The 54,101-nt window shown below is 31.2% G+C and overlaps 2 protein-coding genes and 1 long non-coding RNA gene across 8 annotated transcripts; 2 read left to right on the forward strand and 1 right to left on the reverse strand.

Moving 5' to 3' along the window:
- Window positions 1-4,358: 4,358 nt before the first annotated feature.
- On the reverse strand, window positions 4,359-43,147 carry LOC103575988 (ester hydrolase C11orf54 homolog). Its single transcript, XM_053739457.1, has 6 exons — window positions 42,925-43,147; window positions 21,077-21,177; window positions 20,871-20,969; window positions 20,626-20,804; window positions 4,925-5,183; window positions 4,359-4,851 (listed from the first exon to the last, which is right to left on the reverse strand). The coding sequence occupies exons 2-6, from the start codon at window positions 21,153-21,155 to the stop codon at window positions 4,511-4,513; spliced, it is 957 nt and encodes a 318-aa protein (XP_053595432.1). The 5' UTR covers window positions 21,156-21,177; window positions 42,925-43,147; the 3' UTR covers window positions 4,359-4,510.
- A 2,231-nt stretch (window positions 43,148-45,378) lies between these two features.
- On the forward strand, window positions 45,379-47,152 carry LOC106694026 (uncharacterized). Its single transcript, XR_001345341.2, has 3 exons — window positions 45,379-46,055; window positions 46,352-46,610; window positions 46,710-47,152. It is a non-coding gene; the product is annotated as an uncharacterized LOC106694026 (long non-coding RNA).
- Window positions 47,153-49,233: 2,081 nt separating this feature from the next.
- On the forward strand, window positions 49,234-53,199 carry LOC103580418 (uncharacterized). 6 transcript variants are annotated; one of them, XM_053739384.1, is made up of 6 exons: window positions 49,234-50,072; window positions 50,136-50,266; window positions 50,353-50,941; window positions 51,307-51,767; window positions 51,842-51,994; window positions 52,051-53,199. In XM_053739384.1, exons 3-6 carry the CDS (start codon window positions 50,920-50,922, stop codon window positions 52,195-52,197), a joined length of 783 nt encoding a protein of 260 aa, XP_053595359.1. In that variant the 5' UTR covers window positions 49,234-50,072; window positions 50,136-50,266; window positions 50,353-50,919; the 3' UTR covers window positions 52,198-53,199. The 6 variants fall into 6 exon arrangements, with proteins under 6 accessions (XP_053595359.1, XP_053595361.1, XP_053595362.1 ...); XM_053739386.1 differs by having other exon boundaries at window positions 49,234-50,042; XM_053739387.1 differs by having other exon boundaries at window positions 49,234-49,941; window positions 50,014-50,266.
- The last annotated feature ends 902 nt before the right edge of the window (window positions 53,200-54,101 follow it).

The following is a 54,101-nucleotide window of genomic DNA, read 5'->3' on the forward strand; positions in this document are numbered from 1 at the left end:
ACGCGCGGATTTAAAAAAACGGCTCCAGGACGATATCCGAGCACAGATACGGACCAAACTTGAGGCTGAGAAGGAAAGGGTGCGACGCAAGACCGAGGACTGAGGAAGAGAAGCGGATAGGAGAGCCGCAGAGGAAGCGAAACTCTGGGAGCAAGTGCGACGGGAAATCCGAGAACAACTACGGCGCGAAATGAATGAACCCCGCCTTCGAGAGGAGTTACCAGAACCTGCTCGACGAGAATTACTCCCCGCAACCCCGAGAAGGCCTGAAGCACGACCCCCGAGCGATAACGACAATTTCCGCAGGAAAGACCTGGTCCGGAAATGGGGGGGGGTCGTTTTCAAGGGAGAGCGTGATGTCCAGGATTTCTTGGAGCGGCTTAAGGAGATTGCGGAGAGTTACAGGTACGAGATGGACCATCTGGTACTCTGCATCCCCATGCTCCTCCGAGACAAGGCCCTCCTCTGGTACCGGAATAACAAGCGGAATTGGGCTTCCTGGGCCGAGTTCGTGATCGATCTTTAGTCATTCTAGTTGCCTCCAGGCCTCGAACTCGAACTGGGAGAACAAACACGGAATCGGGTCCAGGGCCCAGACGAGAATGCCGCCGAATATGCCACCCGGATCCAGACTCTCACGAAAAGACATGGACAAATGTCGCCCTCTGCCCCTCTCACCCGTCTCTATCAGAATTTGAGACCAGAATACCGGCGGTACATGAAACGTACCAAGTTCACGAGCGTTCCGGAGCTCCTACGACTCGCAGGTGAGTATGAGCAACTCACGGCGCAAGAAAAGGTATCTTCGCGCCGTGACAACAAATTCACCGCCGTGAAAAACTCGAGTTCCAATAAAACATCGACCCCACTCGAAATCCTGAAATATAATTAGCGCGAAGGTTGTTGACGATGCCGCCAGAAAGAGCACCGGAAACCGCAATGCACGAACAGATAGGTGGTTCTGCATGTGGTGTAGGAAACTGGACACATTATCTTGAAACTGCCCTTGTCCGCGACAAGGAAACGAAGAGAGGATCAGCTCAGGCTCCCAGTACCAAACTGCGAACTCCCAGGGAGCAGCCAATCTGGGAACAACGCAAACAACCAGCCAATCCACCAACCAACTGACAGCCTTCCAGACAAAACCGAGCAGTTCCGACCAACAGGCGTAAAACCGTTAGACAAGGGTCCATTTGCGAAAATAGAGGTCGGCAAGATGACAATCCGCGCACAAATGAATACCGGAGTGACCGCGTCGGTAATATCGCAAAAGGTATGGGATTCCGTCTGAGAAAACGGGTTGTACGAGAAGTACAATCAGGTACCGGTGTGAGGGTCAACACTCGCATGTGGTGTGTACTACAGGCACTGCGTGGGTTAAAATCCGTGAAGAAAATAGGATTTTCGCACTGCCGTTTCACATTATTTCCTCGTACGGGAATGGCATGCTGCTAGGAGTGGATAATCTCATCGTACTGGAGTACCAACTACTCAAATGCCACCCATCTTTTACTTGCTATGCGCTAAACGTGAAATACGACGTGACTGCTGCGCCACGGGAGATCGAAGAATTTTTACAACGAGACGAAGAAATAAAAGGAACACTGAATTAAAATAAAACCCGGAACGGAACCGATCAGAACGCGGTATTTTTCGAAAAACCCGAAAATGCAAGAGATAATGAATACCGAAGTCGATAAAATATTGGAGGACGGGATCATAGAATCCTCTAAAAGCCCGTGGAATTCTCCTGTCGTGTTGGTGCGCAAAAAGGACCGAAAGTACCGGTTTTGCGTCGACTTTCGAAAAATTAATGAAGTATCCGAAAAAGATGCGTTCCCGATTCCTCATGTAAACGCGTCGTTGGACAAAGTGCGAAAGGCAAAGGTGATCAGTACGATAGACCTGAAAAGCGGTTACTGGCAAATACCACTAGAAGCGTACAGTAATGCAATTACAGCGTTCACCATCCCTGGTCGTGGTCTATTCCAGTTCCGGGTCATGCCTTATGGCCTGCATTCCGCACCTGCAACGTTCCAATGCGTAATGTATGAAATAATCGGCGCTGATCTCAAGTCGTACGTAGTCGTTTATCTTGATGATATCATAGTCCTCAGTAAATCCCTGCACAGGAGAATACTGAGGGAGGTTATGAACCGTTTCTAAGCTGCGAACGTGAAAATAAACCGGGAAAAGAGTTGTTTCCTCGAGAGTAGCACCGTGTATTTGGGCCATGTCATCGACAGATAAGGAATCCGGACTGACCCAGAAAAAGTCCAGGCGATTACCGAAATCACTCCCCCACGAAATATGAAAGAACTGCGCCAGTTCCTAGGAATGATCTTGTAGTATAGAGGATTCATCCTCAACTGCACAGACCGGACAAAAACACTTACCTCTTTGCTCCAAAAGCGCAAGAGATGAAGATGGGATACGACAGAGCAAACGGCGTTCCAAGCACTAAAGGAGTGCTTGAAAACAGCCCCGATACTGGTCCCACCGGACTTTTCGAAATGATTTTCCGTCCAAACCGACGCTAGTGACGTAGGAATAGATGCCGTCTTGACACAAGAGCAGGATGGTAACGAGAAGGTAATACCCTACGCGAGCCGGTCGTTGAACAAAACCGAGAGAAACTACACCGTGACCGAAAAGAAGTGTCTCGGGGTAGTCTGGGCGATCCAAAAAGAGATGAGACCATACCTCGAAGGGTATGCGTTCACGGTCATTACGGATCACCTCTCATTGAAATGGCTCCGAACGATGGAAAGTACGAGTGGTTGGGTAGCCAGATGGAATCTGTTCCTACCACAGTACGACTTCGATATCGTACACCGGAAAGGCAAATGCAACAAAGTGACCGACGCTTTATCGCTTAGTCAATCGAGTAAAAATTGTCTTTAAAAATGTTAACTAAAAATTCTTCGTCAATTTCGTCTTTAAAAAGTTTTATAGCATTTTTGCACGCCTTAGTGAATGATTCCATCGGGTAACCATCTTTTGTACCGTCAAAGTCTGGAATAGTTTTTAAAAAGTTTTTATAATCGATCTTATTTCCTGTGATTGAATTTTTTGTTAAGTTAAGGCTTCGAGGCGTTTGGTACAAAGCACTTACGGGTGAATTTTTTCCGAAATGTGTTTTTATATGTTGGGCAATAGCTACTTGACGATTATCTTCGAATCTGTTTTTCAATTCCATTTTTTCTGCTATTAAATGTTATATTTGTGTTTTTAATGCTGTAACATCGTTCTGGATCTCGATACGGGAGGTTTCCATTTTTTTTTATTTTATTTAAAAACTCTCGCTTTTATTTTCTTGAAAAAAAATTTATTAATTTTTCATAAAAAAAAATTTATTTAAATTTTACTTCAGCTCTATTATTATTATTGTTTTTATCAAATTCTTGATATTAGTCTTCAATTTCTTGTATTAAAAAACAAATTTTCGAAATTTTTATTTCAAAAATCTGTCTGTTTCATTGAAAAAATTTTTCTGTTTGTAAATTTACTCACTGTGATGAAAAATTTTCTGACTTATGGAAGAAAAAAAATTTTTCTGGATTTTTGAATTCTTCGTTTGAAAATCAGCAGGCTACTTCAAGGCTGTTCGAGTCCGTCGCTGCCACCAATTTTAAGTATATATAGTTGCTACGTCCTGGAGTCGTGTCGGCTTAAGATCTGCAGGCGTGAATTTTTCGAATTGGACGTGATTGTAGATCTTTGGATACATGGGTAGTTCTCAAAAGCTTGAAATAACTTGGTCGTTAATTAGAGAATAAATATTTCTGATTCATTCATATAAATAGGATAGTCAGAGAATTTAGTTGAAAATACACTTGAGTTTTACAATTTCTATTTGACAAATAACTTCGAGTCAAAAGAATAATATAATTAAATTGTAAGACTTTATAACCATAAAAATTGGATTCCTTACATGAAATTACGTAAGCACACGTTGGAAAATTTCATCGACCTTACTTTGCATACAACCATATCTATAGTGGAGAAAGGATTATAAGTTTTATGTACGCAAATTGATGGCTGTTTTGAATAAAATTCTACCTTTATAATAAATTTAAATTAAAATTCGTTATGAAAGTTTATCACCAGATACATCTTCCCCTTTTGTCTTTCTCAAATTACCGGGGACGTTCTAAGACACGAGGCGAATCCACCTTTAATTAAAATTTAATAAACCTGACTGTCCAGCCTAGTAACTTTTGGACTCCGGTGTTTGGGGGTGAAGAGCTAGCTGATCAAAGCCATTGTTATAAAATTATAATAAATAATTTAGATGTTGTTTGAGTTTTGCAATAGGATTAGGACGAAACAAAATGACTGGAGATGTCAGATTTGATTTTATATAATATAAAAATATTTTATTGGTATTTTGGTAATCTTTTGGAAGCTAAAGTACAACAAATTCATATATTAGCACGATCTTGTGATAAAAACTATTTTTTTATTCCTACAACTTCTGCGTAAAATTTTTGCATGTTAATTTGTGAAATCAATCTTTGCCGAAAGTAAGGCCAGAAGTCGGTTGATCGATCCGGTATAAGCAATCAGCTACATTAAAATACCCTAAATATTCAACTATACTTGGAGTAACATCAATATGATAATGGCCACCCTCACCATGATCACTAAAACTATGGAAATGTTGAACACGAAGATCCAAATCACTTTCAGACGAAACCAACGTTCCAACTGCAACTAATGGTGCTGACATATCATAAAAACGTAACCAATTGTTCAGAGATTCTTCTGTAGTTAATGGTACTGATGAGAAATCTGGCATCACATGATGCTTAGCTTTCCCTTTTTTAAGGAGAAACGTACCTCCCAAACCTTGAATATGATACAACTTGAGTATTTGCAAGAATAAAAGAAATAGATTAATTGGTTTATAATCAATATTTACCGACTAACTGATCTTTGTAATAGACAGATAGAGCTTTTTGTATTGATGCAATAAAATCAAGGTCTCCTATACGAGTTTTAGCATTAACTTTTACAACTTTTCCGGGTTTTCCCTCTGAGATAAACAAATTCGCTAGCAATGCTAACCTAGTGTCAGAATCAACACACTTTTGAAGTACACACTGATTTTCTTCTCCAACCCATGCTAGTTTGGTCTCATTTATAACATGAGCTGAATCAACAGCTAAATTCATCATCATCTGCGAATAAATATTTAACTCTATTATTTGGTTTAAAAATGAAGTTGACAATGTAGTGTAATCTCCATAAAATAGTTATGAGACAACCATAATGAAAATAACCACACAGAAAAAAAGGATTACTTAAACTAAGAAATTTACATTCTTCCAACTTTTTTCTTGAATCAAGCTTACATTTTGTTTTTAATTAAAACAACAACAAAATTTGGATTTAGAAACTAATTTCTGTATTGAATAAATAATAAATAACTATCTCGATTCAAGAATAAAATTATTCAGTTTGAGAAACTTTTATATTTGTTCAGCAATTTTCGACTCAATTATTTTTATTCTTGGTTTAAAAAAATTTAATTATTGACTCAAGTATTGTTTTTTAACTTCCCACTAAGAAAATCGACGATTTTCAAAAATTTCGGGAAGTTATTGTTTTCACCCCGATTTTCAAAAATCGAGTTTTCATCAGATGTCGACGTTTTGAGGTCCTAGAAAGCTATTCTGACTATTTTCAGAATGATGTCCGAGTGTGTGTATTTATGTGTGTGTGTGTGTGTGTGTGTGTGTGTGTGTGTGTATGTATGTAAACTCTTTGTAACTTTTGTACTAATGAATCGATTTGGATGGTTGAGGTGGCAATCGAAAGAGCTTGTTGGCCATCAACTTTCCTGAAAATTTCAGATTATTTGATTGAATAGACTCGGAAATATTTGCGAATTACGAAAAAAAAAAATTTTTTTTTTTAGTTTTTTATTGATTTCTCAAAAACGACTTATACGATCGACTTCAAAATCTAATCAGCTCTAGTACTCAATAAAACGCGTCGATGTCCACCTCAAACATCTAAATCGGATAATTCGTTCGAGAGCTATCGCGGGAGAAAAAAATGGTGAAAAACGGTTTTTTCTAAATATTTTCGAAACGACTGACGCGATCGATTTCATATTTTAATCAGCTCTAGAATTCAATAAAACGCGCCGATTGCCACATCAACTATCAAAATCGATTGATTAGTTCAAAAGATATCGGCGTTGAAAAGTTAAAAAATAACATTTTATGTTATTTTTTCCGGATAAATCATAATATAACGTACTAAAATGTGCCTGATATCATACCAACTCATCTTTTTTATGGTTTCTTTTGATCATATAGTGTCATCGAACTTGGTTTTTAGTTTAAATCATATTATCAACAAAAAAATCGATAAAACCTAGTTTTTAATATTTTTATCGGATATTTCATATTTTATTGTTTCTTACATGAGTCAAAACTTACTTAAATCTTGATTTTGATCTCCGACATTGATTTCTGCCTCAATACACTTATTTTACTGAACATAATCATGAACTAAATTTTAAAAACCGCTTCATTGATGATTTTCGATTCTTAAATTTTCAAACTTCAGCATAACAGGTAACTTGTTAGAGCTTGAAAAGATCGTAAAAAAAACAATTGCATGTGATAGCATTTTCGAACTCGAAAATATATCTACACTAATATTTTCGAGCTCTTTGAGGTCGAAAACAGCGGGAAGTTTTGGGGCTGGCCCGCAGGGTCAACCGACGCCCAGATTTTTTTGGTTTAAAACAGTTTGATTTTCGACTTAAATATTTTTTTCTTGATCTAAAGAGATTTGATTTTCAACCCAAGTATTTTTAACTTGCTGCTAAGAAATTCAGTGGTTTTCAAAAAATTCAGGAAGTTATTGTTTTCACTCAGATTTTCGAAAATCAATTTTTCATCAGATGCCAACGTTTTGAGGTCTTCAGAAGCTATTCTGACTATTTTCAGAATGATATCCGAGTGTGTTTGTTTGCGCCTGCGCCCGCTCGCGCGCGCGTTTGTGTGTGTGTGTGTGTGTGTGTGTGTGTGTGTGTGTGTGTGTGTGTGTGTGTGTGTGTGTGTGTGTGTGTGTGTGTATGTGTGTATGAACTTTTTGTAACTTTTTAACTAATGAACCCATTTGGATGGTGAAGGCCGCAATCAAAAGAACTTGTTGGCCATCGACTTTCATTGAAGTTTTAAATCATGTGATCAATTAGACTTGACAATATTAGCGAACTACGAAAAAAATCGGTCTATCAGTTGACCTTGCGGGCCAGCTCCAAAACTTGTCGCTGTTTTCGAGCTCCTTGCGCTCCTTGCTCAAAAACATTGTTGTGAATACATTTTCGAACTCTTTCAGCTCGAAAATACTTTTTTATGCTATTGTTTTCGAAAAAACCGTTTGTAAGCATTTCTTTCTTTCACGATATCTTGCGAACAAATTAACCGATTTTGATGCTTAAGACGGTAATCATCGCATTTTATTGAGTTCTAAAGCTGATGAGATTTAAGAATGGTTGAGTTCCCGACTAGAAATTTGAGTTAGGCGATGGTTTGGCCCGAATAAGGCATGCCAAATTCCAGACTTTCGCCAAATGAGACAACCAAACTAGGTCGAGATCCCGAAAATAACGCAGTTGCGAGGCCCTGCCTAATTTGGCTTCTTTCTTAGGCAGCGGTTTAGAAACCATACTTCGTATACCATGCATCGCATACGAGCCTTATGCTCATACATAGAAATTGGCAATATATGGTCATATATCACTATAATGATCATATAGTTTTGCTTAACTAAATTAAATTTTTTTTTTTTTTTTTATCGATTAAAATTCTTTTTGCAGTCCAATTATCATGAGATATGCTCATTTAATATTATTTTAATTTTTAATCAAATTAGAAAATTTTAATTCAAGGAAAAACGCGAAACTCATTAATTTCAAACACGAGACCCTACGCACGAAAGACCGACGCTTTAACCACTACGCTACACTACCGATTGTGGTTCCTAAGTTTATTTATGCTATTAAAATATTATTCGGTCCCAGCCAGAAATTCCAAAGATATACCTAACTTAGGGAATGACGAAGATTTTCCTAATAATAGCGAATTCTGACATACCTAATTTTAGCAAGCCTCCGAGCATCCTGATCCGATTTTAGTCAGAAATTCCAATATTAGGCCTAAGTGCGACTTGCCACACTTTTCTAGTTTCATCTGACTTTGGCATACCAAGCATCGGAAAACCTTAGGTTACCATTGCAACCCACCAGTCAGGAATTCCAATGTTAGGCCTGAGTGCGGCCTTGCCACAGAGTTTCGTGATTACAATCGAATCTGGAATTTTGTCGGCATACCAATGTTCGTTTGGTCTCATGAAGATCTGACAAAATACGAATTAGGCTTGCCTTATTTAGGCAAGCCTAGTTCGGGCCAAACTGATTATTCGGTAAGCCTCACCAAAATTTCTAGTCGGGTTGTTCCAAAGATATTTGCAAATAACTGTTTTTTACCATTTTTTTCTCCCGCGATATCTCTTGAACAAATGAACTGATTGGGATGGCTAATGCGTCAACCGATGCGTTTTATTAAGGTCTAGAGCTGATTAGATTTTGAAGTCGATCATTTAATTTATTTCTGAGAAATCAATAAGAAACTAAAAAAAAAAAATTTTTTTCTCGCCTCCGGGCGGAAAGCGTCAACTTTCGTCCCGCTGTGCAAAACGAAGTTGCCGCTTTCCACCTCCGTCGTCGAGAAAAATAGTATATACACCACAGGAAGTAAATAAGAAAGCCTCAGATCACATGTAATTGTTGTCGAGGCGAAGCCGAGGTCAACAATTACATGTGATCTGAGGCTTCCTTATTAACTTCCCTAGATGTGTGATATACAATTTCGTAATTCGCCAATTCTTCAAGTCTACTTGATCAAATGATTTGAAACTTCCAGTAAAGTTGATGGCAAACAATCTCTTTCGATTGCCACCTCAAACATGCAAGTCGAATAATTAGTTAAAAAGTAATAAAGAGTTTACATAATGAGACAATGTGAATTATCTTCGTCGTCCTCAGCCTTGCGGTTCCCATTTTTTCCCATCTCGTTGCCGTCTGAAACTACACAAAGTCATAGTGCCGGGGTCACATGACTAATTTTCACGTTGACGCATGTCTATAAGGGTGCAGTGGGGACAGAGTCCGGAGGCTAGTCCTACACCCAAATTTATCGGTCAATCACTTCGATCCTGGATCAATTAGCGTACAGACGTTTTCATATCAATTATTAAGTATCAATTTCGGCAATTTACTTGCAAAACCTTATTGTAACTCGGGCAATGAACTTGCGATATTCAGTATATTACTGGCAATTATATTTTATTGATTAGTTATTAATTATTATAAATAAAGTTAGCTTAATTAACTATTACTGTACGTTACCAGCGATATACTCGTAACATAAAATTATACTGTGCTACGCATCTCTCTACACTACATCCAGCGCTTGCATTTTCTTGTAAGTAATTTTTATTATTAGAATTGGCAATAAACTTGCACATTTTGTTAGTCATTCATTTTGTCTATTATTTGTTCATCCTATTCATATCCTATTTTACTGGTAAGATCTTTCAATAGTTTAATAAAAGTATTATTAATTAGGTCATAAGCGTTAATTTATTCAACAATCAGAAAAAAATTTATAAGTAATAAGCCGTGAGGTAAGTTAGTGAGTTTTACATACGTTGTCGTGTTTGAATAAGTGCGGGTCTATGCTTTGCAAGAACCTCAGCCTACTGCTTTGTCCAAGTAAATAAAAATTTGTCAGAGGCCAGCCTAAGCCAGGGTTCAACCTACGAATTCTGGTGGCTGTTGGTAAAATTCGAGAAGGCAATTTTTTTTTCTTTTCGGATATAGGTTCAAAAGTTTCATTTAGATATAAAAAGACGCCTATGAAAATTACAGCTCTTAATATTAACACTACAAGGTTCCGCACTGCATTTTTCTATTTTCGATAAGAATGACATGGAAAAAATTTTTTTTGCGTCTTCTGATTTTTATAACTAGCTAACGATGCGTCATAGGAATAATTAGCAGGCATATTTTTGTAGGTGATTGAATGCTTTTTACAACAAAATTTATCTTAATATTTTTTGATAAATCTATTTGTTTAAAAGTTATTTGAGGTTAAAGTTGAATTTATATCAAATTTTTAAACCTTTTTACTTTTCCGGCGAAACTATCAGACTGATTACAAAATATTATGAAACTTTTTCTATAGACAATTAAATCCCCTACAAATTACTATCCATGACGTTTTTTTGAATTCCACATTATTTTCTAGTTATTTTTATTTTAATGTCAAGCTCTTGAAATCGATCAGAAGACAATTTTTTTATGAGCTCAACATTAAAATGAAAATAACCAGTAAATAATGCGGAATTCGAAAATCTTCATTGATAATCATTTCTAGGGAATAAAATTGTCTACAAAAAAATTTCTCTGATATTTTGTAACAAGTCTGATAGTTTCGCCGGAAAAGTAAAATGATCTCAAAATTTAATATAAATTTAACTTCAACCTCAAATAACTTTTAAACAAATAGATTTATTTAAAAAACTTAAGAGAAGTTTTTTGTAGAACATTCAGTTCCCTACATAAAAATGCCTGCCATTTATTCTTATGACGCATCGTTAGCTAATTATAAAAATCAGAAGATGCAAAAAAAAATTTTTCCATGTTATTCTTATGGAAAATAGAAAAGTGCAATGCGGAACCTATATATAATAAAATAGAAATTGTCATTTTTTTCTTAATATTATATTTTTTAAATTATTACAATTTCTATAACTCGGAAACTATGGACTTTAGCGACTTAACTTACCGGGATTTTTTTGAAGGGAATCAAATTTCCTATAAAATTCCCCTTCACATTTTTTGTGTGCATTCATTGGTTTACGTTCTGCAAGCCAATAAAGGTCAATTTGATACGGAAAATGAGTTCCTCAGCGGACATCAATAAAACAGCTGGAATTACAGCTAAGTTACTATGGGCACTTTTGAAGAACACCAAATGCCCTACAATTTGCGACCGAAACCGCGTCTATATCATAAAACGCATCTGACAATTAGAAAGTTAGAAAAAAAGTAATTTAATTTACGTGTATTTTAAATGGGAAATCTTTGAAATCCAATGGAAAGTACTTAGGATTGGAATTAAGAGCTCAAACTTGGCAGAGATTTTTGTTTTAGCATAAAAAACAATATTTTGCTTGATGAGCAACAAAAAAAAAAATACTTTCGCCTGTTTTTGATGTTTTCTGACTTCGATTGTTAAGGTGTCATTCGACGCTCCTTGAGCTCGAAAATAGTCGAAAGTTTCGGGGCTGGCCCGCAGCGTCAACCGATAGACTGATTTTTAATATTACTATCGTCCATAATGATTAAAAACAAAAATCAGTTGACATTCTTTTCTGTTTACTCAATAATACACACTGCCATATAGTACTTGTGTTGGACCTGAGCTCGAGCTTGTAATAAGCCTTGTGACCAACAATAGTACACACAAAAATTACTAAACACTAGCGCGATGTTGCCGTATTTCCGCGTTTATTTTTTAATCACTTATTTCATAAAAAAAATTATTTTATTAAAAGAAAAATTTTTTTATGATTCAATACAATTATAATGACAATATATTGTATTCATTGCTAAAAGTAAGTCAATTCATAACATATTCTATTAATTAAATTTTGGTTTGTAAGAGATGTAATCTTGTAAAAATACAATAGAAAATCCACGAAATCCCCTAGAACGATAATCGTTATCGAGCCTCCTTAAACCCGCAGTACTCTCGTTTTGAGATTTGTATTTTAGTTCAAGTTATCACTTTTTATTGTTTCAAAACATCGCGCTACTTCATTCGACATTATAACTTTCTTGTACTGAACATTTTTATTTTTTGGTTAAAGTAATACATATATAACAGTAAGGGACAATATTTATTAAATCAAAAAATTTTAATTATTTAACTAAATAACTCAACTGTTGAATCAATCTTTGAAGATTTATTAAGTCAAAACTATTTTTTTTTGTTGAAGATTTAAAATCCAAGGAATTTTTTTACTTCCCTCAAGAAAATCACGATTTTCATTCTATGTCCTGTAACCATGCGTTTCTGATTTTTCGACTTGAAAATCGAGCGCAAACTCTAACTGATTCTACGGCCATCTATTATAACAATTGTATGTTAATTAACACTTCTCAGTCACTCGGGGCTATGACAGAGGTATCCTAGATCAAATTCTGTTTGAATTTAGACGACAGTGGGCTAGTTCCACGCTTTCAAAATTAACATATAAAAGGGCCAGCAAACGCTTGCTCGAGGACCTAGGCCCTGACCATCACCTAGAGTGGACTGATGACGCTTAACGAGGTCCCTACTCTATCACCAGTACTCATTATAATTTATATGAATCGGCCTAACGATAAGTTTTGTTATATCTAGTCATTTAGTTTAACAATCAGTTCTATTTCGGTGAATCTGTTATCTGAATAATTTTATCTATCGAAATTTTTCTTATATATCAAACTAAATTATTAATTTTATTATGAGTGATATTTGTTTTCCTTCGATTTAATTAATTAAGGAGACTTTTGCGACTCCTTCACCTGCTTAAAGAAAACCATTTTAAATCCAAGGAGCCCGTAACGGATTGGAGACTAATATCACCAGTAAGCCCACGTACATCCAGATAAGTCTCGACAAATTATTAACAAGTTTTCCTTCCTCTCTTTAACCTAGCTTAATTTTAATTAATTATAAATTTTATTTCCCACGTCCAATAATCCTTGCGCATTAAAATAATTTATAAATTTATTGCTGGGCGCTAATGTTCTAATTAATTAATTATAAATTTGAAATAAAAAGGGGAAACTTGAATAAATATTTGGAATTTTGGCTAAAGAAAATTTATAAAATATAATTGAGTCTCTGATAATAAATTTTCTTATCACCAGCGTCATATAGAATGAGCTATTATTTTTCAGCCACGTGTCCGGTCAGAAAAAGTCGAACTACTCCTAGGATCTCAGCTGAGATCCGCTTTCCTGATTTCGGAACCAGAAGTAAAATTATCATTAATTAATATTTATACTTAATAATTTACAATTAATTAATTTAATTTATTCGGGAAAATTTATTAACTGTGGTTCGTGTTTGTTCGACACGGAATAACCAAGGCCCACCGTTATAGTCCTCAAAAGTTTCTTGGCTCAAAAAAAATTGCTTTGAGCCAAATAATTTTTTTTTGTGCATGTATATTGTAACATGATGGAACATTCGACATCGACTCGTGGTTTGAATTTATTTCAAATAAGAAATAGTCACCGGATGAGCAAATGCTAGTGACATCTAGAATAAAAAATTTTGACTTTAACTGAGCCATCGATCGACCGCATGGATTGAAAGGAGAGATCCGGACTAGACGCCGTACTGAACGGTCACGTAGTACGATTCGAGAAATTCGACCCGACCAAACGAACAATTTTGATTACGACTCTTGAACAACGGGAATTTTGTTCTATAAGAACAATCCGAGTGATTAACGAACAATTCATTGCGATAAGAAAATTTTTTTTAACAAATAACCGCCGTCGTGAACAAGCGAATAAGCCGAAGCCTCGGCACGAGAACTGATCAAGTGTACGACCGATTGATTTGGTTTTATGAACAAGTGCAACGCGATTTGTGGAAATAATAATTAAATTAATGATTGAGTGTACGTCCTAACTGTATGATAGTGAAATTTCACGCGTTACCGAAATAAAATATTATTTTATATTTTATTTTATTCCAATCGAGCAATTCTGAGAATTACGGATTATCTCCTTCTCATTCGTTGCGGCAGCCGAGTCTTGCCATGTAAAAGACTCTGACGTCACCGGTCGAGTATTTCGTTAAGAACTACGTCGAGTGTGTTGATGAAATAAACGACGAGTTTTTTTTCTTTCGACAACTGACTGTTATTTTTTTTTGCAAAACTGACTGTTTCCGATCAACTACGTTTTGTTGTACTTTGGTTTATATCGAGTCAAGCCGACAACGGCATTTATTATGTTTGTGTAACCGACAATTTGTGTGAAACCGATCAGTTATTTTGTCTATTGAATATACGATTAATTTGTTTAATTCTGATCACTTATTTTATCGTAATTTTAACTGCCTGACCTTTCCCCGATCCGCCACCCTGAGCCGAATTTTTTTTTGTTTTGATAATTATTTATTTGGTGATTATAAAATCACCTGGCGCCCAACTTTAAAATTTTGAACAAGGTTGTCAAATAGTAAGTGTACTCGGACTTCACTCCGGTAGATCCCCGGTGGTGAAAAACCCGTTATAATATATATTAGACTATGTCAGAAAAAACAATTTAATTTTTTTTTTTAGATTAAATATACATAGCAGACTAGAGGATTCGACTACCATCTAGCGATTACCAGAGTTAAGCAGCATCAACGTGGATCATTAATTGGATGGGTGACTCCTTAGTACAATTATAGTTAACCGATAGCAATTTTTTTTTTTTTTTTCAATTTAAATTAAACCGACATTTATATTAATTAAGACAATAAATCCTAATTAAATTACTTAATTAATGATTTTCAGATTTTTTTCAATGAGCTTTTAAAAATGACTATATTCGTTCATGCATGATTATATCTAATCATTAAGGCCGATGAGTTTGCCCTGCTAAAAGATGCGCGAAATTTGCGAAACTCTGATTGGCTGTTCGTTTTTTTTTTAAATTTGATTCTACAAGTGAATATCATCTGTCGCAGCTGAATTCAATATAATCGAACTGTCAAAGTATATAACCTTCCGTTCGAATTTCTTTGTAGACCCAGCTGTAACCTCAGAGTTGAAAATTTTGAGAAAAACGCTAAAAGCACCATGACAATTTTGATAGAAAAAAAAATTTAGAAAATTAGATGAGATTTAGGAAGCTACAACATGAATTTAAAAAAACGACTGTGTTTGAAAGAGAAAATTAATAAATTTATAAAATTGTAAATTAAAGTTAAGCGACACGAAAATTTCAGCAAAATTCAGTCTATTTTCGGCATGGCATATACTGAAAAAAAAAAATTACTGACAAAAAGGTTGGTCTGTTTTTCAAAAGCATGAGTCTTATAGGAAATAAAATTTCCTAAAAAAAAAGCATTCATGGGTTTTTCTGCTCTGAGTCCTTGTTTCAGCCACGTGTCTTACAAGTGTCGGACATGTGTCTCGCAAGTGTCGGACATGTGTCTTACATATGTCGGCCATGTGTCTTACATATGTCCAATTTTATATAGTGGAAACCTAAAACATGCAAACTCTCTCAATAAGACAATTTATAGAGAAATTAAGAAAAATATAAATAGCCTGAACTGGGAATCGAACCCAGACCATGTCGGTATCGCGCCGAGTGCTCTACCAGTTGACCTATCCGACACTATACGATCTTCCATTCTATTTGATCTATAACTTATTGAGCTACACCGCCCATCGTACAGTAATACGTTACGTATGTTATAAATTATAACGAAATAAAATTTTGGGGTGGGTACTTTGTACCCCAGTGTGCTTGTCAGGGGTTAAATTAATCAACGGCGTCAAAATTTAAGTTTCGGAAATCACAAATTTGACATGAATAATTTTTAAGTTACTTATGTACTGAATATTGCAATTAGATTTAACTATTTACTTGATAATACAATTTTTTTAAACGAAAGAATTTTTTTTTTTAATCGAAATACTTTATTTTTTATTTTCAATCTTTTCAAATCTTTCTGTCACAAAAATATTTAAACTTGAGGATATTTTGCCGTGGGATATTTTGACGCGGGGATATTTTGTTGCGAACATTAACGCGTGTCACCTTATGAAAACATAAAGATTAAGGTAAAAAATTAAAGATTATTGAACAAGCTTCAAGGAACTTTTTAGAGAAATTGTTTATAACTTTTATTTTTAAAGCTTTATGATGTTTTACAGTGATAAACTGATTTTATTGAAATATCGTGAAAATTTCAAACAGCAATAACTTCTGAACTAATTGACCGATCTAGCCCATCTTCGAACTTGTTCAAGAAAATCGCTCATAGAATAATTATAGGAAATTTCGTTAATATCGGATGAGAATTGTAGTAATAATCAAGTCCTCTCTAAAAATGAATCAGTGAAATTCATTTCAAATTAGTGAATATTAACTGGAAACCAGCTATAAGTATACCACTGGTTGAATTAGTAGTGTACTTATAGCTGTAGAAATAGTGACTATCTACTGATTCGCCAGAATTTCACTAAATTATTTTTAGAGAGTATATAAATTTTTCAACGAATGGTATATTCGAATTCTACTCAACCAATTCTAATAGATTATGACAAAATTCCTCAAAAAATCTACCATGATGACAAATACAATTCCTAGATTTTCAAAAAAATCTACCTAAGGAAAAAAAAATCATAACATTAATGTACTTGTAGAAACTAGATTGCTTATCGGGAAAAAATGATCAGACCTGACCATGCCTGTTCATATCTGAAGCGTTGAATACGCTCAGGCCTGATCATACCTGTCCATGCCTGTTCATGTCTGTTCATGCCTGTCCATGTCTGAAGCGTTGAATACGCTCAGGCCTAATCATGCCTGTCCATGCTTGTTCATGTCTGTCCGTGCCTGTTCACGTCTGCCCATGCCTGTTCATGTCTAAAGCGTTAAATACGGTCAGGCCTGATCATACCTGCCCATGTCTGATCAAGCCTGATATGTGGGATTCAATTTAAAATCTTAGTTATAATTAAATATAACTACCTTAGTTATAATTACATATAGCTAACGTAGTTTTAATTATATATAACTGATATAGAATTTCGTATAACTATTAATCAATAATTAATAAATCAGATATAAAATTTTCTTGACTAAAAACCTATCATGTATAAGATATAAAATTTTGTTGACCAAGAATCTATCACGTATAAGATTTTTATTACTTGAAGTTCATACAAAACTAACTTTTCAAGACAATTTCTTAGGTCAACGGGAAGCGGGTTAAACATCCAAGCGTAAGGCCCACGGTTCAAATCTTGCACACGCCCGAATTTTTTTTTTTTTTTATAGAAATAATTATATATAATTGTATAATATAGTTATCTATAATTCTATATAATTATCTATTGCCATTTTTTATCTATAATTTTTTTACCCGGGTGGGCCTGACCAGACATGAACATACATGATCAGACCTAAACATGTCTGGCCAGGCCTGGTCAGGCATGGTCATCTTTCATGTCTGATCAGGTCTGATCATTTTTTCCCGGGTAGGGAAAATCATTATTTTGCCATCTTAGATTTCCATGTAAGTGTATTCTGAATTGAAAAATGACTATTTTTTGGGCTGAAGAATTCACAAATAACAACGTTATCGAGCTCTCTGAGCTTAGAAGAGTGGGAAATTCAGAGGTTGCCCAGCGAAGTCAATTATGTTTCAGTTCTTTTTCTGAGTGTAAGAAAAATCAGTAAAAAATAAAGACGATTTGGAGAATTTCGAAATTCTAACAATTTCTCTCGGGAATTAATATCGAAAAATGAAAAGGGCATATATAAGAAACCTTATATGTAGTAAAATAGGAGTACCATAGAAGTACCATATAGAGTCACCATAATACGGGCGAAAATTAAAAGCCATTACGTTGCTACCACTGAAAAAAATTGTTTTATCAACTTAGAAAAAATCTTTTGGTTTTTTTTTTTATGAACATTTTATTTGCTCACTAAAAACGTCCTGTAACTTTCTAACAAGGACTCAGAGCAAAAAAACACATGAATGCTTTTTTGTAGGAAATTTTATTTTCTATAAAAGCTATGCCTGTGTTACCGCTACGAAGAATTATTTCATCGACTTGATAAAAATACTTTAGATTGTTTTTATGAATATTTTATTCGCTCACTAAAAAAGTCTTGTAACTTTTCAACAAGGACTCAGAGCGGAAAAAAAGACCAACCTTTTTGTCAGTAATTTTTTTTTTTCAGTATATGCCATGCCGGTGCTCTTTTAAAATGCAATGGTATTATATCCTTGTCGAAAAGAGACTGAATTTTGCTGAAATTTTCGTGTCGCTTGACTTTAATTTACAATTTTATAAATTCATCAATTTTCTTTTTCTTACACAGTCTTTTTTAAAATTTATGTTGTAGCTCCTTAAATCTCATCTAATTTTCTACATTTTTTTCCATCAAAATTGTTATGGTGCTTTTAGCGTTTTCCTCAAAATTTTATAACTCCGAGGTTACCGCTGGTTCTACAAAGAAATTCGAACATAAGGTTATATACTCTGACAGTTCGATCATATTGAATTTAGCTGCGACAGATGATATTCACTTGTAGAATTAAATATAAAAAAAAACGAACAGCCAATCAGAGTTTTGCAAATTTTGCGCATCTTTTAGCAGGGCAAACTTATCGGCCCTACTAATCATATATGATTAAATGTGATCAGATCTGGTCAATTTTCATATCTGATTATGTATGGACTCAAATCTATTCATACAAAATCTTTTTTTATCGGGGCGTTACAAAATGTCACAGCTTTTTTTTTCGTTTTAAAAGGTTTCAACGGAATTAAAAATACTTATATGCTTTTCAAATCATTTTGTGTCATAAAAAGATGATAAGAGTTGAATACTATTAAAGAATTTAAAAAGATTCAGTAGAATAAAAAATTATAAATGCTACACAGAGAAAAAAACTTTCTTGGACCAAAATAATTATAAGGAAGATCGAACTTATTTTTGAGCAAGAATAAAATTTCTTGGCTCAAGCAAATGATACGTTCGGAAAAATTTTAACTTTGTGCAAGAAATTTCCAGACTTCCTTTGGATTTTCTTGGCTAGAAAAAATTTTTGAGTCAAAGTTTTATTTCTTTCTGTGCAGTTGAATTTTTTTATAATTGGAAAAAATAATTGATTCTAAAAATTGATTTATGCTGTAATCAAGAAAATTAGCAATTTTTATGTCTATCCAAATCATTATACAATTACCAAATAATAATAATTAGACATTATTTCGAGATTGGTAAGAATTCAACAGAATTCAAAAATTTCGAGCATAATCGACTCATTTCATATCCTATGAAAATAATTAAATTGAGACGATATTTTAGAAATTAATAGTATTCGACAAAATAAAAAATTTTAATTCTAGTTTGATTTTTCAATGTCCCCCAACAATTATGGAATTTAGAAATTATTTTAAGATTACAAAGTATTCTACAGAATTGAAAAATTTGAATACGATTCACATCATATTATATCCGAAAAAGATAATCAAATTAAGACATTATTTCAAGATTTAAAAGTATTCAATAGAAACGAAATTTCAAATACTGTTTCAAATTTTGTATATATTAAATAGATAAGAAAATAAAGACATTATTTCAGGATTAAAAAGTATTTAATAGAAACAGAAAATTAAAACACTGGTAAAATTCTATTATATCCTTAATAGATAATAAAATGAAAACATTGTTTCAGGATTAAATAGCATTCAGTAGGAACAGAAATTAAAAATACTAGTTGAATCCTTTTATATCCTAAAAAGATAGTGAAATGAAAACATTATTTCAGAATTAAAAAGTATTCAACAGAAACAATGACATTTCTCGAATGAATTAAACGATTGAGATGGTTGAGGCGGTAATCGGCGCGTTTTATTGGATTCTAGAGCTAATTAGATTTTGAAATCGATCGATTTGATTTTTTTGAAGACATTCGAAAAAAAATGTTTTTTAACATTTTTTTCTTCAACGATATCTCTCGAACGAATCAACCGATTGAGACGGTTGAAGTGGCAATCGACGCGTTTTATTGAGTTCTAGAGCTGATAAAATTTTGGAATTGATTTATTAAGTCGCTTTTGAGAAATTTCAAAAAAACTAAAAAATAAAATTTTTCTAATTCTTTCGACAACGGTTTCTCTTGAACGAATGAACCGATTTTTATGGTTGCCCTGATTAAACAACTGAATTCGATCGATTAAACAAAATTAAATTTTTAATTCTATTAAATTCAGATAAATTCTGTTGATTCGGTACTTAACTTGAAAATTAATTCTGTTTAATTCGGCAGGAAAACCAGACTTTGTTCAAATTAAAACGAATTTAAATAATTCTATTCAGTTTAATTCTGATTAATTCGAAAATAATTCTCCAATTTCTGGTTCTGAATTTGAATTAAACTGAATTAAAACGAATTCGAAATTTTTTAATCGGTTTTATTCTGTTTAATTCAAATTCAAATTTTCAATTTAGTTGAATTCTATTTTGCAGAATTCAACAAAATATAGCAGAATTAAAATTTTGAATTCGGTCGAATTCAGTTGTTTAATCAGGGTGAAGTGGCATTCGACGCGGCTTATAAAGTTTTAGAGTTCATTAGATTTTGAAATCAATCCATCGAGCTCATTTCAAGTTATCCAAAAAAAACATTTTCGAAAAAATTTATTTTTGGAATAACTCCGAACGCTCGATCAAATTTAATTTTTTACTATGGTATTAAATATCATACATAAATTTTCATTTTTGCTTACTTCACAGTTTTGGGAGAGTTGAGGCCAAGGGCCAGCTCCTGCTCCAATAATAAAAGCTTTATCACCATAGTGGATTTGTTTTGAAATCGTTCGGACATCATAAATCTTATCTCTTTGAACACATGGAAGTAAAAAAGGTGGTCCGCCGATTTCACAAAGTTTTGGATGTCCTCCGAGTCCTGAAAAATATCAAAGCAATGAATATAGTTTGATTGCACCATAATCTTACGTTTAAAACTATAAACCTGCAGATGCTAATTTGAATGGTGATTCTCTTAAATCTGGGCAATCTACAACTTCAACTGAAGTCTCCAAAAAGTTTTTGGAAAGAGCTGGAGAAATAACTAAAAAAGTATAATTGTAAATAATTGAAGAAAAATATAAAATATTATATACTCATTAAATAAAATCATTAATGCTAAACTACATAAGAATATTTACTCAAACATACCATTTTTTATGTCGTTCAAGGTTGGAGTAAAAAGAGTTCTTCGACAGATATTCAAATCTTTACCAGTTTCAGTATGCATTGCAATTTGTCATCTTAAAATACTGAAGAATAAAATTAACTTTAATCGAAAAAATTAGTGTCGTGGTTAAATATGAATAATAATCAATATAGTGAATAATTCTTTTAACTGTTGATACTAATTATCAAACTGATGTTGTTAATTTTAATATATTTGTTATCTAATCTTTGAGTTTACTCTTTCACGGTATTTAATATAATTATCTTATCAACTTGTTTTTTTCAACTGATACAAACGTTATATAATTTTTTTTATTATGATGTAATCATTTTATGAGATAAATTTGCAAAAAATGACATAGAAATTTTTGCAAACAATAATATTGAGACAAATACGTATTTAGATTTTCGATTTAAAAGATGAAAGTTTAAAAACAACTATGGAAATGGTTGGCCCTGCGTGCCAGCTCCAAAACTTCCCGTTGTTTTCGAGCTCAAGGAGCTCGAATACATTAATGTGAATACATTTTTGAGCTCCTTGAGCTCGTACATGTCAATCGTTTTTCAGATTTTTTTAACTTCCCGCTAAGAAAATCGACGATTTTCAAAAAATTCGGAATTATTGGTTTCACCCCGATATTCAAAAATCGGGTTTTCATCATATGTTGACGTTTGAAGGTGCAAGGATGCTTTTCAGACATTTTCAGAGCGATGTGTGTGTGTGTGTGTATGTGTGTGTGTGTGCGTATGTAAACGTCTCATATCTTTCTAATGAATGACCCGACTTAGATGGTTCTTGCGGCATTCGAAAGATTCCTTCTGAACTTAGATTTTCAGAAAATTTTAGGTTATTTAGTCAAATAGACTCTGAGATATTTCAGAAATACGAAAAAAAAGAAAAATTTTTTTTTCGTTTTTTTTTTTTGATATTTTGAAAACTGTCGGGTCGATCAATGCCAAAATCTCATCAGTTCTGAAACTTAATAAAAGCTTTCGATTGCTGCCAAGAACGTCTTAATCAGATAATCCGTTCTAAAGATATCGTCAACGGAGAATAAATGTAAATTCTATATCTACTTCTATCATTGAATACCATCATAATTACTGAACAATATTACTCAAAACTAATATGTTCTTCTTTTGTAGTTCATTGGAAGTTTTGGCGCTGACCCGCAGGACCAACCGATGCCCAGATTTATTTATATTTAATCCTAAATCCTTTTTGAAATAATAAACCGATTTTGACGTTCAAGGTGGTATTCAACGAAGCTTTTTGATCACTAACGTTCAAAGGAAACTTTCATCAATTAGCTCAACGATGTGGATTTTATTTAAAACAAAACACGTTTTCGCAATTCTTCCGACAGCGGTTTCTCTTGAACTAATGAACCGATTTTGAACGTTGAAGTGGCATTCGACGCAACTTATAAATTTTTAGAGCTTACTTGATTATAAAATCAATTCATCGAGTACAAAACGTTTTCGAAAAAAACATTCTTGAAAAAATTTCATTTTTGGAATATCTCCGAATGTACCATACCAATTATGCTCAGCTTAAAAAAAATACCGGAATGAATGAGGTGCTTCAAACGCCACCTCAAAAAGCCAAATCGGTTAATCCGTTGAAAAATTACAGAATATTTGAATACATACGTACATACGTACGTACGTACACACATACGCCGCTCAGAGTCTTCATAATAAATTTAAAAAAGTTGGAGAATCCAAAAGTGCACACCTCAATCGCTAATCTTATTTTTAGTTATTACTTTTATTTTATTTTTATTTCATACCATTAGTTTTTTTTAATTATGAGTTTTTATTTCACTTTTAAATTATAAATTTTATTTTTTTTATTTCTTATTTTCAGTTTCATTGAACATTTTTTAAGTAATAGAGATTTAAGGTTGATTGATAGTTGACAAAACAAAAATTCAATAGCATTAATATTAAAATTGTCTCATTATGTTATATATATATATATATATATATATATATATATATATATATATGTGTAAATCCATTAATTTTCGACAAAAGTGTTCGCGCGTTGACCATCGATTTGGACGCCGATTTTTTGCTCGAAAGTAGGTCAGAAAAGAAGGTGATCCTTAAAATTTTAGCTCAATATCCCTAAATCCGGCCACTGCAGAACTTTTTGAAATTTAAGAAAGTTGATTTTTTGGTTATTTTCAAAAATTTATATCTTAAGGTTATTGGGTTTATCTTGTCAAATTAAGTTCCGTACCAGTTGCTAATAGGTATTTAACAAATTTATTAATGAGATCTCGCAAAAATATTCATGTAAGTACCAATTTAATCACCGGTCAGACACTGGTATAATCAAAACGCCATTGTTCCATAAATTAACATACGACTTTCCTGCTTAAAAAATCTCATAAGATCCGATAGCTTCGTATAAATTCTCATAGAAATTTTATGAGAATGAATGAGTTCTATGAGAAGTGGGAGTCCTCTTCTCATAGAACTCACTGAATTTTATGAGATTGTATAGGAGTTATTTAAAAAAATTATTTTCTCATAGATTCTGATAAGGGATTCTTTATAAGATTCTATCGGAAAATACAAATGTTTATGAAAAATGAGTTTTTATAAGGTTGGATGAGATAAAATATTCACGGGATTTATAGGAATCTACAAGAAAATAATAAAATTTACAAAATTTCTATTTAGATGAGAATGTATGAGGATATGATTTTGTCACTAACAATTGGAATCTATGAGAAAATAATCAAATGAGCAAAATTTTTGTTTTAATGAAAACGTATGAGGAAACCATTTCATCAGTAATGATGAGATTCTATAAGAAAATGATAAAATTTACAAAATTTTTATTTAGATGGGAATGTATAAGGAAATGATCTCGTCACTTACAACTGGAATCTATGAAAAAATAATAAAATTAGCAAAATTTTTGTTTTAATGAGAACGTATGAGAAAATGATCCTGTCACTAATAATTGGATCCTATGAGAAAATAACAAAATTTATAAACTTCCCGTTTGTATAAGAACGTATCCGAAAATATTTTTATTAGTCAAAATTGGATTCTAAAAGAAAATAAAAATTTTCGATCGTAAAGCACTCTCTAATGCTTCGCATTATGAGTCGTGCAATAAAATTTAAAAAATTTACGTTTTAATAAGAACGCATGAGAAAATGATCCTGTCATTCATAATTGAATTTTATGAGAAAATAATAAAATTTATCATTTTCCCATTTGTATTTTCAATGACTTGTTGACTCATGTAAGTTACGATATTTGCAAATATAAACATATTAGTCTAGTCAAAAAGTGCCTTTTTGACAAAAACCTGTTCAAGACCACCGAAAATTATGATTAAGGTCTCTTTTGATTCGGAACACAGCATTTTCAAAAATTTTATCGTAAAAATTTGGGGCTGGCAAGAATTGTAAAAGTTATAAACAATTTAGTAAAAAAAAAAAAAGTGGATTCGTTTTTTGCAAATAGTTCAAAAACTATTATTAAACTAAATATTAAGAAATAAAAAAATTTTGGTACTTTCTAAACACATGGATTAATAATAATCCACCGAAAAAAAATTTTTACCGCAATTTTTCAATTAACTATACTTTTGTAAATTAGTTAATTTTTACACGTCAAAAGTTTATATAAACATCCTGATTATTTCTAAACTAAGAACTCAGGATTATTTTCACTTCTTGGAGCTATTCTTGGAAGGGTTTAGAAAAAGTCACAGTTGGAAAAATTAAAAAATTTGGATTTTCATTTTTTTATTCCCAATCTGAGGAATTGAAAAATTAAAAATGCAATTCAAGCAATCAAGAAATTTATTTTTTTTATTTTTTTGTTTTTTTATTGCTAAAAGCTACATAACAATAATTTAAAAAAAAATTTACTTATATTGTTTAAATAATTGTTATAAACAAATGCATTTTTGATAAGATTTTTCAAAATTTTTTTTTTTGGAAATAAGATGCTTGATGAAAATAATGATTTATAAGAAAAAAATCGTGCCCTAAAAAAATTTTTTTATTGCTAAAAACCGCATTTGCTAATTAACAATTTTTTTTGTTGCTTAGTATTAATATTAAGGAACTATTTTTTTCTTAAATCGTAATTTATCATGTTCTCTTGTTCAATAAAAAAATAATAATTTTTCATTTGTTTATTAAACAAACACTTTGTTCTGAACAAATTAATCTTTACGCTATATTTTTTTTAAATACTAAATAAAATACTAAAAACAACCATGTGTTTTTTTTTATCGGAATAAATTTTAAGAATATCCGAGTCGAATTTTATCTGTTTTTTCTTGTAATTTAATCAATTTAATAAAGTTTAAACCTGACATTTTTCAAGATTATGAGAAAAGAAAAGAAACAATTGAATAACTTTTTTTAAAAAACTGCTTTAATTGAATTTAAAACTATTACAAAAAACAAAGAGAACATCATATTATCAAAATTTCAATAATGAATAAAAACAATTTTTTTAAGCTTAGTCTTGGGCATATATAGTACTGAATAGCCTTAAGTAAAAGAATAAATTTCTATTTCCAAATGCATGTGGTGGCCGAGCAGGCTAAAGCACTTGACTTGAACTGTTTTCAGAGCTTCAATCAAAGGGTCGTCAGTTCGAGTCCCATCACATGGAAAAAATAAAGATTTCTTCTTTACTGAAGTTGAAAAATAATATATAACTCTCAGTGGGTTAAAATAAGTTGGCACTAGTAATTAAATTATTTTTTTAAACAAAAAAATAAATGATTTTATTTTCTTATTCAATTCAACTGAAAATAATTTCAAAATTTTAATTATTCCAAATGATTTTTAATTATCTGAGGAAACAGAAACATACGATATTTCTCTTTTTTTTTATTATTATCTCATAGAATCCCATAAGTATGTCGCCTACGAATTAACGTAAAAATAATAAAACTATTTTCTCATTCATTCTTATACAACGGTAAGAGTATAAACTTGTACTTATAGAATCTTATCAGAAATTGATGCATTGCAAATTATTGTCTCATAGATTCCCATAAGAATGTCGCTTACAAATTCACGTAAAAAAGCAAAACTATTTTCCCATTCATTCTTTTACAACAAGAAATAACAACACGTCTATATTTCCAATTGATTCTCTTCCCTAGCGGTTCTGTTGACTCGGCGCAAACTCGGATTAAACTCGGAGTTTCTGCGGAGTATACTCCGTCATAGAGTTCTCTCGGAGTATCAGTGGCGTTTAGGGAGAGTTTTAGCGGAGTAGACTCGGAGGATGGTGTGCAGATGCGACGCTAGATTCCGCTAGCGCTCTGTCGGGGTTTTTGTGGACTACCGTTAGTGTCCTCACGGAGTATGCGCGGAGTACTGTTGGAGTTTTTTTGGAGCATTTGTCGAGTAAAAGCAGTGTTTTCAAGGAGTATCGCCGGAGTACCGCGAGCATTTTTACCGAGCATTTGTCGAGTACAAGCAGCGTTTTCAGGGAGTATCTACGGAGTACTGCTGGCGTTTTCGCGGAATTTTTCCGGTGACTTGGTGGAAATTTCTCTATGTTCTTTGACATCTAAGTACGGCTTTTGCGAAAATTTGTAGCATAATTTCGACATAAATACGGATTCATCTCAACATTTTAGTAATGTTTCAAAAGTATAATAGTTGCGTATTTTGAAATCACAAGTAAACTAATATAAATATTTTTTCATGTATGTCTTTTTCACAATAAGCAAATGTTTTATTCATTCATTATATATGGATGCTTCATTATCTAATAAAATTGTTAATTAAACTGAAAAGAAACATAACTTAAAAGTCATAGTTTTAGAAAATGTTCTGAAAACAGATTTTGACGTGAATTTCGTTGAAAAAATATGTTCTTTAATTACAATTAATATAATTAGAATTTTACAGAAATAGACAGAGATTAATACTATAATTAATTATAATATATTGTGATAATATAATTATTTTAAGAGAAATGAATTTTTGAATAACTTAACAAATAGAACAAAAAAGTGAAATATATTATTTATATTAATTTTAAGCTATTCTCATTCCAACCATTGATTCTTAACAATTTGATTTTTTATGAGCTGTCTAATTATACATAGTATATTATACCCTTTTATAATTTGAGCAGTGTATAATTTAAACGTAACTTCTGTAATTTTGTATTACCACCAAAATATTGACGTAATTTCACAATTGTACGGCTAAATCTTCCGTCAAAATGCGGGGAAAATTTGGCGAGAACTCCGCCCAGACGTCACAAAAACTCTGCAAAAACATTGTCAAAACGCCAAGCATACTCCTTAAAAAGGCCGACTATACTCGACAAATGCTCCGCAAAAACGCCAGCAGTACTCCGTAGGTACTCCCAGAAAACACTGCTTTTACTCGACAAATGCTCCAAAAAAACTCCAACAGTACTCCGCGCATACTCCGTGAGGACACTAACGGTACTCCACAAAAACCTCGACAGAGCGCTAGCGGAATCTAGCGTCGCATCTGCACACCATCCTCCAAGTTTACTCCGCTAAAACTCTCCCTAAACGCCACTGATACTCCGAGTTTCCGACGAGTTTACTCGGAGTTTTGGCGGTGGTGTCTAAACCGCTAGGGTTACGAAATGTAAGTATGACGCATTCCTACTCATTCCGATAAAATTGTGAACATGTACAACAAATTTTATATAAGAATGAATGAGACGTAAGTTCAAGGATTTGGTAAGCTTCTATCGGATTTTTCACGGGTTGACCAAAAACACGTACTGATCGATTTGCCTCATAATTTTTCATAGCAAACTCTCATTTATTCTTCAACTTTTTCAGCAACGCTCATAATGAGACAACTATGGGATCTATTTTTTTTAAATTTTTTAAATTTCATAATCCAGTTTTTTTTCAAAATGTTCAGTCACGAGCTTGATTAATTTAAATCAAGCTTCGTGCATTTCCGCTCGGTTCGGGAGAAGCCGAGCTCGTTACTGACTGAAGGTCAGAATAGTGCCGGGTCACTCGCTATTTGGGCCCGGCACATACAATTTCTAACTCAGGATCGTGTCAAGACGTCCTGAGAACCCGCTACAAGCTGACCAATCACAAAATTCGTTTTATATTGGTCAGCCTATGAGAGAGCTCGCTATCAACTGCTACCTTTTGGCGCGCTTTTAAGCCAATAGGAAAATTCGTTATATGCAGCAAGGCTGCCACGTCGACACCAAGCTTCTCGACGACTCAACAACGCTACCAATATTCATTCTACAACTATCTGTCTAACCGCTTCGCTCAGAGATTCTACAACGTGTCTTTGCTACTTGCAACCTCGTGCTTGAACCGCTTCGCTTATTATTTCTTGTGTGATACTAAACTAAAACCGCTACGCTGAATTATCCTCAATATTTAGACAGTATATCAAGGCTGCTATTTATTGAGAATAAATAAACTGTTCTGTCGCTAATAATTAATTGTTAATTAATTATTGTTGAGTTAACCGCTACTGACCACGTGTCAATTTATACGTGAATAAACTATCTGAGTTGCATTCGCTATCGCGTGTTAATTATAGTCGCATTCGCTTCAATATAAGTTCTCATAATTTTAAGTGTAAATAAGTGTAAATAAATCTATAATTTATTTATTGATAAAATCTGTGTAATTTTTAATTGTTTAATTCACCTCGCCTAAACCAGATCCAATTAGTTTATTCGCTCATTTTACACAAAAAAAATGTCTTAACATAATAGCATGCTCAGTATTTACTGTTAATAATTATCGGACACATTTATCATCAAAATTTTTTAATTTTATTTCCTCAGGAAAATTATTATTTATTAATTAACTATTATTGTTATTAAGGTATATGTCCCAATATCGGAACGACGAAGGGTATATGACTGATTTTTATCGTTTTAAAAATATTCAAACAAATTATAAACCAAAATAATTTATTACATCATATAGAATAGACATTTTCCAATTCAAAAATAATTAAATTCGTTCATTTTTTTTAAATTTAATATAAAAAAAAAAAATTTTTCTATGACACCCAAAAGACCCAATATCGGAACGCTGAAATAGCATTATCCCAATACGGGAATTCGGTTGTCCTAATACCGGAACAGTAAATAAAATAAGTTATTTTTTGCATTTATTCATGGTGAAAATATTAATAATTATAAAATAATATTAATGTTAAACGAGTATGAATGTAGCAGACATCAGAGAGCTTTAAAATTATGAATAAATAAGATAAATAATTAAAAAAATAATATTTACAAAAAAAGCACTATTAATATAAAAATTTTTTGAATTTGCATTTGTTTAAATTTTATATTATTAATTATTTACTCGATTTATTAGTAATTTTAAATTTGTTTGATGATTGCTATATCACACTCATAATGTAAAATGTATTTAAAATTTTAAAATGATTGAATATTCAATGAAAATAAATATTTTGAACTAAAGAATAGAAACAAAATTAATCATTTGAGGTTATACTAGAAAAATAATTAAAAAAAAAAACTAAAAACAAAAATTTATTTTTTATGATTTAAATTAGAGTTTATCTATACTTAATCTATTTTTATAACAATCATACATACTGCTTCAAATATTAGGGCTCCAGTAATAATTAATATTGTACTTGATGTAGCCAGTCAATAAAATTCACCGTTAATGTCTATCGATAACATTAATAACATTAATATGATTGGCTGTTCCGGTACTGGGCACGGGTTCATTTTGGTGTACCAATCGACGAACAGTAAAATTAATATAATAATACTATTTTTTTCATATTTTTAATATGTTTTCTTGAATCTTATGTCATTCAAGATGCATATACAAAAAAAAAAAATTATTGAAAAGTAATTCCATGCATTTTCTATAAGCCAAGACCATTGACTGATTTCTTAGGAAAACCATTAAGAGACATGAAAAAGTTATGAATTCGAGACTATTGCTCTAATTAACATTTTTTTTTTTCATATTTTGAATATTTTCTAAAATCTATTTTATATCTTATTTTTTAACTGAAAGATTAAGGTTTCAAATAAAGAAAGTTTTATTTAGTTTCATCGCGTACAAGTTGAAATATAATATAATGATTATCAAATCGTTCCGGTATTGGGTCTTGTTCCGGTAGTGGGACATTTATCTTAATTGAAATTATTAATTAATTAGTAATCATTTTTCTGTGGAAGAAAATTTGAAAATTTTGATGAAAGTTGTGTGTCAGATAATTATTAACAGTAAATCCTGAGCATGCTATTATGTTAATGCAATTTTCTTCAAAAAAAAAAAAAACTGGAATATAAAATTTAAGAAATCTAAAAAAAAATAGATCCCATCGTTATCCCATTATGAGCATAGCTGGAAAAGTTGTAGAATAGGTAACAATTTGCTGTGAGAAATTATGAGGAAAATCGATCAGTACGTAATCTTTGTAAATCGATAATTTATTCTTAAAAGTTACAATTTTAATAGAAGCGTGGTTCTAAATTTTTTTTTTTTTTGATATTTTTTATCGAAAAGATATCTAAAAAGAAAATATTTTTTGACTTTTTAAAAATTTGATTTAAACCACTTTCCGCGAAAATACAGGCATTTGAAAGAAAAATCTCTTCCTTTTTCAAATTTCGATATTTCGAAAACGATTGGAGAAAAAAATTTGAAAAAAAATCATGAAGGTCTCTTTCAACCTATATCAATAGATTTAAAAGTTTCAAAAAAATCCGTGGTTCAAAAGCTAAATGGTATCTGATTTGGCGTGAAACGCCTCATAGATAGCCCGAACTGGGAATATAGCCCAGACCAGGTCGGTATTGTGCCGAGTGCTGTACCAGTTGAGCTATCCGGCACTTTACTATATTCCCTGATAGCACGAGTTGATCGTGAAAAAGTTGGTCATTCATTAGTTTCCGACCAACTTGACGACAAGTTGTCAACAACTTTAGATTTTGCAACTTTTGGCTACAAGTTACCGCCAACTTTCTGAGAAAGTTGGCGCCAGTATGGAGCCGCAACTGGAATGCAAGATTTTGAGGAAATTGAAAGTAAACTTTCCGTCAACTTATGATCACCAACTTTTGCAAGCAACTTTTGCCACCAACTTTCTCAGAAAGTGTTCGTCAACTTATTGAATTTCCAACTTTTGCCACCAACTTTCTCAGAAAATGTCTATCAACTATTGGAGGTACCAACTGTTGGTGGTCAACTTAGTGTCCAGTTGCGGCTGCAAGTTTCTCGTCAGTTTCTCGCCAACTTGGCTATCAGGGATTGCGTTTAAACTAAATTCATAATTTATTGAGCCACACCGTCCATCGTACGGTAATACACCGATTTTATATAGTGGAAACCTAAACAGAGTTGATTTTTTTATTTTGCCCTACAATCGATTGAGGCAGCACGGAGTCTGCCGGGTCAGCTAGTATATTTATATATTTATTTTTATATAAATATACATAATTATGTTATCTTATAAATAATCATACATATTTGTACATTCGGTTGAAAAATTTTATATAATTAGATAAAATTTTGTTAGTTTTTATAAAATTACATAAAATTTTATTTAAATATATAAAATTTTATACAACGGAGTTCTAAAAAATTTTATGAATGGTAATTTCTGAGTGAATATCAAGCTGTGCGGGTGTGTGAATCATAATATTTTATGAAATAATTTAGATACGACCAAACAACGTAAGATTATTTGTAAAAACTGTATAAAGGTTTATAAAATAAAGTCTATAAAATTTTTAAATTTATTACCCGATTCATAAATGTTATAAATAAAAACTTTTTTTAAATTCTTGGAAATAGACTAACAAAACCCAAAGCGGGATGAAAGCTAAAAAATTTTGAAGTTTCAACAATGAATTAAGTTATGAAAAACTGAGATATAAAATTAAAAAAGTCTTAGTTAAGTTTAAAAGATTTTAACTTCTCATTTTTTTTTTTTAATTTGCCAAAAGAAAGAATTATTGCCCGGCTATTAGTGGGTATACCACTATTGGTCTCTTTACCCTATTCGCTTCGATGGCAACCGTTTGTAGCGCCATCCGTGACTAAAAAAATAATTTCACTACCTATACTAGGCTATGAATACAATGGACATTTAAGGCCATTCTCCAAGGGTGCCCCCCAATTTTTTACAAAAAATGTGGCACTACCTGGTGGCCAGCAGCCGCACTAAAAAAAGTACTAGAGCTGAAAAACTTTATAATTAAATTAAAATTATTTAGAATAAGCAGATGCTAAAAATATAAATTTTATAATGAATAAAAAAATTAAGATTATTTTTTAAAATCATTAGTTAGTTTAAGAAAAATTTCAAACCAGAAATTGGAAAATAATATTTTCATTGACCTTGAACTGTCAATATCATGTTTATTTTATATGAGCAATTAAAAAATAATTTTAATATTTATCCAAAAAAGGCCAACGTACCAGTAATTTTAAAGACACGTAGAATATTAAGAAAATTACTTACAGTAATTATAAGTACCTAGTTAAGCGTAGTTTCTTTAATAAATTTTAGCATTATATTTGCCATTTAGGAACTTTTTATTTTGACAGATGTAAACATCAGGTCTGTACTATTTTGTGGGCGCGTGCAGGGCGCTCAAATATAGTAGCAGGAAAAATTAAATTTTTTAAAAATTCGTTTCTTTCAGAATTAGTAACCCTGGAGAGAATGAATTCGCTTAACTTATATATATATACAATAACGTATGATTACATATGAGGTACATATAATTATTTATAATTATGTATGTGTATAACATTATCATATCAACATTTATATATACAATGTAAAAATCAAAATTGTAGATTTTTTTTTTTACTTAAACTCTTTAATCTATGATTATGAAATCATTGAAAAAAATGTATGTACTTATATTCAAGAAACGATCAAATATTGATCTTATTCACTTTCGTTGAGACTTATTTGACTGAACTTGTATAAAGATATTTCCGTTATTCAATAAATATTATTTGGCGAAAGTAAATAATTTACATTTATGATTGTCTCTTGAATAAGTACATGATTTTTTTACAATGATTTAGTAATCATAGATAAGAAAATAACTGAAAAACATCGGAATTTTGAAAAATTTTCACAAGATAGTTTATAGGAGATGAAATAGCCTAAAAAAAAAGTCATACGGTATTTTGTGACAAGTCTCATAGTTTCGCCAAAATAGTCAAAAATATTTCAATTCTTCGTACTTTAAACTTTAACTTGATAATACTCATGAACTGGTCGATTTATCAAAAAATGATAAGGGCCTTTTTTTATAGCACGTCGAATTTCTATAAAAAATGTATATAAATTTGTTCGACCTATCGATCTGCTCATAAGTTATAACTCTTGAAAAAATAATTTTCTGATCGATTTTAAGGGCTTGACACTGAAATAAAAATATCTAGAAAACAATGCGGAGTTTCGAAAAATTTTATGAGTCATACATTGTCAGGAATAAATTTACTGATTAAAAAAGGGCTATGACTTTTTGTGATAAGTCAGCTAGTTTCGCCGGAAAAGTAAAAAGATCTCAAAATTTACTATGAATTTGTCTTCAAGCTTAAATTACATTCTCGAAGTCAAGTTAGAGTAATTTTCGAAATCTTTTTACTTTTTCGGCAAAACTATCGGACTTACCATAAAATGTCATAGAATCTTTTTTGTAGATAATTTTATTTCCTACAAATTGTAGTAACAGTTACTATCAGGATGGTAACAATTATAATTTCTGATGGTAACTGTTGCTATCTGGATTATAAATATAACTATTTAAAATAATATAATAATTAACTCTAGTTAATATACAGGATTATAACAATTATCATAAATATATGGTGAATATTACAATCTACAAGATTTATATACAATCATGTAGATAATATTTACTACTATCTGAAATTTTTACCATAGCGAGATAGTAACTCCTATTATTTATTTACTGAGTGTAATTTTTCGAGGTCCCACATATGCTAAATCTTTTTTAACTTCCCGCTAAGAAAATCGACGCTACGAAAATTGATTTTCAAAAATTTCGGGAAGTTATTGTTCTCACCCCGATTTTCGAAAATCGAGTTTTCATCAGATGTCAACGTTTTGAGGTACTAGGAAGCTATTCTGACTATTTTCAGAATGATGTCCGAGTGTGTGTATGTATGTGTGTGGGTGTGTGTGTGCGCGCGCGCGCGTGTGTGTGTGTGTGTGTGTGTGTGTGTGTGTGTGTGTTGTGTGTATGTATGTAAACTCTTTGTAACTTTTGAACTAATGAATCGATTTGGATGGTTGAGGTGGCAATCGAAAGAGCTTGTTGGCCATCAACTTTCCTTGAAATTTCAGATTATTTGATTGAATAGACTCGAAAATATTTGCGAATTACGAAAAAAAAAAAATTTTTTTTTTAGTTTTTTATTGATTTCTCAAAAAACGACTTACACGATCGACTTCAAAATCTAATCAACTCTAGTACTCAATAAAACGCGTCGATTTCCACCTCAAACATCTAAATCGGATAATTCGTCCGAGAGTTATCGCGGGAGAAAAAAATGGTGAAAAACGGTTTTTTCTAAATATTTTCGAAACGACTGACGCGATCGATTTCATATTTTAATCAGCTCTAAAACTCAATAAAACGCGCCGATTGCCACATCAACTATCAAAATCGATTAATTAGTTCAAAAGATATCGGCGTTGAAAAGTTAAAAAAATAACATTTTATGTTATCTGTTCCGGATAAATCATAATATAACGTAACAAAATGTGCCTGATATCATACCAACTCATCTTTTTCATGGTTTCTTTTGATCATATAATGTCATCGAACTTGGTTTTTAGTTTAAATCATATTATCAACAAAAAAATCGATAAAACGTAGTTTTTAATATTTTTATCGGATATTTCATATTTTATTGTTTCTTACATGAGTCAAAAATTATTTAAATCTTGATTTTGATCCCTGACATTGATTTCTGCCTCAATACACTCGACTTGTAAAAAATAAAAAAAAAAAAAATTAAAAATAATGCTCAATTATATTTACAAAAGTGATTTTGGAATGTTTGAAAAGTTAAAAAAAAATTTCAGAGATACCTCATTTTGCCTCCGGTCTCCTAATTTATATGAATTTTTTAATAACAATATTATTATTATAACAGTTATGTCTTATTATAATTTGTTTTTTGTATTACTATTTTATTATTCACTTATTAATATTTGTATCATCAATATACGTCATCAGCGACTTGTATAGTAGCTGAAATGAAAAATTAATTTTTTTCGTATTTATACTATTTGAATATTTTGGAAAAACCGTGTTTATTATCGTTGTCCCATATTTTATTGTTGGTTTATTCGAATTACTGGGCATGGATAACGTTATAAATATATATAATCAAAAATTAAGCTTGTATGTAATTTATTCAAGTTTCTATAGCTGCTCTTACACCCATAGAAAGTCGCCGAGCTTCGAAATTTTTCTATAGATCGGCTGATGTCTAGTTTGCAATGATTGGCCAATAAATAGCTACACTGTCAAAAATTCCTAATAAATTTTACTGTGGGCGCATAGCAACACCGGGATATAAGAAAACTGGAACAAAATTTACAAGTGTCCCATAGTAAACGTATGCGCAGACTACACGATTGTGGCCTATGCGCATACGTTTACTATGGGACACTTGTAAATTTTGTACCAGTTTTCTTATAGTCCGGTGTTACTATGCACCCATAGTAAAATTTGTTGGGAATTTTTCACAGTGTGACTATACTGGCTCGTGCATGGTGAATCATTGGCAGCCGTCTTTTTGCTTATAAAAACGGCGCACAATTAACCGCCATTTTTTGGCCAACGGTTTGATCGAGTGTGCTTGATACCAAGCTTTGGCCGATGATTGATTGCTACGATTGGCCAATGCTTGCGACTGCGATGCTTGGCATACCTTTATCATCCGATATTTAACCGATCTTCGGCCGATGTTTGAAAATTGGCAGCCATTCACGACCCAATAATGGGCCGATTCTTTTTCTTTGTATGAGCAATTACTGTGCGACCATTAATTGCTGCGATATCAATAATCAAAGTCAAAAAGATCCTTTTTCATTCCAAGACCAAGATCTCAGCAACAAATAGTCATACAGAGACAACAAAAAGGCAAATTGTAGCTTAATAAATTTCATAACCGAACTGTGCATTAGTTTTCTAGAAAAAGATTTTTCCGGGCTCGTAGAGCCAAAAACCAAAACCAAAAAATTAATAGCATTTTTTTTTCGAGCTATTTATTATCACGCAATTACCATGGCTAAAAAAAATCGGTAAAAGATCTTCAAACTACAGAATTGAAGCTTCGAATTTTTTTTTTTCATTTTTCGATACGACCAATTTTACAAAAATAAAGCATTCCAAAAATCATTAAGAAATTTATAAAATTTTGTTATTCTTTTAATTTTTTCGATAAGAGTATTTGTGCTGTCTTATTTTATTGAATCTATATTTACAGATATATAATATTATGAAGGTCTCAAAACTAAGTATGCCAAAATTTTTTTTAAGTTGCGTCATGATAAGTGAAAAATTTATGTGAAAGGTTTTGATCTTCAATAATTTCTTACGATCAGAACTTTTACAAATTAAAATATTAATTTATTTATTTTATTTTCAAATTTTCACATAAGGGTTCGAACGAAATTTAATTTTAAAATCAATTATGATTCATCAAATTAATAATCAATTATTAAACAACTACGGTACATATCTTCTTTTAATATTTTTTTAATGATACGAAATTCAATTAATTGATACCAATAAATAAAAAATCGCGTGACCTCGACAAGTCCGTTGTAAAACACAACCTCTCCGCGTTCGAGGCGTGCAAAATAAAATTTTAGTATTACTATTTCTGAAAGAAATGAATTTTTAAAAAATTTAATTTTTCCCGCTACTATATTTGAGCGCCCTGCACGCGCCCACAAAATAGTACAGACCTGATGTTTACATCTGTCAAAATAAAAAGTTCCTAAATGGCAAATATAATGCTAAAATTTATTAAAGAAACTACGCTCAACTAGGTATTTATAATTACTATAAGTAATTTTTTTTTGGATAAATATTAAAATTACTTTTTAATTGCTCATATAAAATAAATATGATATTGACAGTTCAAGGTCAATGAAAATATTATTTTCCAATCTCTGGTTTGAAATTTTTCTTAAACTAACTAATGATTTTAAAAAATAATCTTAATTTTTTTATTCATTATAAAATTATATTTTTTGCATCTGCTTATTCTAAATAATTTTAACTTAATTATAAAGTTTTTCAGCTCTAGTACTTTTTTTAGTGCGAATGCCGGCTACCAGGTGGCGCCGCATTTTTTGGAAAAAAGTGGGGGGCACCCTTGGAGAATGGCGGCCATTCAATGGCCTTAATGAAAAAAATTATTTATTCAAAGAAAAATTATATATGTAAGCTAAAATATCTGTGGGTAAATATTGTAAATAAATTAATAATTAATGTAAAAAAGAATAATTGGAAAAATTAATTTTTTTAAAAAGAAAAAAAAGAGTTGTAAATATACTTATTCCGGATAACCTTTGTAAAATGTCATAATGAATAAAATAATTAAAATTGGCTTTGAAAAAATTACTCATGCAATTTAGTTTAACAAAAAAAAAATTGTGAATGATATAAAATTAAGTGAGGTAAATGTTGTTGATGTTGAAGAGTTAAGAATTCGAAATTTACCGACCAAAATAAAATGTAAGATCTTCAGGTAGACTAGTGTCACTGAAACTCCGTACAAAGAAGAGTTGCAAGTAAGTTGAGTTTATATATTTGATAATAAATATGCGAAAATGTAAAGAAATTTTAATAAATAACCGATTCTTTCAGTTGAACGATGCAAGACACGTAATTCAAAGATCTTGCACGTGTATTTCTCAAGCATGTGGAAGATGTAAACATATTTACGCACTCATTGATTTTATAAATAAAGACACTAGTGAATCAAAGACTTCTGCAGAACAAAGTTAAGGAAAACCATCTAGTAGCCAGCTTGCAAAAGAAATTTTCGCAAAGCCATTGTTAATTACCGATGAGTTTATTCTAAAAAAAAGTTATGGACCAATTTATGACGTCCAGTACTTAGAATTGGAAAACATTAACTGTTCATTTCGACTGGTCTTGAAGTATGAGAAGAGTATGCTATGAAGACTTCTTTTAGGATATTCGCAAAAGATTTATGTGATGATGCAATAACTAATGTACAGAATGAAATAAGTCAGGGAGTGATTAATCTTTTAATTCGGAAGTCGAAGCAGACTGGATTTTATTCATGTGATATAGTTTTTACAGATGTTAAACTTTATAATTATTATAATTTTCATGTTAAGTTGTATGATTATCAAATACTGAAGTTGTGTTTAAGTACTGTAGAGCAGAGTGAATCTCAAAAGTGGTTTTCTACTAGAAAGAATCAAATCAGTGCTTCTCAAAAAGCACATTCAATTAAAACTAACAAAAAAAAAAACAACGAAATCTTGGCTGAAAATCTTATAAATAGTAAAATAACATCAACAAAAGCAATGGAGTATGGGCTCAAAAATGAAAAAAAAGCCGTTGAAGCCTATATGCTACAATATGATGTCTATATCGTGTCTGTTGGCTTATTTGTTAAGCCATTCCAATCATGGCTGTGTGCTAGTGTTGATGGTATTGTCATAAAAAATGGTGAAGCAATTAAGGTTTTAGAAATTGAGTGTCCTGCTACGTGCTCGTCAAAACCTATTTTTGACGAAAAAAATAAAAAATTTAATGTTCCTTAAGTACAACTAGAAAAAAATAGAGCTATTTTTAAAAAAAAATCATATTTATTACACTCAATGTCAAGTGCAAATGTATGTTGTTAGTTTAGATCTATGTGATTTATTTATTTGGTCTCCAAAAGGTAGTTATGTAGTAACTATCAAAAGAGATGATCATTTTTTGGTAAGCCTTATTCCAAAGCTGAAATATTTTTATTTCCACTATTATTTAAGAGTTTTAGTAGAAATTGAGAAAGAAAATACTTCATAGTTAATACCAAAAATTAATATACATTAATATTTTTATTTAAATTCATAACGTGTCTTATTTGCTGAGAGCTTTGTAATTTAACGACTATCAATTAGTAAATACTTCGAAAGTTGTTACAAATTGTATTAAAAATTATAAACGTGATATTAATATTAAATAAATTTTTCATAATTGTTGTTTTTTAAAAATTATCTTCTCCTTCTTTTTCTTGATTAATTTTAATTATTGATGGTTGTAAGTTTACTAAAACGCAGCTCATAAATACTATCGCATCACAATAAGGCAGCAAGTCGATTGTAAATTTATCGACTATATTGTATGTGCGAATTCTCTGCATGACTCTTTCAATGTGAATTCGAACACTTGCAACTTGATATGTTTCTTCTACTTGATCTGCTGTGAACGTTTTATTATAAAAAAAGGGTGGCATAACCATTAATATTCCTTTCCCACCTTCATCGAGAAGAGTTTTTATTCGGGGAAACCCTTTATCTGCAAGTACCAAATCACCAAGTTCAAGTAGGTCTAAAAAACCACAAGTACTAGTTATTTGGGCATCTGTGGCTTTACCACCATAGCACCGTGAAACAAAAGATATGTATCCAGACGGAATACAACCTACTAAAATTTTTAATCGGAATCCTTTTTTGTATCGGGAATAAAACTGAACTCTATGTTTAATTTTTGATGGCTGTTCTACGTGGAATTCAGTACAATCAATAATTACTCGACAATTTTTATATGAATCCTTAAAAACCTCGGGCATCATTACACGGATTGTTTCTTTAGTTGGCCATGAAACAAAATTTTTACACGCACCAGTTAAATACACTAAAGTTTCGGTAAAAATGTTGGATACTGTAGTTCGATGCAATTTGAATAAAGCACTTAACGCCGTAAATGTTGAGCCAGTCCTCATTTTTATTAAAAAAAATAAAAAGCCGATCTTCCATAGATACTTTCATACGGTTATCGAATATTTTTGTCTTAATAACATTTTTAATAGAAGTTGAAATGTTTCTAGGCTAACACCAGAAAGATCACGTATTTCATCAGCTGCATCTTTTACTGATGAGTAGCCATGAAATCCTTTTGTACATGTTTCAGATTTTTTTAAAAAGTCCATAGCCTCACTGGTACTTGAATTGGATTTTACTTTATTATATTTTCGTGGAATATAAATTTGTGTTTCCGCATCACAGAATTTTGAATTACGGTGGTTCATACAAATAAACATAGCATTATTTTTCCGAAAATTATCTGTGTTATCGTCATCATCAGATAAAAAATTAGCGTTGGTTTCAGCGTCACAGGTTGTCTGGTCACGAGTTAAAGAATGTTCATCTTGCAAACTTAAATTTGCTAATAAATTCCTAGCGTCTAAAACTTTCAATTTTTTAATATTTAGACCAGAAACAACTGAATTTTGCATTCTTCTTTTTAAAAGTCTTTGAAATCTGAAAGAAAACAATAATGGAAATAACAACAATCCGTACGAGCTATTTTTTGTACTTAAATTGATCAAATTAATCACCGATTACATGAAGATGTTGCTCTCTTCAATGTTTTAGTAGAATAGTCAAAAATAGTCGGATTGTAACTTGGACTTTCCGGATGTTCAGACTTTTTATTTCCAACAAAGTGGAAACTACATATTCTACTCCGTTTTTTTTGGAGTCCAAGCTGACCCGTCTGGCCTGCAATTTTTTATTAAAATAATACACAAAAAAATATTTATGAGTATTAAATATATCTTGTCAAATCTTGAAAACTATTTTTTATGAATATAGTATTTAGTTTTTGTACTTACTCCAATTTTGCCAATGCTTTTAACCACAGTTCGCGCTTTTGAGCTTTATGTGGATAATTAGGGTTAGCTGATGGAAAATAGTAAAATTCATACTTAGAATTCCTTGGAGTATTATTACAATTCTTTACACAACACTTGTAACTTTCTTTTGAACTTGAACCCATTATTTATTTATACACTTTATAAATTTAAACAAAATAATAAAACACTTGTTCTCTCATTAGAATATATATAAATATATACTGGTACATGCTAAATAATAACATAAACTGGGTATGAAGTTCGTAAAAACGTCACCTATGGCGCTGACGCTGTTGCCCTCGGAGCGAATAAACAATAACATAATTGAATACAATACAAATAATAGAATCAATCATTTATTAATCTCTTTAATTTTCTAAAGTTCATTTGTATCCAAACAAATATATACAATAAACCTACTTTTCAAAAGTGTGATTCAGCACAGTGGTCAACACATCAGACTCCGAACCAGAAGGTCTTGCGTTCGAGCCCATAACTCGGCAAGGTTTTTTTTAATGTTTTTTTTTTTCATGGCAGTTATTGATTATTTATAATTATGTATAGTTCTATTAAATTATACACAATTATATGTGACCAAAATTTATACATAATTTTATCTAGTGATTTATATATAATTTTATATAATTATATATAATTTTTTTTCCCGGATGAGGGCTAAACTGGTGAAAAAAAAATTTTGCGGGGACCTCAAAATCCTCATAATATAAAAAAATTTACTGCTCCAGATGTAGGCCTCAATTTCTCAAATGACGTAACCTATGTATATTCCCTGACTTTTTTTCATAATGAATAAATACTTTAGACCGAGAATCACAAAAAAATAAACCCAAAAAAAAATAATTAATTACAAATTTGCAGAAAAATTATTGGAACCTCTAAAAAGTATAAAAAATAAAAAATAACATTTATTTTTACTTATATCTATTAAAAAAAAATTCATGGTTACTATGAGAAAATAGTTAACCTGAAAAAAATTTAGTATACATCTTTTTAATCTAAGTACAAGAATTTATTTAGGACAAAATGTTCGATATTATATTCTATATTGTTTAGGAAGCTTAAAAAAAATTTTTTTGAGACCTATCAAAAGTTTGTCGAAGAATATATATAAAAAAATAATAATAATAATTAAATGAATTTATTTTATTTGACATATAAATTTTTGTAAGTACTCAGATTTTTTTCCAATTCGAAAGTCCAGAAAACAATAATTTATTTTTTGAGGATTTGGAGAGCTTCGTTAGAATTTAAAACGGATGAAGAGTTTGCATGTAAACCTCATAATTCTCACTGAGGATTTAGAGTGCCAATATTGTATAATTTTTCGTCCGGTAAATAAAAGATCAAAAGAATTGAATTTTGGGAGGTCCAGACTAGAATTTGTTTTATAACTCGGGATAGCTGACCGCTCGATTTTATACGTTTTTAACCTATATACGAGATAAAAGTATCATATGGGTATGTTCACGTGATAAATAAAGTTTAACATGAATGCTTTTTATTTAAAATAATATGTACTTATTAAATGTAATAATGATAAAATAATATTCGTACTTTGTATTATTTGTGTTTTAAATAAAAGGTGACTTCTAAGTTGAGTTTATACTTAGAGTAAATAGGTATTATTTTTATGACATTGAAAATTGCAGGCATAAATATAAAATAATTAATGACTTATTTTTAACAATGAGTATTAATATTTTTAATAAAAATTGGATGCATGTACGTCCACCAAATCATAAAAATTATAAATACGAATATAATAAATATTTTTATCACAATATTTAATTTATTTAAAATTCAAAAATCTTCTCGATGTCTGACTACATTCCAATGTCAATATTTTCATTGCTTAGTAACTGAATTTTATTAACAATACCTTATTAAAAATTGATGTACAACTTTTGCAAACTATAAAAAATGTATATACATAATCTTATATTTAAATTATAAATGTTAGTTCGTAAAATGTTTTACTATTGTCACTAATGAATCAATGTTTAATGTACTATAATCTGTTACTTATTCAATGTTATTGGTTATAAACTAAACGAATTTTATTAAATAATAATATGTTTAACTTAAAAGAACAGCTAAATACAAAAAAGTGATAGATTAAACATAAAAAAAATCATTTAAGGTTGTTCAGACAGTACCCCGTAAATCAAAATAAAATCTAAATTTTTTTTCCTCAGAAATTGAAAATGTAAATATATATATTCATTATTTAAATTAAGACTGTACTTATCATTATTTTCGAACGGATTAATTCATTAATTTAATTAATGTAAATAAAGAATAAAATACTTTTGACTCAAGTATTTTTATTCATAATGTAGATCTGACAACGTCGCTTCGAACAGCTGTTCACGTTGATCTAGTTGGAAAATGTTCAGTTGAATTTTATTTATTCCGAAGAGTAAAAAATATTTTATTTAATTGAAAAAATTTATAATAAATTTAAAAATGAGTGATAGAAATTATTTATGCTAACTCAAAATTTTTTTTACTTCTGCTTATTATGTGTAATATTTCGTATTAATATATGTTAAAAATTATTTGTTTAATTTTTTCAGATTACCGCAATTACAAATTTGAAAATAAAATTAAAAATTGTCATAAAATATGATATGCATCTGCAGAAATAATCCAGTTATGTTTTTAATTTTAAAAGTTAGCGCGTTTCATTTCTTGCGACGTTGCCGCATTCATCTGAGTCACCCGAATAGATTATTTTTCATCATGGCGGGTGAATATTTTTATAAATTTTCTGTGCTTCTTATCAAAATATTTTTAATATCATTCGTGGGAACACTTTTTAACTATTTTTAACGTATTCTACGATAGTTAATTCATAAAGAGAAAAGTTTTTTGTTTTTTTTATCTTTCTAAGGAGCAACTACATAACTCGATACAAGGGCATTTCGTCTAACTTTCCTATACTCTGTACGTTAAATTACGATATTTGAATAATTAATAACGCGAAAACTCTTAGTCAGATGTACCTGAAAAAATTAATTCATGCGTATTTGATATTAATCAATAACATACTAAAAATTCAGATTTTTATCTAAATGTTGCAGTAATGTCCGAACCACCTTAAATAGGATACTTGAGGCTATGAAAAAAAAAAAAATTTTGAAAAATGAAAAATTTGTCAAACTTTGAATTCTTGAAATTCGTCAAAAATGACGATCGAAATTAAATTTTTGGCTTGATTTATTTCAATTTCCTGCTAAGGAAATTGAAAATTTTCAAAAATTTGGGAAGTTATAAGTTTTGGTCTGATTTTCGAAAATCGAATTTCTAACAGATCTTGACGTTTTGAGGTTGTAGGAAGCTATTCTGACTAATTTCAAGATGATGTCCGAGTGTATGTATGTAAGTATGAATGTATGTATGTATGTATGTATGTAAATATCTGTAACTTTTGAATGAATGAACAGATTTGGATCGTCAAGGTGCCACTCGACACGGCTTGTCAATGTCTAAAAGCTGTAAAAAATTGAGCTTGATCGGTAGGGCTCGTTCAGAGAAATTCCAAAAATTAAATTTTTTCAAAAGTATGTTGTTTGGATAACTTATGACGAGCAACTCGTGCTAACAGGGTCAGTACCTTTGATAGCCTGATAGCCACCTGAACCGTAAGTTAAAGCTGGACCGTACTAAACAAATTTTTGAATTTTACTTTTCTAATTACGTTTTGAATAATTACGTCACTCGAATTATGAAAACCTTCCGAAAAAGTTTGTCTTACACATTTTTTCGGAAGCTATAAAAATTTCTATAATAACAATTGATAAATAAATTAAAAGAAAAGTAAAATTCAAAAATTTGTTTAGTACGGCTTAGCCTTAACTTATGGTTAAGGTGGCTATCAGGCTATCAGAAGTACTTACCCTGTTAGCACAAGTTGCTCGTCAAAAAGTTGGTACTCATTAGTTTGCGACCCTCTTAACGACAAGTTGTCGACAACTCTAGCTTTTGCAACATTTGGCTACAAGTTACCGCCAACTTTTTGAGAAAGTTGATGCCAAGGAAGAGTCGCAATTCGAAAGCAGGTTTCTGAAAAAATTGAAGGCAACTTTCCGTCAACTTATGGATTGCCAACTTTTGTCACCAACTTTCTCAAAAAGGGTCTATCAACTTTGGAAGTACTAACTTTTACGTCCAACTCGGCGTCTAGTTGCGGCTATTAATTTAACTCCTGTTTCTCGCCAACTTGACTATCAGGGATAATGACAACACTACTCAACTGGTAACATTAGAGATGCGGAATGACCGTCATTTTTATTTTCGGGAGCAGTCATAAGACCGTGTTGAGACCGTCACATTATTTTAAAAAAATTGGGTGCCACAACTTGTGCCTAACGGAGGTTATGTGTAAATACACACTTGCATTAAAAATAATAGTGTATAGCGACACGTATGAATAAACTATGGAGGGTAGAGGTACCTCTACTCTCCATAGAATAACGAACGACAGATGAAAGTTAGGTTCGAATAAACGTAGGAATGAATACCATGATGGATGTATAGTGTCTGTTCTGATTAACATTATCTCTGAATAACAATCCTTTCAATAAACCGAAGGTTTAGTTAAAGTGAGATTTGTAAAAACGAAAGAATGGAAAATGAGACATTTGTATAAACGTAGAAACGAATAATGATACGTTTCATATAAACGTGCACGAAGCCTAGATAGAAGGAGAACGATCGGCATAGGCTTCTCGCCGTATATGCGTCCGTAATAATGAGGAGACATCGGGTACAATATTTGTCCGCAAGGCAGCGGTAGTGTTAGAAAGTTCTGATTTTTAGAACATGTTTTATTGTAAACATTAGATAGTGTTATTGAATGTGTTGTTGTCACAGTTAACAAATAAGCGTTTTATAAAATTGAAAATGGTTAAAAATTGTGCTGTGGTGAATTGTAAAAACAGTAAAAATAATAAAAAATGTAAAAAAGATTTACAACAGGATAAAAACTCCTTATTTAAGCTGCCAAAAGTAAGTATAACCCCAAAATTTGTAATTTCATTGATAAAATAATAAGATTTATAATTATATTTATTAATGTTTATTAATTTTAAGTACATTCCCATTTGGAAAAGAACAAAAATTTTAATATCATATATGACATTTAAAAAAATTAATCACTATAGGCGTAAGTTGCAGCAGAGGAGTGTCTGTGATTGACACTTATAATTTTATTATCAATGCAATTTAATCATTATCATTAATAGTCTTGTATACTGAAATTAATATTTTGATAAGTAATTAGAAAATTTCTTTTTCTTTGGTAGGACCCTGATATTGTTAGACAATGGAGTCAAATTTTGGGACAAGATTTTGTGTCAGATTCGAAAGTTGACATTTTTATGTGATTTGCATTTTGAAGAAGAATATATTCTTCGCAAAGATATTATTATTATTCCTAATCAAGAACCGTTTGTGTCTGAACGATAGAAAATAATACTCAAACCTGGTGCCATCCCAACATTACATAAAAATATCAGCTCAACAATACCTATTACAAATATTTCTGTAAATGCCAATACAAACGTAAGAAGTCAATTGAAAATTATATCTACGTAAATCAAAATTTCAGCTGTCAAGTATTAATTACTGTTTTTAATATCATCGATTTTATTAATTTCACAGGAAAATGATATATTACATTCAAGTCAAATATTGCACGATTATGAATGCATAGAAGTCAACGAGGTTTTTGATAACAATTCAGTTGAACCTAATAATATTGAACAAGTATGACTAGAATTATTTATAATGTAATGAAGTATGGTAATCGATCGGGAAATTATAAATTATTGGAGCAAGTATTCAAGTATTGAAATATTTTCTATGTAAAATTATAAATCGGTGCTAATATTGATAGTATTCGTTGTTTTTTTTAACTTCCCGCTTAGAAAATCGATGATTTTCAAAAATTTCGGGAAGTTATTGTTTTCACCCCGATTTTCAAAAATCGAGTTTTCATCAGATGTCGACGTTTTGAGGTCCTAGGAAGCTATTCTGACTATTTTTAGAATGATGTCCGAGTGTCTGTATGTATGTATGTATGTATATGTCTGTGTGTGTGTGTGTGTGTGTGTGTGTGTGTGTGTGTGTGTGTGTGTGTGTGTGTGTGTAAACTCTTTATAACTTTTTAACTAATAAACCGATTTGGATGGTTAATGCGGCAATCGAAAGAGTTTTTTTGCCATCAACTTTTCTGAAAATTTCAGATCATTTGACCAAGTAGACTCGAAGATATTGGCCAATTACGAAAAAAAAATTTTTTTTTTTTAGTTTTTTATTGATTTCTCGAAAACGACTTATACGATCGACTTCAAAATCTAATCAGCTCTAGAAATCAATAAAACGCGTCGATTGCCACCTCAAACATCTAAATCGAATAATTCGTTCGAGAGTTATCGTTGGAGAAAGAAATGGTAAAAAACAGTTTTTTGCGAATATCTTTGAAACAACTCAACCAAACAATCCAAAAATCTAATCAGCTTTAGAATTTATTAAAACGCGTCGATTGCCACCTCAACCATCAAAATCGGATAATTTATCTAAGAGATATCGCGGGAAAAAGAAACGATAAATACCAGTTTTTTGCGAATATCTGTGAAACAACTGAACTAAACAATTTTAAAATCTGGTCAACTTTAGAATCAATTAAAACGCATCGATTTCCACCTCAACCATCAAAATTAGGTCATTCGGCTAAGAAGTATCGTGAAAATAAGAAATGATGAAAAACAATTTTTTGCAAATATCTCTGAAATAACTGAACTAAATAATTTCAAAATCTGATCAGCTTTAGATTTTATCAAAACGGGTCAATTGCTACTTCAAACATAAAAATCAGATCATTTTTCTAAGAAATATCGTGTAAGAAAGAAATGATAAAAACCGTTTTTTTTACAAATATCTATAAAACGACTGAACCAATTGATACTACAATCTATTTAGCTCTCAAACTCAATAAAAACAAATCGATTACCAAATCAAATGTTAAAATTAATTAATTAAGCTTGAGTTAACTCTTCGTCACTCGCTCAATGAAAGCGACACCACCTCCCAGACAGCATTCAAGTCGGAATAACTACTATACGACGTCTTTTTGAAAACGTCCTCAAGAATTATTATAATGACTTCTTAAAAATGTTATTTTTAAGAACTCTTAATTGAAAATTCTTGAAGAATCTGTAAATAAGACGTCAGTTTTGTGGCGACTAAATGTATTCTTTTTTAAACTTCTTTATGAAATCAAAATTAGAAACTCCTTAAAGACGTCATGATAAATTCATACTAAAGTCTTATTTGCACAGTCAGAAAAAAGAACTCCTTAAGAACTCTTATTAAAGACATCTTACTGAGTTCGCTAGGTGGCTCATTCGACATCTTGAGAACTTCTTAAAAACTTCGTTAAAATGTTGATAAGACGTCAAAATCATAAATAGGAATTTATTCAGAACTCATCGAGACGTCATTTTGCTATCTGGGCTGTTCTATGTTTTAATTTTTGTTTTTTAACTTCCCGCTAAGAAAATCGACGATTTTCAAAAATTTCGGGAAGTTATTGTTTTCACCCCGATTTTCGAAAATCGAGTTTTCATCAGATGTCGACGTTTTGAGGTCCTAGGAAGCTATTCTGACTATATTCAGAATGATGTCCGAGTGTGTGTATGTATGTGTGTGTGTGTGTGTGTGTGTGTGTATGTATGTAAACTCTTTGTAACTTTTGAACTAATGAATCGATTTGGATGTTTAAGGTAGCAATCGGAAAAGCTTGTTGGCCTTCAACTTTCCTGAAAATTTCAGATTATTTGATCGAATAGACTCGAAATTATTGGCGAATTACGAAAAAAAAAAAAATTTTTTTTTAGTTTTTTATTGATTTCTCAAAAACGACTTATGCGATCGACTTCAAAATCTAATCAGCTCTAGTACTCAATAAAACGCGTCGATTGCCACCTCAAACATCAAAATCGATTAATTAGTTCAAAAGATATCGGCGTTGAAAAGTTAAAAAAATAACATTTTATGTTATTTTTTCCGGATAAATCATAATATAACGTACTAAAATGTGCCTGATATCATACCAACTCATCTTTTTTATGGTTTCTTTTGATCATGTAATGTCATCGAACTTGGTTTTTAGTTTAAATCATATTATCAACAAAAAAATCGATAAAACGTAGTTTTTAATATTTTTATCGGATATTTCATATTTTATTGTTTCTTACATGAGTCAAAATTTATTTAAATCTTGATTTTGATCCCCGACATTGATTTCTGCCTCAATACACTTATTTTACTGAACAAAATCAGGAACTAAATTTTGAAAACCGCTTCATTGATGATTTTCGATTCTTAAATTTTCAAACTTCAGCATAACAGGTAACTTGTTAGAGCTTGAAAAGATCATAAAAAAACAATTGCATGTGATAGCATTTTCGAGCTCGAAGAGCTCGAAAATATATCTACACTAATGTTTTCGAGCTGTTTGAGGTCGAAAACAGCGGGAAGTTTTGGGGCTGGCCCGCAGGGTCAACCGACAGACCGATTTTTTTTTATTATAATTAAAATGTCAACTTGTTACCTATTATTAATGTACATTCTTCCAATTTTTTATTTTATATAAAAGATTTAATAGTTACATTGAAATAAAACTTGAAATATTTCTATCATTAATCTTGTTAATATTGTTTGCTAATTGATTACGACTCTAATAATTGAGCAAATCCGTGAATATAATATTTTTGATTTTCTTTTTAATTCAATTTTTTTACATGTTTGTAAACTAGCCACAATGATCCCGAGTTAACTGCAATCAATTCAGAATTTTAAATTCAAGAATTGATAAAGAATTTAGAAATATGTAAGTTACCAAAAAAATGAAGCTGGTTTGATGACCATCTCGATTTACCGGCAGTAATTCTTTGTTGCTTAGATTACATATCGTATGATGTAAAGATTCGGGTAAAAATCGATAAGACTCTTAATATACTTGTAAGAAATTTTTATATTTTTTTTAACGACTTACTGGATATAACTAATTGTATATATTTGCAGGTAACTAATGTTAAACTTAATAAATTAACAAATAGTGATTATATTCTTAGTAGTATGGAAAGCTTTTGGACATTTTTAAAAGATTTGGAGACTTCTCAAATGTATAGCGGCACAGGATTTGATAGTCAGAAGTACTTATAACATAAACCTTTCTTCTAATTAAAATTTCTTCTATTTTTAGCATTCTATTCAAAATAATTTGTTATTATTATGATAGGTCATCAGAAACATGCATAGTATTTTTGAAAGCTGATCAACAATATAAAAAACAGGCGGGAATATATAGATGTGATGCATGTAAGTAAACAAGTAAGAAAAAAAACTGCATAATCAATTGTATCGACCTAAACTAGATGTCCATGATTGTAACAAAAAACTCAAGCTTGAGCTAAATTCTGTCAAGAAAAAGTGTAGTCGTCTCAGTAATAAAAATGCCACTTTGAAACAAACTATCGAGGAAGAAAGACAAAAGTGTGCTAACGCATCTAAAACAGTTATAGAGAAAGAAATACTTAATCTACCGCCTATCCAACAAGAGAACGTTAGAGCGTGTTTTGCTGCAGCTAAACTCCAAAATTCAAAACAAAGAAGATATACAGTCGAGTGGGTATATGAGTATCTTTTAATCAGAATAAAAAGTGCTGCTGTTTACGAACGACTGAGATCTAGACAAATTTTACCCCTTCCTTGCAAGGATACCCTTCAAAAATATATCCAAAAATTAGATAGCGCATTCGGTTTTTCGGAAGCTCTTTTTGAAACCCTTTAATTGAAAGGTTCTCGAATGGAAGTAAATACTAAGAGGGGTATTTCACATATAATCTCTTGTTAGTGTGTTGCAGCGAATCTTAGGATTAACATTTATTATTTAACACAATTGTAAGGTAGCAACTAAAACCTCCATTGCTTAAATATTGAGATTTTCGCAATAATTAATCCGCTTATCACAGTATAGCCGCTAGTATATTTAACTCTGTAATGATTAAGTTCTTTTACTGTAGTCAAATTCGCTTTTTAACCCATTCTATTTTGCTGAACTTTGTCATTAATCTACTCTCTGTTATTATCTATTGTAGTTATGTCTTTTTAGTTTTTTCATGAGCTTTGTGAACGCTAATATGATGATAATTTGGATTATAGGTATACTGATTCGTTTTTATTTACTTTTTAGGTACTTTGCTACTCGATGAAGTTGCGTTAAGCGAAACTATTAAATTGAATCAACGAACTATGAAGCTTGACGGTTTCGTTGATTTAGGATCTTACACGCCGGAAGCGGATTTAAATACTAGAGCTGATCATGATCTAGTATTTATGTTTCAACCCTTTCAGGGAGATTGGGTGCAGGTCATAGGTTTTTTCCTGAGTCGCAGTGCAACCGTCAGCGAAATATTACATAAATTAATAATAGAGTGCATATTATTATTGGAAAACGCTGGATTTCAAGTTGACGCTGTAACCTGTGATGGAGCCCAGTGGAACCGTGACGCGTGGAAGTTATTCGGAATTGAGGACTATAAATATAGCTGCGAACATCCATATGATTATAGTAGACGTTTATGGTTCCTATCCGATTTTTCGCACTTGCTAAAAAATTTTAGAAATAAGATTATGGAAGTGCCATCATTTTGGGTAAAATTTTTACATATATACAATGATACAAATTTTTTCACTTGGATATTTACTTTACTGATTTTTATTTGCAGACTCCAGATGGTTATGTATACCGCAAACACTGGGAATCTCTTTTAGCTTATGAAAATAGCTTTAAAGCTAATTTATCAGTAACCTACAAACTAACACCTGGTCACATCAAGCCTGAACAGTACCAGAAAATGAACGTGCTTTTGGCTGTAGAGGTAAATCGGGCTTTGATAATTTTTAAATTATCTTTCAAAAAATGTTTTTTCTATAGTTATTTGCAAAACGATTGAGAGTGGCTATGGAGATGTACGAAAGCGAATGTTCTGAGTTAAAAGGTTATAAATCTACGATAGCATTCATGGAAAGAGTTGATAACGGCTATGACTTCATGAACTCCAGAGCATGCTTTACGCCCTGACGTTTCATGTAAAATGAGACAGGTATGTTTTATTTCTTAAAAATTATTATTCTGTTGATATAGATTTTTTAGTGAGTCGCCAAAGCCAGCCCACAAGTAATATAACACAAACAAGTGATCATGGCATCACTATTCAACATATTCTTGGCGCAAAAATAATAAGTGTAAGTAAATCATACGAAAATTGCGAAGGCCTAAAGAAAAATTGCTATGCATAGTTTAGTAATTTGTGCTTGTTTTTCGCCTTCTTTCTATTACACATCAATTACACAATGCAATTAGCTGTATCATTGATATCCCTGTTTAAAATTTCCAATAGGATCCCATCAAAAGCGACAAAAGCCACTTAGAAACCCATAAATTTTATTGGTTTCTAAGTGGCTTTTGTCGCTTTTGATTGGGATCCTATTGAAGATTTTCAACAGGGATGGCGTTGACTATTGTTTCAAAGGTCTAGTCTTCAAGCGATACAGCTATATGGAGTTTGACTTCATATTGAGTAATCATTATTTGTCTATTTTAATTCATAATATACTTCATTTAATACTTTCGATTCAAATCATTCATTGATAAACTTTTTCCTATGCTTATTATTCTAATAGTATTACTTACAGGCTTGCACAAATTCTTTAGTTTAATAAATTCTACACTTTTATTCACTTTGTTTATTGACAACTGCACAATATTAACATAGGTATTAATAACATTCGCATTTTGAACAATTATTATCCTTATAACTAATACCATTAATTGGTTTTTTTCATCATTTCTCAAACAAAAACTTTTCAAAGTTTTCGCGTTTATTCGAGATAGAGCTCTCACTAGAAAGCACCGAAAATCCGCGAAGTTAACGTGATTAGTAGTTTAAAAAAAAACTTTTTATTGATTACCAATTCAATTATTATTTATTTATAATTTTATTTTTCTTGTAAAAGTTTATAAAAAATGTAACTGTGTTAATACTATCAAAATACAATTAATAAAGTATATATTTTTCTAGAAACCTAATTAACTACTTCATTTTTTTTGATAATTCTTGGATTTATTCTTTCACAGCCCATCAGGTAATTTATTATTTATTATTCATTGTAAGACTTCATACTTTTATTGTGTGTATATGTATATATTTATGATAAGAAATTTTTTAAACTCGATTTTACAGCTTCAAAAATAATTCTGTTAATATTTGTCAACGTTTTCATTTTGGTTATTATTACTTTTTAAATTACTGTTATTTATTTCTACGCGATATCAATTTGATACAACATTGATTGTTATAAATATTAAATTATTATTTGTTTGCTAATTCCTAGTTATTATTAAATTTTTCTTGGTATTATTTTCGATAAATATTAAATATACGTATTTTTTTCCAATAATTAATGATCAAAATTTATTATTAATAATTATTTTCTACCATTTATTATTTGTCTTCAATTTTTCATTAATTAATTTTCTAAGGGACAATTATACCGTTTCAAATATCCAACCTGTCGAACCGACGCGCTCTCTACCGACATTTTAAGTCCCCCTATCAATTTCAATTTCCTCAAAATCTTGCATTCCAGTTGCGGCTCCATACTGGCGCCAACTTTCTGAGAAAGTTGGCGGTAACTTGTAACCAAAAGTTGCAAAAGCTGAAGTTGTCGATAACTTGTCGTCAAGTTGGTCGGAAATTAATGAATGACCAACTTTTTCTCGATCAACTCGTGTTATCAGGGTTATTATAAACGGAGGAACGAAAAACGTGAGATGTATACAACGTACGCGGTTAACGTGAGGTTTGTTAAAAGTGGCGTGTGTTAAAAGAATTATTTGACAATACCGACTGTTAAATTGACTGAATTCAGTTGGTGTAGTAGATGCCCATTATAACAAAAAATTATGGAGTTGGTTCATAAAAG

The sequence above is a fragment of the Microplitis demolitor genome, chromosome 5 (assembly GCF_026212275.2).
Source record: "Microplitis demolitor isolate Queensland-Clemson2020A chromosome 5, iyMicDemo2.1a, whole genome shotgun sequence".
Classification (NCBI taxonomy): Eukaryota; Metazoa; Arthropoda; class Insecta; order Hymenoptera; family Braconidae; genus Microplitis; species Microplitis demolitor.

Excerpts from the sequence above, each read along its gene's own strand:
- LOC103580418 (XM_053739385.1), top strand. The coding sequence starts at position 50,920 with ATGGAAGTAAATACTAAGAGGG. Across the intron at positions 50,942-51,306 it reads GGAAGTAAATACTAAGAGGG|GTACTTTGCTACTCGATGAA; the intron begins GTATTTCACATA and ends TTTACTTTTTAG. Across the intron at positions 51,995-52,050 it reads ACGTGCTTTTGGCTGTAGAG|TTATTTGCAAAACGATTGAG; the intron begins GTAAATCGGGCT and ends TTTTTTCTATAG.
- LOC103575988 (XM_053739457.1), bottom strand. The coding sequence starts at position 21,155 with ATGCATACTGAAACTGGTAAAGATTTGAATATCTGTCGAAGAACTCTT. Across the intron at positions 20,970-21,076 it reads CTTGAACGACATAAAAAATG|TTATTTCTCCAGCTCTTTCC; the intron begins GTATGTTTGAGT and ends ATACTTTTTTAG. Across the intron at positions 5,184-20,625 it reads AACTCTCCCAAAACTGTGAA|ATGATGATGAATTTAGCTGT; the intron begins GTAAGCAAAAAT and ends ATTTATTCGCAG.